Source organism: Diospyros lotus, chromosome 10 (genome assembly GCF_014633365.1).
Source record: "Diospyros lotus cultivar Yz01 chromosome 10, ASM1463336v1, whole genome shotgun sequence".
Lineage (NCBI taxonomy): Eukaryota > Viridiplantae > Streptophyta > Magnoliopsida > Ericales > Ebenaceae > Diospyros > Diospyros lotus.
This window is the reverse complement of record NC_068347.1, coordinates 6,733,492-6,805,580: the sequence shown is the minus strand read 5'-3', so window position 1 is coordinate 6,805,580 and position 72,089 is coordinate 6,733,492. Positions and strand designations below refer to the sequence as shown.

General features: G+C 35.4%; 2 protein-coding genes and 1 long non-coding RNA gene across 3 annotated transcripts; 1 reads left to right on the top strand and 2 right to left on the bottom strand.

Annotated features, from left to right (window-relative positions):
• Positions 1-13,023: 13,023 nt before the first annotated feature.
• On the top strand, positions 13,024-13,920 carry LOC127811748 (uncharacterized). Its single transcript, XR_008025780.1, has 2 exons — positions 13,024-13,419; positions 13,753-13,920. It is a non-coding gene; the product is annotated as an uncharacterized LOC127811748 (long non-coding RNA).
• Positions 13,921-29,097: 15,177 nt separating this feature from the next.
• LOC127811065 (probable leucine-rich repeat receptor-like protein kinase At1g35710) lies at positions 29,098-33,532 on the bottom strand. Its single transcript, XM_052350778.1, has 2 exons — positions 30,661-33,532; positions 29,098-29,456 (listed from the first exon to the last, which is right to left on the bottom strand). Exons 1-2 carry the CDS (start codon positions 33,515-33,517, stop codon positions 29,101-29,103), a joined length of 3,213 nt encoding a protein of 1,070 aa, XP_052206738.1. The 5' UTR covers positions 33,518-33,532; the 3' UTR covers positions 29,098-29,100.
• A 14,023-nt stretch (positions 33,533-47,555) lies between these two features.
• On the bottom strand, positions 47,556-49,492 carry LOC127811064 (receptor-like protein EIX2). The gene is made up of 2 exons (XM_052350777.1): positions 49,306-49,492; positions 47,556-48,061 (listed from the first exon to the last, which is right to left on the bottom strand). The coding sequence occupies exons 1-2, from the start codon at positions 49,490-49,492 to the stop codon at positions 47,556-47,558; spliced, it is 693 nt and encodes a 230-aa protein (XP_052206737.1).
• Positions 49,493-72,089: the final 22,597 nt, after the last annotated feature.

Sequence of the window (72,089 nt, the reverse complement as noted above, 5' to 3'; positions counted from 1 at the left end):
AAGTTGTGTTGAGTGTTTTCATCCAAAACAAACTCTAAACTCAAAACATATTTATTTATTTATTCATATTTTATTATTATAATAGAAAAAATATTACAAAATTCATTAACTTTAAAATGTATATATTTTTAATAATATATTAACATTAAATATTTAATAATCAAATTTATTGAATAAAATATTATTAAAAAATTATTTTCAAAATGACAAAGAGAATGCGTTTTCTAATTTTCTGTCTTGAGAAATAATTTTTCAAAATGATAAAGAGAATGCATTTTCAATATTCTAAAAATAGACTAACAAAACAGAAAACTGAAAATGAATTTAAAACTCAAAATTAAAAATTAAAAAACAAAGAGAACACAACCTTATTTTCTTGTTTTAAGTGACAAAAACATGCAAGAAACTTAATCTATGTGAACGTAAGAAGTGGTGACACTTCTACCAAAGGTTTGAATTCACCTTTCAAAGTGTTCATTAACTTTACCACATTCGTGGGGTTAGAAATGATAGTGAAAATTTGGTCGTATATGTCGAAGTCATATTTGTGGTATGCTTGGTTTTAATACATAAGAATCATACTTTTAAGGTTTTTTTTAATCACCAAGGATTTGTTAGAACTTTGGTACACTTACACTAATTAAAGGTTTAAATGAAAGTATATTTTCTTGTATCTAATTTAAAGTATTAGAGTATTCATACAGAAACTGTTTTGTGGTCTCTAATTATTCTTTTTCTTGTAGAATCTAAAAGTGACTTAACAATAATATTTTTATTAAAGTAATTTATTATTGTGATTAGGATAAAATAAATTTATTTTTCTATCTTTAAGTTAGGATGTTTGAGTAATTTGCTTGCAATGTACTCTATTTTTATTAAATATTATTTTCAAAATTTTAAAAATAACATTATTAAATTAGCAAAGAAACGACAATATTATTGAAGTTAATATATAATTTCTATCTTTAATAAAAAATAAAAAAACCAAAAAACAAATAAACGGACAGATAAAATCTAAGAAGAAAAACCAAAAAAGCCTTATACAAGAAAAGGGATCAAGCAAGATTTAATGAATAAATTAATATTCAAACCAAGATTTAATGTAAGCACCCCGCCTGGACATCCCGACCATCCGGTCTATCCGAACAGAAGCGCTTACATAAGGGAAGAGAAATCAACACAAGACAAAAATACCCTAGCATGCATACGTAAGAAATATAACAGTGGAAGTAAAAACAGTAAACATGCATGCCCACAAGTACCCCGCTGGAACAGCGGTAGCGGAGTATATAAATATATACAAACCCTGAGCCAATAAATAGGAGATACAAGGAACGACCCGACACAGTCAAAAATACAAGACAAAAGTTCTAACAAAATATCAGAGATGACGGGGGCAGCTAACTGTACACCCTACCGACACGGCTGACTGCTAGGTGGCACGATCCTCGCCCTCGACTTTTGCTTTACCTTTACCTAGAATGATGGAAAGCAAGATGAGTCACAAGACTCAGCAAGTTTATAAGAAAAAAAAGGCTGTAAATGAAACAAAAGAGGAGATCACCCCCAACATAGTCCCGCATATACACACAAGTCATGTGACGCGACAATACAATAGTGTAGCATAATAAAAGCACATACCGGTCCTTGGGGCCCACATAAGACACCTAGCACCCAAGTCCCATACCAACCTGCCGCTGCCCTGAAAGGTAACATAAATCTCCACAAACCTGTGCGCACTGTCTCGGGTTAGTACTCCCGTCACCCGTATCCATGTCGGTACTCCTGACACCCGAGCCATAGGCTCCCTTGGAACAGTACTCCCGTCCGAGAACTAAATACTACCAGTATCCATGTAATGCACATAAAATGCAATGGCGTAATGAGCATCAACGTGATACATGACGCCCATACATCTAGGCATTAGGCCATGCTCCGCCCATATAGTAAACCATACGCAATGCATATGCCCGTGCTGGATGCATCATAACCAAGCTAGGATGTCCGTGACCAAGCATAACCAAATCATGATAATCCCAACATATAGCCCATACCCATGTGCATACCAAATCATGCAACAAGAATAAAATGTTACCAGGCATGCTCTAATCACATAACGGCAAAGCTAGTCAGTAATGCTTGGCACTGGTCAGCAGTCAGTGACTAGGAGAGACCAACCGACGGCCTGAGATAGACCGTACAACAGTCACTCCATCACCGAACAACCAATCCTTTCCCCCACTACGCAACCGCTCTAGTCAATAAACAACCAAAAATTCAATAATAATACCCGAACAGCTAAGAACATAGCCCTGGGTGACTACAACATCATTCCCATAGGCTTGGGGGTGGCACAAACCCCCGTAGGCAATCAACAAATAAAATCCTCGAGACCAGGTTAATAAATTGAATTTTTAAAACACACCATTTTAAATCCCATAATTTATTAACAGTCGAAACAAACGAAGGGAGGTCAAATAAATTGACAACGAAGGAATCGACGAGGTGGGTACAAAGAACTTGCCTTTACGAAGATATCCTTAGCCTTGTTTTGACCCGACGCAGTAAAAATTATACATACTGTTATATCTCAATTATTTTCCAAAATTAATAAAATTGGGCTCTAAAAGAAATTCTGACCGTACGGAATATTAATTACTAGTCTTTTTACATACCTGGAGAATTAAATCCTCGTTTAAACTTGATTTAATCTGAATTGAAGCTCCAAAATCTCTCAAAGTCACGTCGCGCGCACTACTCCCTTTTTTCCAATTTCATTTGCTGCTTCAATTGGAAAAAGAGTGCCCAAAATCGGGCTTAAATTCGGCCAAAAACGAGCAAAGGAAGGGGCGCCACATGGCAGCGCTGGAGCTGCCGCTGGGGAGGCCACCGCCTCATTCAAAACGACGTCGTTTCGACGTCCAATGGTTGAAATAAATCAGCCAAAAATCCGCCTTTGCGCGCGCAGCCCCCGCGCCTCGAACCCTCGCCCGCTGCCTGGCCGCCTTGCGCTCGACCGCTCGCGCTCGCACCAACCTTCAACTTATATACAACTTAAGTTATATTTGAGGTGATTTTTTTTCCTTTTCCGCAATTCGCACCAGCACCCCCAGACTTCCATAAATCACACACACCCCCCTTAATTAATTACACTAACGCCCGAAACTTCTAAAAAATCCTACAATTTGATTTATTTTAATTTTTTTCTTATTCCAGAAATTTTTGAAAATAACATAATTAATTATCCTAATTTCTTATTTCCTTAAAATCACATAATTTATTTTTTATTTAATAATGACAAGTTATTTTAATATTTCTTTTCAATTAAATTACCCCGATAATGAATAATTAAATTAAATCTCTATTTACGGGGCGTTACAAATCCTCCCCCCTTAAAAGAATTTCGTCCCCGAAATTCGTACCTGGCTAGGCAAATAACTGAGGGTGAAGTCGCCTCATGTCCTCCTCTAGCTCCCAAGTAGCCTCTTCAGGGGTATGTTGCTGCCACTGGACCTTTAAATAGGGAATCGTACGGTTGCGGAGCACTTTTTCTTTTCGATCCACGATACCAGCAGGCAACTTGGTGTATGATGCATCATCTCGCACCACGAATGGGTGATAATCAATAACATGCCCAGGATCTGCCACATACTTGCAAAGCATAGAAACATGAAAAATATCATGTACGTGGGCTAACTGAAGAGGTAAAGCTAACGGGTAAGCCAACGAGTCGACTCGCTCTAGTACCTCGAACGGTCCCACATAACGAGGACTCAACTTGCCAGATACTCCAAAGCGTCGAACACCCCTCATCGGCATGACTCAAAGGAAAACATAATCACCCACATCAAACTCAAAATCCCGGCGTCATCTGTCAGCATAACTCTTCTGACGGTCCTGAGCTGCCTTCATCCTAGCTTGAATTAACTGGATCTTCTCTGACATCTGCTCTACCAACTCCAGTCCAAGCAATGCTCGCTCCCCAATCTCAGTCCAGCAAAGTGGTGATCTACACGGTCGCCCGTACAACACCTCGAAAGGTGCCATCCCGATACTGGCCTGGAAGCTATTATTGTAGGCAAACTCCACTAGCGACAAATGGTCATCCCAACTCCCATGAAAATCCAGTACACAGGCACGGAGCATATCCTCTAAAGTCCGTATGGTCCGCTCCGATTGCCCGTCAGTCTGAGGGTGGAAGGCTGTACTGAAAGTCAACTGGGTCCCCATAGCACTCTGCAACGCCTCCCAAAATCATGAGGTAAACTGAGGGTCCCTGTCTTACACAATACTGGCTGGTACTCCGTGCAGTCTCACCACCTCATCAATATATAACTTGGACAATCGATGAATAGGATAGGTTTTCTTGACAGGTAGGAAGTGCGCTGATTTAGTCAATCGGTCGATAATCACCCATATCAAATCGAATCCCCGGCTAGATCGTGGCAATCCTGAGACGAAATCCATTACGCTCCCATTTCCACTCCGGCATAGATAAAGGTCGTAACAATCCCACGGGCCTCTGGTGCTCAGCTTTGATTTGCTAGCACACTAAACACCTCGATACAAACTCTGCTACACTCCTCTTCATGCCGCTCCTCTAATACTGGCGCCGTAAGCCTTGATACATTTTCGTCGCTCCAAGATGGATAGTATAAGGAGAGCGATGAGCCTCCTCTAGGATCCTCTACTTGATATCACTGTCACTCGGCACACAAATCCGTCCACAGAACAATAGCAAGCCATCGTCCCTCTGGCGGTACCCTAATGGCCCAAATCTCTCCATATCAGTCATGATCTCGCCAAGCTCCATATCCTGTCGCTGTCGATCGCAAATTTGATCCTCTAGATCTGAATGGATACTCATGGCAGCACAGTAGAGTATAGGATTGTCTGATGCCACTGAGATAGTAAGATCACTCATATGCTCCAATAAGAACCACTCCTGCACCATCATAGCTGCAACTGATACTCCACGGCGGCTCAATGCATCTGCAACCACATTAGCTTTACCTGGGTGATAGAGGATCTCGCAATCGTAGTATTTAAGTAGCTCTAACCAACGGCGTTGTCTCATATTGAGTTCCCTTTGTGAAAAGAGGTACTTGAGGCTCTTGTGATCCATGTAAATCTGGACTCTCTTGCCATAAAGATAATGCCTCCAAATCTTCAATGCAAATACTACAGCCGCCAACTCCAGATCATGTGTAGGGTAATTCTCTTCGTGCCTCTTCAACTGTCTGGATGCATAAGCATTCACTCGTCCGTCCTGCATCAAAACACACCCTAACCCTGCATATGAGGCATCACTGTATACAGTAAATAACTTACCACTCCTGGGTATCGTCAGTACTGGCGCCGAAGTCAAACGCCGCTTCAACTCCTGGAAGAATCTCTCACAAGACTCATCCCAAATAAATCTGGCGCCCTTCCTTGTCAACTTCGTCATGGGTGATGCCAGCCGTGTAAAGCCCTCTATAAACCATCGATAATACCTGGTAAAGCCAAGAAAACTATGAATCTCCGTCACTGTCATCGGTCTCGGCCAATCCATCACAGCTCTGGTCTTCTCTAGATCTACTGAGATACCCTCACCTGAGACCATGTGTCCCAAGAATACCACTCGGGTCTGCCAAAACTCACATTTAGAAAACTTGGCATACAACTGCTCATCTCTGAGCTTCTGTAGAACCATGCTCAGATGCACCTCGTGTATCTCAGGGCTCGGTGAGTAGACTAGGATGTTATCAATAAAAACTATGACAAAGGAATCCAGACATTCCTTGAACACCCTATTCATCAAATCCATAAACACCACAGGTGCATTGGCTAGCTCAAATGGCATGACCACAAACTCATAATGCCCATAACGTGTACAAAATGCGGTCTTCACAATATCCTCATCTCTGACCCGCACCTGATGATAACCTGACCACAAGTCTATCTTGAAAAACAACGATGCACCACGCAACTGATCTAGTAAATCATCCAAACGGGGTAGGGGAACTTATTCTTAATTGTTACCTGATTAAGCTGTCGGTAATCTATACACAGTCGCATAGACCCGTCTTTCTTACGCACAAATAATACTGGCGCCCCCCATGGTGATGTGCTCGGTCGAATAAACCCCCTCTCCAAAAGATCTTGCAATTGCACCTTGAGTTCTTTCAGTTCATTAGCAGCCATACGGTAAGGAGTCTTGGAAATGGGCTGCGTACCTAGCATCAGATCGACTGCAAAATCAATCTCCCGGTGTGGTGGTAGTCCCGACAACTCATCTAGGAACACATCTTGAAAGTCTCGCACCACAGGATAGGCAGCAAACTCTTTCTTCTCCCCAGCTATCACAGTCACAAATGCAAAATAGGCCTCACACTCATGTCGTATAAGCCTCTCGGCGTGCATAACCGATATCATCGGCGTAATCACCACTGGCTTCACACTCCGGTATGTAATAGCTGGTCCCCCCGGACACTTAAATGAAATCACCTTTCGACGGAAATCAACTCAAGCATAGTGCCATGAGAGCCAATCCATACCCAACAGTAAATCAAAATCCTGAATTGCCAAAACAATAAGATCCCCTAAAAATACCTGGTCATGAATCCCTATCTCGCAATCCCTAACCATCTCACTCCCCATCAACACCGTCCCTCTTGGTGTCGAAACAAACAAATCATATGGCAAGGGGTTACACGGGATCAAGATCTTATGCAACAGATGGGGTGCTATAAAAGAGTGGGTAGAACCTATATCAAATAAGGCACGTACATCGTGACCATGGAGAGAAAGTATACCTTGTACTGTGTCACTGCCCTCAGCTGCCTCGGCTGCTGTCACCGCAAACGTCTTCCCCTGCATCTGTACCCTCTCTGTAGGTCCCGAGCGCTATGTTGCTGGTAGGGGTAATGGTGCTCCTGGACCCTGCACCCTTGGTGCAGTCTGCCTCTGCGCTGGTTTGGGCCCTACACCTCTCTTCCGTGGCCTTCCAATCTGTGCTAGCTGGGTGCACACATTCGCACGATAGCCTCTCTGTCCATAGCGAAAACAAATGATATCCTGCACTGTGGCCAGTGTAGCTGGTGGGGCCGGTGTAACCAATCTAGGCCCCTGCGGACAGTCCCTCTTCAAATGTCCTGGTTGACCACAGCGATAACACACATCCCGACGTACATCTCGGCACTGCCCCTGGTGTCTCTGCCGGCACTGTGGAAGCCCTGAACTCTTACTGCCCGTATCCTACTTCCTCTTCTTACTACTACTCCCTGCGCCCTTCATGATTGACTGATCTGATCGAGCCTCTAATCGGTCCCTCTCCACTGCGTGGGCCTGCTGAACAGCTGTAGGAAAGTCAGGTGCCTCGATACCAGCCATGGTGTGACGAATCTCTGGTCATAACCCCCTCTGAAACTTGCTGACTCTGTGAGACTCAAGGGTCACTAACTCTGGAGCATAACGAGATAACGCCACGAACTCAGTCTCGTACTGTGTGACTGTCTTACTCCCCTACTGTAAGTCAATAAACTCGAACACCTTCTGCTCTCTGACCCAAGCCGGTACATAGGTCTCATTGAACGCTGCGACAAACTGTGCCCATGTCGAGCCCTCATCACCAAATCGTTGTCTGGTGGTCTCCCACCATCGCTCCGCATCTGCTCGCAACAGAAAGGTTCCCAATCGAACCCTATGGGCCTCTGCACAGCCTATAGATCGCAAATGCTTCTCCACTGCTAGTAGCCAATCCTCGGCCTTTGTCGCGTCGACGCCTCCACTAAACTCTGGTGGACGTAGGGCCATAAAATCTTTAAGCAATGCAGCACCAGAACTATCCCCTACTCCCGGTGTACCTGAATGTGACGCTTGGGCCGTAGCGGTCCTACCATCATGATTGCGCTCCTGACGTAACTGAGATGCTACCAATACATCCATAGCTCGTAGGATACCTGCCAATGTCTCCTGGATGTCCGGGGGCCCTGGCTGTCTCTCATCTCCCATACCTATTGCCGGTACCTCAAGAGTAGGAACAAGATGCCCCCTACCTCGCGCCGGTGGTCTACCACGACCTCGTCCACGACGTGCGTCCATGAGTCCTACATAACCAACATTAATTAGAACGCAATTCGAAATAGCAGACACGTCCTAACACTCTAACTCTACCTAACAGCCTAGGTGTATAGTTACTTGTCCCCCAAATTGACTCAATGACGCTCTGATACCAACATTGTAAGCACCCCCGCCCGGACATCCCAACCACCCGGTTTATCCGAACGGAAGCGCTTACATAAAGGAAGAGAAATCAACACAAGACAAAAATACCCTAGCATGCATACGTAAGAAATACAACAGCGAAAGAAAAAACGGTAAACATGCATGCCCACAAGTACCCCGCTGGAACAACGGTCGTGGAGTATATAAATATATACAAACCCTGAGCCAATAAATAGGAGATACAAGGAACGACCTGACACAGTCAAAAATACAAGACAGAAGTTCTAACAAAATATCAGAGATGATGGGGGCAGCTAACTATACACCCTACCAACACGGCTGGCTGCTAGGTAGTGCGGTCCTCGCCCTCGGCTTTTGCTTTACCCTTACCTGGAATGATGGAAAGTAAGGTGAGTCACAAGACTCAGCAAGTTTATAAGAAAAGAAAGGCCGTAAATGAAACAGAAGAGGAGATCACCCCCAACATAGTCCCGCACATACACACAAGTCATGTGACACAACAATACAATAGTGTAGCATAATAAAAGCACATACCGGTCCTTGGAGCCCACATAAGACACCTAGCACCCAAGTCCCATACCAACCTGCCGCTGCCCTGAAAGGCAACATAAATCTCCACAAACCTGTGCGCACTGTCCCGGGTCGGTACTCCCGACACCCGAGCCATAGGCTCCCTCGGAACGGTACTCCCGTTCGAGAACTAAATACTACCAGTATCCATGCAATACACATAAAATGCAATGGCGTAATGAGCATCAACGTGATACATGGCGCCCATACATCCAGGCATCAGGCCATGCTCCGCCCATATAGTAAACCACACGCGATGCATATAACCATGCTGGATGTATCATAACCAAGTTAGGATGTCCGTGACCAAGCATAACCAAATCATGATAATCCCAACATAGAGCCCGTACCCATGTGCATACCAAATCATGCAACAAGAATAAAATGTAACCAGGCATGCTCCAATCACATAACGGCAAAACTAGTCAGCAGTGCTTGGCACCGATCAGCAGTCAGTGACTAGGAGAGACCAACCAACAGCCTGAGATAGACCATACACCAGTCACACCATCACCGAACAGCCAATCCTTGCCCCCATTGCGCAACCGCTCTAACCAATAAACAACCAAAAATCCAATAATAATACCCGAACAGCTAAGAACCTAGCCCCGGGTGAGTACGACATTGTTCCCATAGGCTTGGGCGTGGCACAAACCCCTGTAGGTAATCAAAAAATAAAATCCTCGAGACCAAGTTAATAAATTAAATTTTTAAAACACATCGTTTTAAATCCCATAATTTATTAACAGTCGAAACAAACGAAGGGAGGTCAAATAAATTGACAACCAAGGAATCGACGAGATGGGTACAAAGAACTTGTCTTTACGAAGATATCCTTAATCTTGTTTTGACCCGACGCTGTAAAAATTATATACACTGCAATATCACAATTATTTACCAAAATTAATAAAATTGGGCTCTAAAAGAAATTCTGACCGTACAGAATATTAATTACTAGCCTCTTTACATACCTGGAAAATTAAATCCTTGTTTAAACTCGATTTAATCTGAATTGAAGCCCCAAAATCTCTCAAAGTCACGTCGCGCGCACTGCTCCATTTTTTCCAATTTCAATTGCAAAAAGAGCGCCCGAAATTGGGCTTAAATTCGGCAAAAAACGAGCGAGGAGGGGGCGCCACGTGGCAGCACTGGAGCGGCCGCTGGGGAGTCCACCGCCTCATTCGAAACGACGTCGTTTCAACGTCCAATGGCTGAAATAAATTAGCCAAAAATCCGTCCTCGCGCACACAGCCCCCGCGCCTCGAACCCTCGCCCGCTGCCTAGCCGCCTCGCGCGCGACCGCTAGCGCCCGCACCAACCTTCAACCTATATACAACTTAAGTTATATTTGAGGTGATTTTTTGGCCTTTTCCGCAATTCGCACCAGCACCCCCAAACTTCCATAAATCACACACACACCCCCTTAATTAATTACACTAACGCCCGAAACTTCTAAAAAATCTCACAATTTGATTTATTTTATTTTTTTTCTTATTCCAGAAATTTTTGAAAATAACATAATTAATTATCCTAATTTTTAATTTCCTTAAAATCACATAATTTATTTTTTATTTAATAACGATAAGTTATTTTAATATTTCTTTTCAATTAAATTACCCCGATAATGAATAATTAAATTAAATCGCTATTTACGGGGCGTTACATTTAATGGTGGAGATTATGTCAATAAATTAATATTCCTTTGGAATTACCTCCTAATTCATAACTTAATTATTATTCTAACTATTAAGAATATGAATAAATTTATAAATTTTAACTTCCGGAATGTTTTTCATTCAACCCCACTAATTTTTTTTTTATCTTAATTTCATCTCAACTTTATTTCACATTTTATTTTTCAGTCCACATATAGAACATTTTTTTTAGTCCTACTCCACCATAATTCTTCTTTTGTTCTATTATTTTTAGTCTCACAATAAAATGTTAACATTGTCGAAATACAACAATAAAGTTTATAGTTGAAGAATTGCCTTTAAATCTTTGAGTGTGTGCAAGACAAAATTTGGTTAGAGGAAGGTATCTGTTATGCGAATCCTCTAATATTTAAAATAAAATTAAAAATGTAAGATAAAAGATATATATATAGAGAGAGAGAGAGAATTTTCCTTCAATCCTCCCCCTATGTTTGTTCTTGATTTTATTTTAATTTTTAGTCTTATCATAAAAAAATATTTTTTTTTAATTTTACTTGACTTTTTCTTTCCTTTGTTGTTTTTATGGGTAGATTCGAATACCATCATAAATAAACAAATTAGAAGCTAGTATGAGAGGAACATGCCTTATCATTAATAAATACAAAGATATTAATGTGAAATATTAAATGACTTTTATAAATTCAAATCTCTATGTTTTTATTCAAAAATTTCACACCTTTTAAATCGTCTTAATTATAGGTGATAGTACATTTGAGATATAAAAGTCATTTAATAGTACACATCACCTATAGCAATGATAATGTTGTTTTTTAAGTAATTTTTAAGTTAATTTTAAATTAAAAAAATAAGAATAATGTCATCTTCTAAGGTAGTGTTTGTTAAAATGAACAAAATAATGGAGTATCAAATAAGGTTGAAATGTTTTTCGAATCAAGATATGAAATGGTCAAGATAAGACTGAGAAGCATTCTAAGATTTTTATCAAACTGTTTGTTAAATTTTTTGGAATGCACTAAAGGGCACAAGCGTCATTTTATTCTTATCTGTAAGGACCAAAATATATTTAACTTGAGTGGGAGGGGGAAAAGATAAGCATATCTGAAAAAATCAAGATAAGAAATTATGTGTTTTTTTTCAAAAGTCATCAAATAAGTTTAACAAACACGTTGGAAAGGATAAACATCCGAAATGTTTTTCATATCTGATCTTTTTTACCCCATATATTGATTAACAAACACTACTTAAGACAATAACTCTTTTGGATAATAATTTTTAAATCAATTAGAAGAATTTTTTGTATAATAAAAATATTACATTATTCTACAGATGTGGTTATCACAATCTAATATTACATCATTATAATGATGTGATATCACCATTATATTGAAAGTTTTCTCAATATATATATATATACATAGAGATTTGATATTTTAAGTTTAAGAATGATTTGTGCAGTAGATGTTTCGAGAACATGAGAAAGAAATCAAATATATCCAACTATTAATAATAATTTTTCTTTTTCTTTTTTTCATGTTGGACCCTACACCACATGGGCTGGACAACCCAAAAGCTTGTTAGGTCTGGTCTCATTGCTTATTTTAGAAAAGCAAGGTGTCAAGCTTGCCTTATTACCACAGAAGCTATCATTCTGAAAATGTCAGGGATAGCTTGAGTATTCTAACTTTTTTTCACCTATACAAGGATGAAATTCTTGTAAGTAAATTAACAGATATTTACAATTATATATATATATATATTATTTATTTAATTTACTAATTTGAGTGCAAGACTATATTAGGAGACCTAACTTTGCTTTTCCTTACAGGTATAACCTATATTAGGAGAACTAACTCTCTCTTTTCTTTTTTCTTAGATGTACTCTTTTCTTATATGTACTCGCATTGGGATAAAACTATTGTGATGGATCTCAAATATTATCGTCACTTTAGTTGGTGGTCATTTGCATTTTTCAAAAAAAAAAAAAAAACTTTTGTGAATGAGATGTTGGATTCACAAGAGTAGAGAGTGCATTATTGACATTATAATTTATATATTTTTTTAAACATTAAAAATATTATCTGCAATTAAATAAAACAAAAACAAGACATCATTATTAGGCCCATAGTAAAGGTGTGGAATTACATTAGAAAAAAGGAAGACTTGTCTGCCACTAAAAAAGAAAAATTAATTTCACAAAGATGAGATAATGCAATGCAAAAGACGAATTTGGTATAAATTTATTTCATTTGAGATATTAAAAATGATTATACTTTTTAAGATAATATTACTTTCTCATTAAAGTAATATTATAATTTCATTTGTGATGGTGTTGCAAGCGGTATAAAAGCCAACCCAGGATCAGTGCCTAGTGGGTTGCAGGTTATGAAAGAGTTTTGAGAATGACTTGGGTCGGACCTAACAAGGGGCTAGGAATTAAAGAGAGGAGTTCATCACAACCCAGTGCATAATCTTGAAGTATAAATAACTTGGGGGGGGGGGGGGGGGGGCACACTTTATGCATTCCAACTTTTCCTTTTCCTTCTCGTGTTGTGGCATAATCAATTGATATGAGATCGTAAAATTGGTACAAAGTATCTGTTGGAATCTTCATCAACCCACCTTCTAAAATCGCCCTATTTGATGGCAATTTTTATTAAGATTACTATCTTGATCACATATGCTTCTCTTTCTTTTTGGTCCCCCCTACTATATGCTCTACTTGTGTGATTGTTTTCTTTTTATTTTTATTTTAAGCAAAAAATTGTTGAGAGAGCTCGCCACAAAGTTTTCTTGTACAAGTTGCCTGAAGTAGTTCTGTTTACTGGGATGGTTTCTGCAGGTTGCCTTCAGGACAAAGGTTTTCCACCCTAACATCAACAGCAATGGCAGCATTTGCCTTGACATTTTGAAGGAACAGTGGAGCCCTGGCCTTACTATTTCCAAAGTACCGGTTCTCTTACTATCAATATACTATAGGACTGGCAATACATTATGAGTTGCTATCTTGACAAGTTTTCAAATACGACGACTAGTAATTGGGATTTGGTTCTATGAAAAAATATAAGACTTCTATTGCGGTGGTTGTCCATTTTTGAACCGATCTTCATATTTTTGGATGCTAAGTAAAACCATGCAAAGTTTTGAAGATTATGAAAACTATGGGCAGACCATGTGGATCCATCCAGTAGGGCATTATTGAGGAAATAGTTTTTATGAATTTGAGTGAGCGTTGTTGGTGTGTTGGGATAACTGACTACTTACGTCTATTCACTTTCAGGTGTTGCAATTGATTTGCTCTTTGTTAACAGACCCAAATCCTGATGATCCTTTGGTGCCAAAGATTGCTCACATGTACAAGACAGACAGGAGCAAGTATGAGATGACTGCCAGGAGCTGGACCCAGAAGTATGCCATGGGCTAGCTAAGGATGCAAAATGCAAAAAGCGTGAAGACCAGAGGGCTCCTTTTTAAGGTGTCTCTTCGATCTTACCATGTACGAACAACATGTGATGGGTCGGTCTGTCTGTCTATCTGTTGTATGACTGGTGGTAAAAAAGGTAAAACGTTTCGTCGTAGCCCTCCTCCTCTAAAAAGACACCTTTAGTCGATCTCCTGGATTTGTTGGTTTGTGTTAATTAAGATAAGTATGGGGGTATTAGTGTATTTATCTTTAAGTAAATGTATGTATATATATGCTTATGTTGTACTCTTGAGAATAATACAAAACTGTTCATTTGTATACATCTAACATGGTATCAGAGCCCAAACCCTAACCTAACCCTACCCGTCGCCGCCATCACCGCCGGTCGCTTCGCCCGTCGTCGTCATCACCACGAGTCTCTTCGTCGGCCGCTGGTCCCTCATTGTCGTGGCTCTTCTTCTCCAGATCGCGGCTCCTTTTCTCCAGATTTGGTCCAGCCGCGCCCACATCTCGCCTTTTCCATCTCCTCGCTCGCGCCCTCGCCATCACCGCACCTGTGTCCTCGTCATCGCCACGCCCGCCCCTGAGCTTGCCCTTACTATCACCCGTGCCCGAGCTCGCCCTCACTGTCACCGCCTCTGTCCCGGTCATCTCTCCGTCGACTTCGTCGCACCTGTCTAGATCTGGCCATCCTCAGGTGAACTTCAGTGACAGCTTCAGCTTTTGTGCTCCAGATCTGCCTAGATCTAGTATTGCTCCAGATCTGTTCTTTCCTCTCCTTGGTCGTGTAACCCAATCTGCTCCAAATCTGCCATTGCTCCAGATCTGTCTTCCCTCTCTTTGGTTGTGTAATCAAATCTGCTCCAGATCTGCTGTTCTTTCTGCATCATGGATTCATCTCCAGCTCACTCTTCATCCACAAGCCGCTCCACCATGTCCACACCGGTGGCCATTCCCCATTTTTCAGGCACACCGGTTATTACAACGGAGAAATTGAGCTGACATAATTATCCCGCTTGGTCATGTGCAGTTGAAATTTGGTTTCTTGGTCATGGCCTTGAGGATCATTTATCGAAGACTATTTCAACTGTTTCTGAGGGGGATCAACCTCTTTGGTGGAGAGTGGATGCCCAGTTATTGAGTTTATTGTGGCAGACCATTGAGCCGACCTTAATGCTGATATTTCGACCTCTTTTAGAGTGTAGTGCCCTATGGACTCGGGCTCGTGAGTTGTATATTAGTGACATCACTCGTATTTATGATGTGATTGGCGCTTTGTTCAATTTACGACAGACTGATTTGGATATGACCACATATTTGGGTAAGTTTCAAGCTTCTATTACCAACTTTAACGAGTTGATGCCCTTTGATACCGATATCAAGAAACAATAGCAACAACGCGATCAAATGTTTACTATCCTCTATCTTCATGGAATTCGACCAGAGCTTGACTCAGTTAAGACACAGATTCTCGGTAGTGCCTCTCTTCCTCCTCTGACAGAAGTATTTTCCAGACTACTTAGAGCCTCCTCTGTTACTGTTGATCGTGGCATGTTTGTTGCTGGAGATCACTCCGCCCTAGTTACGACCCCGACTGGTCGTGGTGGTTGTCAGGGTGGTGGTCGTCCACGGCCCCAATGCTCCTATTGTAATCGCCTTAGTCACACTAGAGAGACTTGTTATCGCCTACATGGATGTCCACCTTATGTAGCCAGTACTGCTAACATGGTTGTGGGCGTTTCAGAGGGTCATGCATCTATCACACCCAGTGATTCCTCACTAGTGACTATCTCCGGGGAGGAATATGCTCAGTTTCTTCAGTTTCGGGCAGCACAACAGGCTACTTCACATGTCACATCCTTTGCTGACACTGGTAACCCTACTGCCTGTTTTACTAAGTCTTCATCTTCTCTTGGTCCATGGATCTTCGACTCCGGTGCCACCAATCACATGTCTGGTAATCGTTCTCTCCTATCTCATGTTCAAAATTCGCAGTCTCTACCTTCTGTTACATTGGCTGATGGCTCTCAAGCCTCAATCACGGGTATTGGTACCGTATTACCTCTTCCTACTCTACCATTATCATCTGTTTTATATTTACCACAATGTACCTTTAATTTGCTCTTTGTTAGTCAACTTACTCGCAGTCTTAATTGCTCTATAACTTTCTCGTCTGATTATGTTCTTGTGCAGGATCGGGGGACTAGACGGACGATTGGCACGGGGCTTGAGTCTCATGGTCTCTACTATATGTCTCTCTCTGCTTTTTCAGCAGCGTGCATGACAACATCTTCCCCACTACAAGTCCATTATCGGTTGGGGCACCCATCTCTTCCCAATCTCAAGAAGATGGTTCCCAGTCTCTCTAGTATTTCTTCCTTCGAGTACGAGTCTTATCAATTTGGGAAACATGTTCGTAGTTCTTTCCCAAGTAGAGTTACTAAATGTGCTAGTTCTCCTTTTTTAGTAGTCCATTCAGACGTATGGGGTCCTAGTCGTGTTAGTTCACAAGACAGTTTTCGTTATTTTGTAACATTTATTGATGATTTCTCTCGGACTACATGGTTATATTTAATGAAAATGTGTTCAGAGTTATTTTCAGTCTTCACTACATTTTGTGCTGAAATTAGAACACAGTTCAATTTGCCTATCCATGTTCTTCATAGTGATAATGCTCTTGAATATTTATCTCTCCCATTTAGATTTTATATGGCATCCAATGGGATTCTTCACCAGACTTTGTGTCCTAGAACCCCACAACAAAATGGGGTAGCTGAACGCAAGAATCATCATTTAATTGAGACAGCCCGCACACTTCTTCTTCATATACATGTTCCACTTCAATACTGGAGTGATGTTGTCTTAACTGCATGTTACTTAATTAACCGCATGCCATCTTTTGTCCTTAATGACCAGATTCCTCATTCCATTCTTTTTCCTCAAGTTGATTTATATTCTCTTCCCCCTCGTATCTTTAGGAGCACGTGCTTTGTTCACCATCTTGCCCCAGGTCGTGATAAGTTATCTGCTCGTTCCGTCAAATGTGTTTTTCTGGGTTATTCTCACTTTCAAAAGAGGTATCGTTGCTACTCTCCTCAATTAACTCGATATTTTGTTTCAGCGGATGTTACCTTCTTCGAGTCATCTCCTTATTTCCCTTCTTCATTTGCGATCTCCGATTCTGTGTCTGTTGGGTTACCTTTGCCTGTTCCTTTTCTTGACCTCACATCACCTCCATCTCCAACGTCTTCACCATCTCCACCATCCTTTGCCTCTCGCCTTGATTGCTCTAATCTTCAGGTCTATCAACGGTGTCCACATCTCGTGGCCCAACCAGCACCTACTGTTGTCGCTAGTCTGCAGGAGCCATCTCTTGACTCATCCCCGGTGCCAATTCGTTTTTCCTTCTCTGGTCCGTTGCCTTCGACTTTTGATCTTGACTTGCCTATTGCTCTTCGTAAAGGTACTCACCATCCTATCTCCCATTTTGTTAGCTATGATTATTTGTCCCTTGGATATTCTACTTTTGTTTCTTCTTTATCTTCTATTTCACCTCCTAAATATGTTCCCGAAGCTCTTTCCCATCCAAGGTGGCGGGCTGCTATGGTCGAAGAAATGTCTGCTTTACATTCCACTGGGACTTGGGACTTGGGACTTAGGACTTAGTACCTCTTCCCAAGGGTAAGTCTACTGTTGGTTTTCGCTGGGTTTACACTGTTAAAGTTGGCCCTGATGGCCGGATTGATCGTCTTAAGGCTCGCCTTGTTGCTAGAGGATACACTCAGATTTTTGGTCTTGATTATGGCGATACATTCTCTCCTGTTGCTAAGATCTCCTCTATTCGCCTTTTCTTATCCCTTGCTGCTATGTTTCACTTGCCTCTTTATCAATTGGACATCAAAAATGCCTTTCTCCATGGCGATTTACAGGAGGAGGTGTATATGGAGCAACCTCCTGGCTTTGTTGCTCAAGGGGAGTCTAGACTGGTGTGTCGCCTTCAAAAATCTTTATACGATTTAAAACAGTCTCCTTGAGCTTGGTTTAGTCGATTTAGTTCAACTATTCTTGAGTTTGGGTTAACTCGAAGTGAAGCTGATCATTCTATTTTTCATCGTTCTCAGTCTGGCCACCACATTCTTCTAGTGGTGTATGTTGATGATATAGTACTTACAGGGGATGATGATGTTGGTATCACTGAATTGAAGGCACATCTTCACCAACAGTTTCAGATGAAGGATCTGGGTCTTTTGAGATATTTTTTGGGTATTGAGGTAGCTTGGTCAAAGCAAGGTATCTATATTTCTCAAAGGAAGTATACATTGGATATGCTAGAAGAGACAGGATTGCTTGGATGTAAACCTACAGATACCTTTATGGATCCAAATATCAAGTTGTTATCGAGACAGGGGGGCCTCTTTCTGATCATGGGTGCTACCGTCAATTAGTTGGGAAACTTAATTACCTCACAGTCACTCGTCCTGATATTTCATTTGCTGTGAGTATAATAAGTCAGTTCTTGGATTCACCTTGTAACAGTCACTGGGATGCAGTAATCCGTATTCTTCGATATATTAAGGCTACCTCTGGTCGGGGTATATTGTATCAAAATCATGGGCACAGTCAGATTGTGGGATATATGGATGCTGATTGGGCAGGATCACCTAGTGATAGGAGATCCACATCTGGATACTGTGTTTTTGTGGGTGGAAACCTAGTCTCTTGAAAAAGTAAGAAGCAAACTGTTGTTGCCAGATCCAGTGCAGAGGTTGAATACAGGGTAATGGCCGTAACAACATGTGAGCTAGTGTGGTTGAAACAATTAATTGAGGAGTTAGGAGTTACGTAGGTTAAGCCTATGCAATTGGTTTGTGACAACCAGGCTGCAATGCATATTGCTTCTAACCCTATGTTTCATGAGAGAACCAAATATATTGAAATTGATTGTCATTTTGTTAGAGAAAATGTACTCTCTAGGGATGTAGTTACAACATATGTGGGTTCCAATGATCAACTAGCTGATTTACTCACCAAATCGCTTAGAGGGTCTCGTGTGAATTATATTTGTACCAAACTGGGCATGCTCAATATATATGCTTTAGCTTGAGGGGGAGTGTTAATTAAGATAAGTATGGGGGTATTAGTGTATTTATCTTTAAGTAAATATATATATATATATATGCTTATGTTATACTCTAGAGAATAATACAAAACTGTTCATTTGTATACATCTAACAGTTTGTATGTGAATTCGTTGTTACTTACTATTAAGTTTGTTTTTCCTAATTTGCCTACATTTGGATTTGTTGGTTCTGAAATACTAATAATGGTATCTTTATAACACTCCCATTTGTCCAAGGAAATATTTCAAAATCCAAGTTCCAAAAAGTCTTTGCCATCTATCTAGTGAACAGAAAAACTGACATAAATATATGGGAGGTTGTAGTTAAATGATAGTTCCAAGGCTTGATTGATGATGAATTTCAAATCACTAATGCAGGCTATTGGTTCAAATTTATATGTAGCGTGCGTCTCTAGATCTCAGGTTAGGTTAAAAATCACCTAAGATAGTGAAAATTTCTATTTTGGGATGAAAATTTGACTACATTTCTGGGGTTAGAAAAGAAGGTGAAAATTTCGTCGTAAATGATGGTGAAAATATATCTTCTTGTAGCTGAACAAGAAGATACAAGAATCATGCTTTTAAGGTTTTTTTAATCACCAATGATTTGTTAGAACTTTGGTACATTTACAGTAATTGAAGATTTAAACAAAAAAGATATATTTTTTATATTTGATTTAAAGTATGGAAATATTTGTGTAGAAATTGTCTTATATTTTTTTATTATTTTATTTTTTGTAGAAATTAAGTGACTTAATATTCAAACCACAATTTAATGGTTTGAATATTAATATTTTTATTATTTCCTCCATTTTCTTTTGAGTCTTAGTATAGATTTTTGACACCTCTTAAAACCAAGATCTAATGGTGGAGATTATGTCAGTAAATTAATATTCCTTCAGAATTACCTCCCAATTCATAACTTAATTATTATTCTAACCATTAAGAATATGAATAAATTTATAAATTTTAAAAACTAACTTCCAGAATGTTTTTCACTCAACCCCACTAATTTTTCATCTTAATTTCATTTCAACTTTATTTCACATTTTATTTTTCAGTCCACATATAGAACATTTTTTTTTAGTCCTACACCACAATTCTTCCTCATTTCTATTATTTTTAGTCTCACAATATAATGTTGTCATTGTCGAAATACAATAATAAAATTTAAAGTTGAAGAATCGCCTTTAAATCTTTGAGTATCTGCAAGACAAGAGTTGGTTAGAGGGCGCAAGGTGTCTGTTTCGCAAATTCTCTAATATTTAAAATAAAATTGAAAACATAAGATAAAAGATAATCCTATAGAATTTTTCATCAATCCTCCTCCCCCCACCACATGTTTGTTCTTGATTTTATTTTAATTTTCAGTCTTATCATAAATAAACAAATTAAAAGCTAGTATGAGAGGAACACATCCTATCATCAATAAATACAAAGATATTAATGTGTAATATTAAATGACTTTTATAGGTTTAAATCTTCCTGTTTCTATTAAAAAATTCCACATATTTTAAATCGTCCTAATTAATGCTGACACTACCTTTTACTAGTACACATCACCTCGATCGATAGCAATGACAATGTTGTTTTTTCAATAATTTTTAAGTTAATTTTGAATTATAAAAATAAGAATAATGTTATCATTTAAGGTGATAGTTAACAAACGAGTAAAATAAAAGAATATCAAGATAAGACTGTAATACTTTTTGGACTAAGATATGGAATGATCAATATAAAATTGAGAAATATTTCAAGATTTTTATCAAACTACTTGTTAAATTTTTCATAATGCATTAAAGGACACAAGCGTCATTTTTTCTCTTATCTATATACTACAAGAAAACAGTCAATTTGAGACGAATTTAGAGACGGGAAGAGCGATAAGCATATCTGAAAAAATTAAGATAAGAAGTCGCATGACTTCTTTTTCAAGGATTACCAGATAAGTTTAACAAATACGTTGAAATGACAAATATCCAGAATGCTTCCCATATCTGAAATTTTCTATCTCATATCTTGGTTAACAAACACTATCAAAAGTGATAATTTTTTTGGATAATAATTTTTAAATCAAATAAAAAAATATTTTGTATAATATTAATAAAACATCATTGTACATATGTGATTTCACAATCCAATATTACATCAATATAATGATGTGATATCACCATTATATTGAAAGTTTTCTCAACATACATACATACATACATACAGAGAGAGAGAGAGAGAGAGAGAGATTTGATATTTTAAGTTTAAGAATGATTTGTGTAGTAGATGTTTCAAGAAGAAGATAAGAAAGAAATCAAGGCACCATAAAAAAGAAATCATCATTCTGAAAATATTATTATCTAACTATTAATAATAATTTTTCTTTGGATCCTACAGCACATGGGCTGGACAGCCCAAAAGTTTGTTAGGGCTGGTCTCATTGCTTATTTTAGGTGAGCAAGGTGTCAAGCTTGCCTTATTACCACAGAAGCCATCATTCTGAAAATATCAGGGATGGCTTCAAGTATTCTAACTTTTTTTCCCCTATACAAAGGATGAAATTCTTGTAAGTAAATTAACAGACATCTACAATTATATACATATATATATATTTATTATTTATTTAATTTACTAATTTGAGTGTCTATATTAGGAGACTTAACTTTGCCTTGCCTTATTACCACATAAGCCATCATTCTAAAATGTTAGGCATAATTTTGAGTATTTTAATTTTTTTTTGTTTATATGAAGGATGAAATCCTTATAAGTAAATTAACAACACCTACAACTATATATATATATATATATTATTTATTTAATTTACTAATTTAAGTGCAGAGACTATATTAAGAGAACCAACTCTGCTTTTTCTTACATGTACTTGCATTACAATAAAATTATTGTGATTGATGAAAAATAGGCCATTGGACAGGTAGAAAAGGTGAAGTATTTTCTTCTAATAAAGACAAATTGCATAACTACAAAGACTTAGACATTCAATGCAAACTTTGGAGTCAAGCTCTTTTATTTCTCCAAATTTTCTTGTTATATTATTTTATAAAAAAGTATAATTGATCATTAATTCTGTTCCTTTGTGGTGGAGACCAAAAAAAAAAAAAGGAAAATAAAATTACTAAGTTATTCGTAAATACTAAATAATCTCATATTGGCACATGTTCTTATTAATAAGTAATAAGAATATGTTATGTGTCTCTTCATCTAGTTTAGATTTGAAGGATAAGTATCAAAATCTAACTATTGGATTCCGATCCTAGAGAACCTAACTCCTATAAACATAACCCAAGATATCCAAACTTGGGAGAATTAGAGATAATTTCAAATATCTCATCTCACTCCACCTTCGAAGAAGTCAAACTCAGTGTTATCTCTATCTAGTATGAGAAATTTATCTCTAGCTCAAGATAATCAATTATGAAAATGTTAAAGATACCTTTGAGTATCCTAGCTTTTTTTGCCTATATGAAGGAAGAAATCCTTGTAAGTAAACTAACAAATATGTACAACTCCATATACATTTATTGCTCATTTACTTTACTAATTTGAGCACATAAGCTATATTAGGAGAACCCTCTCTACAGGTACTTACATTGAATCAAAACTATTACGATCGATCTCAAATATCATTGTCACTTTAGTTGGTGGTCATTTACATTTGTCAAAAAAAGCTTTTGTCCATATTCATTAATTCCAAAGTAGGCCTAAATAAAACAAAAACAATACATCACCTATACTCGTTTGGTGATATTGTACTATCATTATTAGTCCCATAGATGAGATGTTAAAAAAAAGGCTAAAAAAATTAATTTCACAATGATGAGATATTAAATATGATTAATACTGTTTTATATAATATTACTGCTTTCTCCTTAAAGTGGAAAATGGGCCATTAGATTGATAGAAAAACTGAAGTATTTTCTTCTAGTAAAAATACGCTGCATAATTGCAAAGACATAGACATTCAATGCAAACCTTGGAGTCAAGCTCTTTTATTTCTCCTATTTTTCTTATCATATTATTTTATAAAAAAGAATAATTGATCATTAATTCTCTTCCTTTGTGGTGGAAAATGCCTAAAAAAAAGTAAAATTACTAAGTTGTTCCTAAAGACTAAATAATCTCATATTGTCACATGTTCTTATTAATCAGTAATATGAAGAACCTAACTCCTATTAGCATGATCAAAGATATTCAAACTTGGGAGAGTTGAAGATAATTTCAAATATCTTAGCTCACTTCAGATTTGAAGAAGTCAAGCTCAATATTATCTCTATCCAGTAAGATAATTTTGTCTCTATCTCAAGATAACCAATTCTAAAAATGTCAGAGATAGCTTCAAGTATCCCAACTTTTTTTGCTTATATGAAGGATGAAACCCTTGCAAGTAAACTAACTGACACCTACAACCCCATATGCATTTATTGCACATTTAATTTACTAATTTCAGCATAGACTATATTAGGAGAACCAACTATGTCTTTCTTTACATATGCTAGCATTAATGGGGCAAAATTATTATGATCGATCTCAAATACCATCATCACTTTAGTTGGTTATTTGCATTTTTTTTTTTTTAAAAAATGTGATTAAGATGTTGGGTTCAGAGAGAGAGAGAGCGAGCATTTTTGATATTATAATCTATATATTATTTCAAACATTAAAAATATTATTTGCAATAAATCTAAAGAATATCACACACAATTTTCGTATATGAAATCTCCCATTAATCACTTGCATAATAACCACCTTAGTGGTTTAGTTGATCAACTGCAAACAACTGCTGTTATTATAATATGGAGTAAATAAACTAAATTTGGAGGTTATTTATTTATTTTTATAAAAATGCTATTGACACTCAATTTTGACGTTTGTGGTGACATTCTACATATAATCAAAGTGTCTCCATAAGTATCAAACTTGAGTGTCCATGTAACACTATTATTATTTTTAGCATGTATTTATATAAACTCACCTAAATTATAACCTAACAATTTGGACATTTTAAATTATACAACTACTAAAGAAAAAAAAAATGCCACCAAGAAAAGATAAGGGGTTCCTAATTTTCTAAATCTCTCCTTCGTTAATTTATTACTTTATAAAATATATAAAAGGTTTTTTAAATAAGAGTGGTCATATACACTCCCAACTCCAAAAGCCCATCAATTTTTTTGGTAATGCTATTTACACATTAATGATACAGTATTAGTATTCCAATTCTAAGGTAAAAATACGAATATGCCCCTCAATAGATGAGATCAAAGCCCAAAACTCTCTAATACTTTTAAGTTGTTAAGCTTGACTTATTGTTAAAACTTGTGTGGCTTACCCTTTTTCTTTAGGAGTTTTAAGTTCTAGTGCTTAAAAATATTTAATACTTTTAGGTTGTTAAAGAAAAACTTATAAGTTGTCAAAAGTTATTTAAATGCTTAGGTAAGAAATTTAACTAAATTTAATATATGTTGACGCAAGTTGTAACATATATTAAGGACAGTTATACAACAAATTTGATAATTAATAAATATGTTAAATTTATGTTGGAAATATGAGATTTGTTTGGGGACAATCTTGTCTTTTACTTTGTCAAAATGGGATTGCTTTTTCATCCTAACTTAAAAACTATTGCAAATTAGTAAAAAAAAGACTAACTTTTCTAAAATTTATTGGAAGAGCTTTTAAGTAATTTAAAAACTCATCCATCTTCTTATCTTTCCATTGGGACGGTGATTGGTTTCAAAACTTAGTTGAGGCGTCTTATTTTTTTTATTTTTTTATCTTCTTTTAATAATGCAATGTTCTATGTACTATTATTATGTATTATGTATTATGTACCATACACTATTACTATACATTAGGTATTATGTACTATATATTATGAACTATGATGGTGGCAAAGATTAACTTTTGATCAACTATTTTCAAAGATATTTTGGATACATGATATTGATTTCAAACTCAACAGTATTTAGTGTGTGACTTTTAAATTATTATTACATACTAACAATCAGAGAGGAACACATCATATCATTAATAAATACGATGACATTGATGTATACTATTAAATGGCTTTTATAAGTCCAAATCTCCCTATTTTTATTAAAAAATTTCACACCTTTTAAATCGTCCTAATTAATGGTGATAGTACTTTTGATAAGTCAATTAATAGTACACATCACCTCAATCGATTGCAATGATAATGTTATTTTTTTCCAATAATTTTTAGTTTAAGTTTGAATTGCAAAAATAAGAATAATGTTATGCCATAACTCTTTTGGGTAATACTTTTTAAATCAAATAGAAGAATATTTTATATAATAATAATATTACAATCCAATATTATATCAATATATTGAAAGTTTTCTCAACATACATACAAATTTAATATTTTAAGTTTAAGAATAATTTGTATAGTATATGTTTCAAGAAGAAGATAAGAAAGAAATAAGGCGGTAAGAAAGAAATCAAACTCATCCAACTAATAATAGTAATTTTTCTTCATTTTTCATATTGGGTCCTACACCACATGGGCTAGACGGCCCAAAAGTTTGTTAGGTCTGTCTCATTGCATATTTTAGGTGAGCAATTTGTCTTTTCTTACATGTACTCGCGTTGGGACAAAATTATTTTGATTCTATTTTGATTGATCTCAGATACCATAGTCACTTTAATTAGTGGTCATTTGCATTTTTCAAAAAGCTTTTTGGTTGGTGGTCATTTGCATTTGTCAAAAAAAAAAAAAAAAGCTTTTGTGAATGAGATGTTGGGTTCACAAGAAAGAGAGAGCGCATTATTGATATTATAATTTATATATTTTTTCAAACATTAAAAATATTATCTGCAATTAAATAAAACAAAAACAACACATCATTAGTAGGTCCATAGTAAAGGTGTGGAATTACGTTAGAAGAAAGGAAGACTTGTCTGTCAAAAAAAAAAAAATTAATTTCACAAAGATGAGATATTGCAACGCAAAAGACGAATTTGATATAAATTTTATTTCAGATATTAAATATGATAATACTTTTTAAGATAATATTACCCTTTCTCATTAAAGGGGAAAACGGGCCATTAGGCTGGTAATAAAGACAAGCTACATAATTGCAAAGACTTGGACATTCAATGTAAACCTTCCATTTCCCCTAATTTTTCTTATCATCATATTATTTTATGAAAAAGTATAATTGATCATTAATTCTCTTCCTTTGTGATGGAGAATACCCCCCCCCCCCAAAAAAAAAATAGTAAAATTATTAAGTTATTTCTAAAGACTAAATGATCTCATTTTGTCATGTGTTTTTATTAGCAAGAAGATGACATATGTCTCTTTATTTAGTTTAAATTTGAAGAATAAGTACCAAAATCTAATTCTTGGATTCTAATTGTAAAAAATCTATCTCCTATTGGCAGGTTCCAAGATATATGAATTTGGGAGAACCCAAGCCAAGCTTAACGCTATCTCTATCTAGTTAGTACAATATATTTGTCTCTAAGATAATTGAGTCTAAAAATCTCAGAGATAGCTCTGAGTATCCCAATTTTTTTCACCTATAAGATGAAACTCCTATAAGTAAACTAACAGACATCTACAACTCCATATACATTTATTGCTCATTTAGAGATGCTTTAAATTATAACAATTTAGGCGCCTTAAATTATACATACAACAACCAAAGAAAAAAAAAAGTATTACGGTCATATATTTAAAGGGTTGAATCGAGGCAATGAATTATGGCGAATTTATAAATTTATCTAAATATTTTAATTTTAACAATTGTATTTTAATTGACTTTTTTGACTTTAATTTTATTCAATACTTGTCCCAAAAGGTGAATCGCTCACCCCAGGCGCCTCCACATCCGGCCCAACAGAATGTGAGGGGGTTAATCATGATGACTCAGTCGGGCACGGTGGCTAGACCAGTGCTCACTGCGCACAAGGAGCTCCCCTCATTTTGAGAGATTGCTCCCACACTGTCGCTGGCGAGACTCGATTCTTGGTCCTTGTCCCAAACTTCACCTTGGAGGCACTTTATGCCCCCAGCTGTAACCAGCTGAGCTGCCCATGCGGGCAATTTTATTCAATACTTGAAATCATTTTGTGAGGTGTGTGTCATTGTTGACACCACAAAACACCTGTCATTAAAAAAAAAATAAGAGTAAGACCCATAATCCACATGTATAATTTTATTTTTTATTTTTTCTATATATGTACATGTGAGTCCACTCATATATTTTTATTATGACAAGTGAAGTACCATATCAATAATACACATGCCTCCCCAATTGATTTGAGGTATTGGAAAAAATTGAGCCAATTAAGATATAATTGCCAGAAGTGAAACTTTTAGATAAATTCACAAATTCGTGAAAATGTTTGTGTTTTTTTTATTACTATTTACCCTTTTCTTAACTCAATTTGAATTTAATTTCATAAATTGAAATTCTATTTATTAATTATAGAAATTGTTTTGGAATGCATTTAGAATACGATTAAAATCAATTCCCCCCCCCCCCAACAAATTAATCTTTAAAAAAATCAATTTTTCCCCAATAGACTGTGGTGATTGTCCCTTAGTTTTGGAAAATTCCACTTATACATTTTAGTAGGTGACAATTAAATTTCATAGTAAATCTTCATACATAATATATATTATTTTTTTTACTATTTATCATTTTTAATTTTTATTTGGAAATTTTAAAATGTTAATATTTTTAAACTTAATATTCAATTTTTTTCTAAAAAATAAAAAATAACCCAATGTATATAAGTTTTCCAAGTCTTCCTAGTCTTTACAAACAAGCACTTAAAAGACTTGAGTGAGAGGTTTTTTCAAGTCTTCTTTGGAATTACTATACTTGCGTGGTTCCTTGCTCGTGTTTTCGATTTTGACAGATAAGATAAATCGCAAGTGGCGACTTTGCCTCACTGCACAGGGCAAGAAGTCGAACTCATAATCTACCAGTACGAATCTTAACTTATCATAGTTTAACCACTTAATCGGTGCCGAGAAATCTTTTCACATTTTCCAAATCTTTATGAACAAGCACTTAAAAGACTTGAGTGAGAGGTCTCTCTAAGTCTTCCTAATATTTATAAACAAACACTTAAAAAGACTTGATTGAGAGGTCTTTTCAAGTCTTCCAAGTCTTTATCAAAAGAAAATTCTTCATCTCTATTATTGTTTCTGTGGGTCATAAGTGTGAATTTTATTATACGTAAGTTTTTGTAGGTTTTTTTGAAGACCTTTTTCTTGCTTCTTATGATTTGAATCTATTATTATTATTATCATTACTATTATGTGTAAGTATACTATTATCATAATTATCTAAAAGTTCAAATTTTGATCCTCCTACATCTTCTATTTTGTGTCTGCCCTCTCTTAAGAGAATAATTTTAGATGTTTTGAATTTTTAATTTATTTTACCACACTAAATTCAAAGACGAGATATTGACTTAAATAAGACCGTAATGTATCGTTAAACTACAACTTGAATAGTAAAACTTAAAATTAGAATTATTATTTGAATCGTGCTTTTGTTTGAAATCTACTTAAATTTTTATTTATTTGAAAAAAATAAGGTAAGTGGTATGTTTCTTTTCTCAAAATAATAAACACAATTTTCTAGGGGTAGGGTGGCTGAGGACGCCAATAATGGGGCGTAATTTAAAAATAAATAAATAAATAAATAAAATTTTTATTTTTCAAAAACTAAAAATACAAAATAGTATTTTTATATTTATATTTTTGTGTTAACTGCTTGCTAAAAAGAAAAAAATATATATGTTTAATCAATGACTTGCAAGAATCAACGAAACTGGTGGAAAAAATCTTCGCGTGGGTTTGGGGGTATGGCCTAAAATCAAAGACCATACCACCTTCCACGACAACGGTCCCACCCACGTTGTACCCCAAAGATAAAGGGCAGGGCGTCTTTCCTTTCACTTCCAAATTCACCTTCAATTTTTATTCTCTAGAGACAAAAAAAAAAAAAAGACAAAATAAAAAGAAGTGTCTCTAAATTAAGTATTTCAAATGCTACAATTGATAGTACAACTGATATCAACTAAGGAGTTGTCTAAGAGTAACCATTTGGAATGTACTTTGCATAGATGTCCTTTTTCTTTGATAGCTCAGAAGTAATTTGCTGCATAGATGGTCTAGATTGTGGATTGGTATTCAAGCAAGCAAATGCTAGCCTTGCAATACTAACAACTTCTTCTATCATTGGATTCTCGGGTGGTGGGATGCGATTGTCTAATATATCTTTCAACAATATGTCATCCACAATTATTGGTGATGATGAGGAAGAGGAAGCAAAATAAAGGGACGAGATGAATTCGCCTGGGCGCTTTCCCATTAACACCTCTAAAGTTAATACTCCAAAACTATAAACATCCAACTTATCATTCACTTCCATTGTATAAGCAAGTTCTGTAAAGAGATATAGATAAAAACAAGTATTAAAAAAGATACTAAATACGAATTCTCTAAATTTCTATATTGAACATGGTAAACTTAAAGTTGAGTAAGACCATCTAGTTAAATAGATTAAGAATGTCAACTAGTCAAGTATCCAACTTGGTTGATCAACTAAACTTGATTTGAATAAGAAATTTTTTCTTCACATTCAATGCATACTCGCATATGGTTTTTCCAAAAATCTCATTATTTGTTCTTCTTTGTCATCTTAACCAAAATGCCAACTTGTCTCCCTAATATATATCTAGTTTAATATTTATCATTTTTCTTTTTAGATAAGTTGAGTACTTCAATTTTTTAAATCGTACCAACTTTATACCCATTGTTAACCGTTGGTAGTCAAATTAATGGTTAACTCATGATAAGTATGAAATTAGCACACTGTTTTAAAATTTGAGTATTTAAATAGACTACTTTTTTACTTGAAAAAATTAGATATTTATGCCTAAATTCACAAAATTATTTTATTTCACTTCTTTTTTCACAATTAGAAATGGGAACATGTCAAATTTAAATTACAAACATATAAACAAAACTTAAAGCTAAATGTAAGAGCATACAACAATTTTAGAAGCGAATTGCCAACCTTACACCTCTCAACGGAGTAGGTCTGAACTTGGATCCAAACTATTTAACCAATTCTAGTGTTGAGCACAAATTTGATTATTCGAATTAATAACGAATTTTATATATCATAAATAGTCCAGATATGAATAGTAGATTAAATATATACTATTAAATACATTTTATATTTGATATTATATATTAAATATTATATATTTACTATTATATTATTATAACACTAAATATTTATAACATCTAATATTTTACACAATATATTTATTATAATCCTCGTATTTTTCTTTTTTTCAAAAATCTCCTTATTTGTTTTTCTTTATCATCTTAGCCTAAATGATCGCACTTATGCTTATATAATCTAGATGATACAAATGAGGTTTGGTAAAGACATGAATAAGGGTCTAATAGAATTAATATCATAGAGAAAAGAATTACTATTGAACATTGTCTCGTATTTGTAATTGGATCTCAATATCCAACACATTAGGATTGTGTTGGATAAATAGGTGCATGTGGGTAAATTAATAAATCTTTGAAATATGTAATTAATTAGAAAAAAAAAAGATAATGGTTATACCTGGAGCAGCATATCCAAAGGTTCCTGCAAATGAGGTCCAATTGGAGGAATGCAGCTTTAAAACCCTAGCAGTACCAAAATCGGATATGTGAGCAACATATTCCGAGTCAAGTAAAACATTCTTGGTTGATATGTCCCGATGAATCAATGGAGGTGAACATTCATTGTGCATGTAACACAAACCACTTGCTACACCTTTAATGACATTCACCCTCTTACTCCACTCAAACTTCAAAGCTTCTTCTTCATTTCCCAACACCTTTTCTAAGCTTCCTCCTTCCAAAAACTCATAAACCAAAAATGAATGTCGTGGATTCGAACAAAAACCATGAAATTTTATGATGTTATGATGTCGAACCTCTGTGAGGGCACGGATCTCGTTCTCAAAGCTTTTTAAATAAGCAAGATTGCTATCTTCTGAAGAATGGACCTTCTTCACGACAACAATCAAATCACTTGGTAACTTAGCTTTATAAACAATGCCATATCCTCCCTGACCAATGCAATACTTGTCATTAAAGTGTTCAGTTGCTTCCATGATGTGTTTATGTATCAACTTTCCATCATAGCTCCATACTTCAAATAAATTTATACTATCTATTTCTTGGAGCTCATTCTCGCTAGTTGTTGTACTTTTGCTCAAAACTTGAAAGGCACCGAGAATCACAAGTAAAAGAAATAGAGTGCTCACAATAGGAATTACCACAAAAAACATGACTTTCTTTAGCTTTTTGGCTTTGGTGGCATTGCTTAGTCTAGGCGAGCAAGGTGTCAAGCCTGTCTTATTTCCGCACAAACCATCATTATTTCTGTATGTTTCGATTGGAGCTTCGTTAAAGGCTTTGGTGCATGGAAAAGGACCCTTTAAGTGATTGTAAGATATATCAACTGATGTTAGACTTGGTAGCCCATTGGTGAAAGATGATGGGATGGAACCAGAAAGCCTATTGTGAGAGAGATTTAGATATTGCAACATTTGCATTCCCCCAATCTCTTGTGGTATTTCACCCGTCAATATGTTGTTTCCAAGATCAAGGCTTTCAAGAAACTTCAACTTGCTTATTTCAACTGGAATACTACCTATAAGTAGATTCTCATCCAAATTCAAATTCAGTAACTTTGCACACTCTGACACCTCCCTTGGAATTGGCCCGTTGAGATTGTTCGCTGCCAAATCAAGGTATCGCAATTCAGACAACCTTCTTACCTCAATTGGAATGTAGCCTGAGAGCTTGTTACCGCTCAAATTAAGGTTGTACAATTTTCCCAAGTTTCCCAAATTCTTCGGGATACCTTGTACCAGATGATTTGAAGAGAGGTCAAGATATTGCAATTGGGTTGCCCCACCTAGCTCAAATGGTATTTTTCCACTGATTTTGTTATTGGAGATCTTTAGAGAAGTCAACTTCTTGCACTTTCCCCAATTTTCAGAAAGCTCACCTATGAAATGATTATAACTCAAATCCATGTAAACCAAGTTTGGGAGTACGCCAAAATCTTCTTGTACATTTCCTTGGAGTTGGTTGTTCTCAAGTCTAACCCGATACAAGTACTTGCAATTTCTCAAGCTTTTTGGGACATGACCTGTTAAGTTGTTGTGTGAAGCAAGTAGGCGTCTCAATGATCCATCAAGGCATAGACCTTGGGGTAGATAACCGGTGAGCTTGTTATGGTAAACGTCAAAGACTTGCAAATGTGTAAGCTTATCCAATTCGAGCGGAATAGAGCCATTGAGTTGATTTTGAAACAATCTCAAGTCATTAAGGGAATGTAGATTTCCTAACTCGGGAGGTATGGCACCAAATAGTTGATTTGAATACAAGGACAACAATTTGAGGTTCTTTAAGCTACCAATGGTGGAGGGGATACTTCCTGAAAGTTTGTTTTCTTTAAGGGATAGAGTGGTTAGACTGGTTAAATTCCCTATTGAAGTTGGGATTGAACCAGTGAGGTTGTTGGATGAGAGGTCAAGGTTATTGAGAGACTTTAACATCCCAATTTCTTGAGGAATTGATCCTGAAAGCTTGTTTTCATAAAGGTATAGAATGGTTAGACTGGTTAAATTCCCTATTGAAGTTGGGATTGAACCACTGAGATTGTTTTTATAGAGTGAAACATTATTGAGAGATCTTAAGCTCCCAATTTCTTGAGGAATTGATCCTAAAAGTTTGTTTTCAAAAAGGTATAGAATGGTTAAACTGCTTAAATTCCCTATTGAAGTTGGGATTGAACCAGTGAGGTTGTTGGATGAGAGGACAAGGTTATTGAGAGACTTTAACATCCCAATTTCTTGAGGAATTGATCCTGAAAGCTTGTTTTCATAAAGGTATAGAATGGTTAGACTGGTTAAATTCCCTATTGAAGTTGGGATTGAACCACTGAGATTGTTTTTATAGAGTGAAACATTATTGAGAGATCTTAAGCTCCCAATTTCTTGAGGAATTGATCCTAAAAGTTTGTTTTCAAAAAGGTATAGAATGGTTAAACTGCTTAAATTCCCTATTGAAGTTGGGATTGAACCAGTGAGGTTGTTGGATGAGAGGACAAGGTTATTGAGAGACTTTAACATCCCAATTTCTTGAGGAATTGATCCTGAAAGCTTGTTTTCATAAAGGTATAGAATGGTTAGACTGGTTAAATTCCCTATTGAAGTTGGGATTGAACCACTGAGATTGTTTTTATAGAGTGAAACATTATTGAGAGATCTTAACCTCCCAATTTCTTGAGGAATTGATCCTGAAAGCTTGTTTTTAGAAAGGTATAGAATGGTTAAACTGGTTAAATTCCCTATTGAAGTTGGGATTGAATCAGTGAGGTTGTTGGATGAGAGGTCAAGGTTATTGAGAGACTTTAACATTCCAATTTATTGAGGAATTGATCCAGAAAGCTTGTTTTCATAAAGGTATAGAATGGTTAGACTGGTTAAATTCCCTATTGAAGTTGGGATTGAACCACTGAGATTGTTTTTATAGAGTGACACATTATTGAGAGATCTTAACCTCCCAATTTCTTGAGGAATTGATCCTGAAAGTTTGTTTTCAAAAAGGTATAAAATGGTTAAACTGCTTAAATTCCCTATTGAAGTTGGGATTGAACCAGTAAGGTTGTTGGATGAGAGCTCAAGGTCATTGAGAGACTTTAACATCCTAATTTCTTTAGGAATTGATCTAGAAAGTTTGTTTGTATGAAGGTATAGAGTGGTTAGACTAGTTAAATTCTCTATTGAAGTTGGGATTGAACTAGTGAGGTTGTTCATTGAGAGGTCAAGGTAATTGAGAGACTTTAACATCCCAATTTCTTGAGGAATAGGACCATAGAATGAGTTGGAATATAAGATGAGTTCACTGAGGCAAGGGAGATACCTCATTTCTAGTGGAATTGTTCCTGAAAAGTGATTTGTAGACAAGTTTAAAGAGGCAAGTCTTGAAAGATTGCCAAGTTGTGGAGGAATAGAACCATAGAATGTGTAACATCCCAAAATTTGGGAATTAAATAAATGATTATTAATTTATTTGGGTATTTGGAGTATTAAAAAAAATATTTATTTATGTAATTTTGAGGAAGTAGGAAATTTAAATAAATTATTGGGAGTATTTATAAAAGGGTTAACTAAATTACTTTGGTAGAATTTTTGGAGAATTCGGGGTTTGAGTGTAATAAGAAGGAAAGTGAAGTTCGGGCCAATATGCAAATAATAGAAAATGTGGGAGCTGAAATGTAAATTTTGGAAATGGCGATAAGTCACCTTAAATTTAGTTAAATCTGTATATATGTATGAAGGTGAGTGCCAGCCGAGCGGTTATGCGTGCGCGTGTGCATGCGGGGGGACGCGGGATCGATTCTCGGCTGCGCGCGCTGGAGGAATTCTTTTGGATTTTTATCAGCCATAAAGCGCCAAAACGACGCCGTTTTGATTAGGCGGTGGGCAGCCCTTGGCTGCCACGTGGCGCGCGCTGGTGCATCCGCGCTGCCACTCTCCCACGCCCACTATTTGCACGCTTTTTAAGGCCAAATTGGCTATGTTTTTCTACCGATTTTGCTGCCTTTTATGCTTCAAATTGAAGCAAAATTTGGATTAAATTGGAGCAGAGCAGAGAGCTCGGGAGAAGAAGAAAATGGCACGTAAAGACTGGAAATCTTGAGGAAAATTGGGAGAAGTTGAGGATTTAGTCAAATTTCATTGCGGATTAATTACTCGGGTGAGTAAATAATTTTGTTCGGTTAGAAATTATTTAAAAGTTTGATTTAAATAATTTTGGTTGATTATACTGTGTTTCGTGTATTAATTTGTTGCGTAAGTATATATATATATATATATTGTGTTTACTGTGTGTATATTGTTTTGATTGTGAGAATTGCATTACAGTGAGGGTGCCAATTTACTGTGTGTATATTGTTTTGATTGTGAGAATTGCATTACAGTGAGGGTGCCAATTGCATATCTAAATATATATATATATATATATGTATATGTGTGTGTAAACACAATGTATGGCGTGAAGGCCACTGTGTGATGGGCAACGAAGTTAGATGAAGTTAGAATAAAAGAAAAGAAAAGGAATTTATGCCACTGTTTGTATATTAGGATGCGTTAAGTTAATTTTATTATATATTAATTAATTAAGTATATATATATTGAGGATGTTATTGATGAAATATAATTTAAATCAAATATAAGACTTGTCGGAGTTTTATTTACGGTGCGCCTACGCGGGATTTTAGGCGGTTAAATTATTTAAATTACACGGTTAGATTTAATTAGTGTGAGCCACGAGTTTTATTAATAGTTATTAAACGTTTTACTTCGCAGCGGGAGTGCAAGGAAGAGAAGAAACGACCGTGTAAAGGCAAGCTCCTAACTCTCTCTTCGTGTTCTTCAATTCCCGTGAAAGACCCCGTGATTTCCTATATTTTATCACCTCCCTTACTTTAATTCGGCACCTTACCTTATTGGTTGAACTATTATTCATTTGTTTTAATTTAAATTAAATCTGAGGCTTCTATAATTTTATTCGTTGTGAGCCTAAGGGGGTTTGTACCGCCCCCATTCCTTTCAGAATGATGCCGGACCCAGCTTGGGAACTAGGTTCCTAGACGGGCGAGTTTATTTATGATTTTATCGGGCTTATTTACAGTTTTTCTCGGATTTATTTATGGTTCGGTTAGAGCTATCGAGCAGTAGGGCAGGGGTCGGTTGTTGGTGACGCTGGGGTAGACTATTGTACGGCCCTGATGTGGACCGTCGGGTGGACACCCCTAGTCACTGGCCGTTGACCGGTGCCGGGCACTGCTGACTAGCTCTGCCGGTATGTGATTTACTGCATGATTAGATATCTTGTATTACTGTTCATGATTTGATATGCACATGGGTACGGGATGCATGTTGGGATATTCATTTATTGAGTATGCTTGGACACGGACATTCTAGTTTGGTTAGGTTGCATCCACCGCGAGCATATGCATGGCGTGTGGTTTACTATATGGGCGGAGCATGACCTGATGCCTGGATGTATGGGCGCCTTGTATCACGTTGATGCTCACTACGCCATTGCATTTCTATGTGCATTGCATGGATACTAGTAGTATTTAGTTCTCGGACGGGAGTACCGTTCCGAGGGAGCCTATGGCTCGGTTGTCGGGAGTACCGACGGATACAGGTGACGGGAGTACCGGCCTGGGACAGCGCGCGCAGGTTTGTTGCAGATATTTGTTGCCTTTCAGGGCAGCGGCAGGTTGGTATGAGACTTGGGTGCCAAGTGTCTTATGTGGGCCCCAAGGACCGGTATGTGCTTTTATTTTGTTATGCTATTGAGCTGTTGTGTTGTAGCGTCTCATGGCTTGTGTGTACCTGGGGGTTTATTCTGGGGTGAGATTTCTGGTTTTGTGTAGCCTTCAGCCTTTTCTTCCTTATGCTTGCTGAGTCTCTCGACTCACCTTGCTTTCCATCATTCCAGGTAGTGGCGGCGTGGGTCATAGCAGGGGAGTCAGCTTTAACGGTAGAGTCAGTGTGGTGTACAGGCAGTCTCGTCAATCCCTGTCAACTCTGATGGTTGTGTAGGGTCTACTCTATTATTTTGTACTGTGCCAGGTGCTTTCCTCTAGTCTCGTGTATGCCGGCACAGGAGTTCGAGTTTATTTATTTATCTTGTGACCGCTGTGTTAGCGAGGTACCCGTAGTGCATGCATGTCTTGAGCTTTGCTTCCGCTGTTCTTATTTTCACGTATGCATGCCGGGGTGGTCTTTGTCTCGTGTTTTATTACTTTTCTCCTCCCGTAGGCGCTCCCGTTCGGGTAGTCCGGGTGGTTGGGGATATCCGGGCGAGGGTGCTTACAGAATGAGTTGCTATTGAGATCAATGTGGAGAAGGAAAGGAAATGATGAGAAGCTAAAATTGGAAAGCGTACCTCTCAAACCAAAACCTGTAAGATTTACATGGGTGACATGACTGGCCTTGTTGCAGCTAATTCCAGGCCAAATGCAATGGTTGGTTCCGAGCCACGAGGACAAGAAAGATTGGCTTTGGTTTTCTAAGGTAGCTTTCCAGCCCAACAAAGCTATTGCTTCTCCATTTCCTTTATTTATGGAGGAAGAATAAGAAGGAAGAGGCATCAGAAGGATAGCAAGATGGATGAAAGGCCACCACATTAGTGAGGACTAATAAGCAATTATTGCTTTCAATGTCTCTCTAATTAAGAAAGGGTAGTGGTTTGATGGAATAAAAGATGAATTCCATTGAGGGTATTTATAGACACAAGATTCAACACGTCTAATTTTTTTTTTTGGGGGGGGGGGGGGATACCCATTTGATTTAATAATTTTTAATTAAAACAAGAACAATACATCACAGAAGCAAGTTCTGCTAGACACAATTAAATGAATAGTAAAGGTGTGGAATTTTCTTATAACAAAGACAGGCATCCCAAATTCTGCTCTATTAGGGAACTGCTAAAATGCTTAAATATATATATTTAATTATCTATATAATGTATGTATATATACATATATTAACGATTCTTGCAACCAATCCGCGCAAGGCAACTAACTGTATGTTGTAAAAATGATATTTGATGATAAGAATTAAACTGTATGTATTCTATTTGATGATTAAATATATTTATAAATATAAAAGCTTATGTTCATTGAAATCTGTTTCAATCATTGAAAACAATCATTACTAAGTTTTTTTTTTTTTCTTATCTAATATTGTTATGTATGATATAAATAATAGTTTTCCCAGAAACTAATAAAGAAAATATGAGACAACAATTGAAAAATTATTAAATTAATGGCGTTCAATAGTTTGGATAGAAAGAGAAACTTAAGAAAATAAATTTTCCCTAAAGGAGAAACTTAAGAAAAAATAATTGCAGGTTTATACATATGATATACAAAATAATTATAAATATTCGTATTGAGGTAATTGCAGGGATGTATAAGTGGAATTTTATTTACTTATTTTAGTTTACATGCCTCAAAGATAATGGCAGGTTTATATATATATATATATAATATAAAAAATAATTATAAATATTTGTATTAAAAGGTATAAAAGAATCTACAAAAAGAGAATAAAACACATGGGTACTTACAGATATAAAATGAGTGCATTTTTCATAGCTAAACTAAGCCAAGTTTAAAAAATAATTTGGGTAGAAGCAAGAAAATTTAAGGTCTCCAAAAAAAACTACAAAAACTTACGTATAATAAAATTCAAACTTATGACCCACATAAACAATAATTGAGATGGAGAATTTTCTTGTGATATTGACTTGGAAGACGTAGAAATACCTCTCACTCAAGCCTTAAATGTTTGTTTATAAGCATATATATACATCGTGTTTTTTTTAGGAAAAATTGAATATTAAGCTAAATAATATTAACATTTTAAAATTTCAAATAAAAATTAAAAAGATAAATAGTAAAAAAATAATATATATTATAAAAAATAATATACATTATAACATTTTTAAAAAATTATTTGAAAAAATAAATTACTACATTTCAAATTGAGCGGCTACGATCAATTTAATGAAATTTAATTCATTCGCTAGAATGTATGAGTAAGTGGAATTTTCAAACACTCATGTATGAAAAAATTAATTTTTTTTAAGATTAATTTGGAAAAAAAATGGATTTTAATCATATTCTAAAGGAATTCCAAACCAAATTCTAATAAACTAGTTTGATTAATAAATAGAATTTCAATTCATCAAATTATATTCAAATTGAGTGTAAGAAAATAAATTGCTAATAAGTATTTAAGATCTAATTTTGTTACTACAATGAATTTTATATAATGATTTCTTTTATATTTTGAGTAGAGTTAGTTTCAATTATAAGAGTGATAACTAATACTTTCATAATAAAATTTTATTCAAACCCTATCTTAACAAAATAAAAAAAAACCATTGTTGTACACATAATAAAGACACACCTCACAATTAAGTGTTTAAATATCAATCTAAATTAAAAAATCAAATCGAATTATATCAAAATAAATAGTTTGAACTAAGAATGATATATATTCACACGTACACATATGAGTGGGACCCACATGTAAAATAAAATTTTACATGTGGGTCTCACTCATATGTGTACATGTGAGTAGATGCCACGTCATTAATAATACACGTCTTTCAAATTGATTTTAGGTGTTGGATAAAATTGCACCAAATTAAACCAATTGGGATACAATTACCAAAATTGTAACGCTTGGATAAATTTGCAAATTTGATAAAACATTTAGATTGCATTCTCTTTACTTTTCAATTTTCAGTTTTGAGTTTTGAATTCATTTTTAGTTTTTTGTTTTGGTAGTCTATTTTTAGAAAATTGAAAACAAGTTCTCTTTGTCATTTTGAAAAATTATTTCTCAAAACAAAAAATTAGAAAACGCGTTCTCTTTGAAATTTTGAAAATAATTTATACAAAAAAAATTAATTATTCAATAAATTAGAAATATTTAATGTTAATATATTATTAAAAATATATATACATTTTAAAGTTAATGAATTTTGTAATATTTTTTTCCATTACAATTGTAAAATATGAATAAATACATAAATAAATGAGTTTTGAGTTTAGAGTTTGTTTTGGATGAAAACACTCAAAATAATTTTTTGTTGTTTTGAGTTTTCTTTACAATTTTTTGTTTTGTTTTCAAAAATGCTTTTTTAAAAATAGTAAAGAGAACGCGTTTTCATTATTTTAGAAAATTGAAAACTAAAAATGAGTTGAAAACAACAAAGAGAACGCAGCCTTAGGTTTTTTTCTTCTTTCCTATTTGCCCATAAGAAAACAAATTACTAATAAGTATTTAAGATCTAATTTTGTTACCATAATGAGTTTTGTATAATAATTGTTTTTATATTTTTAGTAGAGTTCGTTCTAATTTAACGTAAAATAAATGCCATATCCTGTTATTTTAACGACAATTTTACAATTAAGTATTCAAGTAGTATTTTTATTATTTTAACTATTAATACTCGTGTTAAAAGTCCAAATAATGCTTAGGAAAGTATATGAATTGACGGTTCCATATCATATTCGTTGTCTACTCCTATATTTTGAGTTATTTAATAACTATGGGTTGATATCACAAATGCCAACTTTTATGTCAAATGATGGTTCGAATTATGAGCACGCTTTACACTCTAAATGTTTATTTTGGTGAGTAATAGGGGATTGGCAACACAACTGTTAACACTCTCGTTAAAAGCTTAAATAATATTTAGACATATGATATGCTGGATGGATTCAAAAAGTAAAGATAATGAAGATCTCCCTAAACATTATTTAGTGATTTAACCAAATAAAACAAAAACAATACATCAATGGAGATGGAGACTTTTCTTGTGATGAAGACATAATTTGGAAGACTTGAAAAGTCCTCACTGACAAGTCTTTTAAGTGTTTGTTTATATGTGTATATATATATATATTGTGTTATTTTTTTTGTAAAAATTGAATATTAAGTTTATTAATATTAACATTTTAAAATTTTTAAATAAAATAAAAAATGATATTTAATAAAAATAATATATATTATGTATGAAGATTAATACATATTTAAAAATTTATTTAATATTACCAGCATACTCGTGCCTTGAAAAAATTGATTTCAAGTCTTGCCTCAATAATACATAATATTTTTGTAAATGTCATCTTTGGTTCAATATCTTTTTCAACCTTGCTAAATGTCAAAAACTACTATTTTTGTAAATGCCAAAAATAGTAGTGAGGTAATAAATGGTAGGTTACATGAAAGCATTCTTAACTTAAAATATCAAATCTTTGTTGAGAAAATTTTTAGTATAATAATGATATCGCATTATCATACTAATTTGATATTATCACACATGAGTACGGTGATATGATATTATTATTTTACAAAATATTCTTCTATTTGATTTAAGAAATATTACCCGAAAGAGTTATCAACTTAAATAATACATAATATTATTCTTATTTTTGCAATTCAAGCTCAACTTAAAAATTATTGAAAGAAACAATATTACCATTGCTATCGGTTGAGGTGACTATTAAATGATTTATAGACCAGACGTACTATCACTATTAATTAGGACGATTTAAGAATCATGGAATTTTTAAATAAAAACAAGGAGACTTGAAAATTAATGATGTTGAAGAAAGAGCATGGATACAAAAATATAGGATAGTATTGATAACAAACACACATTAATATCTTTGTATTTATTAATGATAGAATGTGTTCCAGTAACTGTCTTGACCAATTTGAGAATAATATTTGGTTGTCCTTATAATAGGGAAGCCTTTCATTGGAGATTGGGATCTTACTAGAACAATTGTTATTCAAGATGTTCAGGTAGTAGAGATATTTTAAATTGCCTAGGGATAAGGGGATGCTACCATTTAGATAGTTGAAAGAGATGTTTCTCCTATTTTGTTTTGGTTTTCCCACTATGAGAAATTTAAGATTTAGCGATGGAAATTCTCGTCGTTATATAGCGACGGACCACAGAAAAATTGTAATACCCTAAGATATTACGAATAAAATTAATACTATACTTAGCTATACTTTTATTTAGTTTAAATAAATGATGCTTATATGATATATTTAATTAGTTTAATATGATATGTAATTAAGTTATTAAAGTGTGCTAAATATAAGTATTTGTAAGTATGTCAATATGTAAAATATAAATATGTAAATGAAAGTAATATGATTTATGGTTATGACAAAAATTATATATGTATAAGTATGTAAATATAAGTATATATAAGTATATATGTATGTATGTATTTCGTGTGTATATATGGTATATATATGTATATATACAAAAAAAAAATCCGAAAAATCCGGATTTTGCAGAGCAGCACGCGGCCAGAGCATGGTCGTGCCTGCAATCGATTCTTAGGGCAAGGGGGGTTTTTAATGCTTGCAAGGACGTCGGGTTTGGCTCTAGGGCACGTGGGTGCCTCGATGAGACGTCCCCGGCGAAGTTTTGGCTATAAATAGCCAAGGTCGAACGGAGCTTCTCATTCGAAAATTTGGAGGTTTAAATCAGTCGATTGGGAGAGTCTTTGAGAGATTTGAGAGCGGGGTCTTGGTCTTCAAGTCGTGGGCAACGTTTCTGTCAAGTTTGGCGACCAACAGAGCAGAGGAAGAGGCGAATTGAAGCTTCGCCGAAAATTGAGCTACTCGCCGGAACCGAGGCTTCGACCGACGATTGGAGGTATTTGTTGTTATTTTTTCTTAATTTTAAGGTTGAAATTGGGTTCGAGGGGTCGGGATTTAGGGGAGTAGGGGCTTCTTTCGAAGCTTCGGGAAGCAGCGGCGTCACTAGCGGCGATAGGGCCGCCGGAGAAGACGACTGTGAGGGAGGGGTCGGGAGCGTGAGCGCCCGTGCCTGCGGTTGAGGCGAAGGGGTGTGGTTCACACGCGCCCGCTAGAAAGAAATAAAAAAAAAGAAAAGAAAAGAAATAAAAGAAAATAAAAATAAAAGAGATAAATTTTGCAAAAAAATTTATTAAATCTGGAATGTTGTTTATGATTTATTTTGTGAAGAAATTTCTGGAAATGCTAAATTTATCAATTATTTAAGTAGATTTTTCTATTATGGAAATAAAGAAAAAATAAGATTGTAATTCAGAAAATTCCAAGGAAATTTCAGAATGTTAAAAGTATTATTTAAGAAATATTAGTAAAGAGAAATTGAATAAAATGAAATATTAGATAATTATTATGTAATAATTATATATTTAGCTGTTAGGAAATAAGGAAAAAAAATAGAAATTTAAGTTGAAAAATTCCATGAAAATTCCAGAATGATAGAAATATTATATAAGGGATATTGGTGAAGATAAATTAGATTTTTTGAAATACTAGATAATTTTTATGCAATTCTTGAAGAAATAAGATTTAAAGAGAAATTATGGAAATTATGAAAAAAATAGTAAAATGATATTCTAAAAATAAGTTTAATGTCTAGGAGTCTTTGAGGGCAAGAAGTAGCCGCTCGACACGAATTTCGAGACTGACACGTTTTTGAGGTGACTTAACTGTAAGTATACCACTTGAACTTAGTACAATTATAAATATTAATTTTGAGAATGCTTTTATCATATTGGCATGCTACATCAATGACATGATCATGAAATGCATAAATACATATTGATACTGTTGATTACACACATATGAGGCCGTAGAGAGTACGAACTGGCACCGCTGCCTTATCAAAGGTGCACCCATACACCCCGGCTTCGAAAGAGATGGCCACTAAAATGATAGGTAGCATGAGGGGTGCAGTTGACACCTACGATGAAAGACATTGCATACACTCATGACATTGCATTTGGTCCCCTTACTTAGATGGTTCATCATCTAACATGGGTTCGTCCCTAGAACATTCAACGTTCCAGCCGGGACTTGCAGAGATGATTCCGAGATTGGTGATGAGTAGGGACATGAGACGTCGAGATGCGAGTAAATGTACCGTGTTATGTTATAATATGGATAGTTTAAGAATTGTGTACATTGTATTTATCATCAAATGCTTGTATGTTATCTTTGTAATAAATGCCATGTACAGTTATTATTATATGCATTGCCATGAGCAGGTTCAATTCAGCTTCCGCTTGTGTTTATTTCTAAAGTAATATCTCATCTAACGCTAGATACAGTCTTAGGGAATTTCAAAAAAAAAAAAAAATAGACCAAATTTCCTGAGGCATAACATGCCCGAGAAGGTAGGCTATTACAAAAATAATTCTGTAAACTTAGCAACGAATTAGCGACGGATTAACGATACAAATTAGCGACGGAAGGGTATTTTGTTGCTAAAGTCTTAAAAAAAATTTAAAACAAAAAAGTTTTTTAGAATTTAGTGACGAAAATTTCATTCCATTGCTAAAATTAGTGATGGAATAATATTTCCGTCGCTAAATTGTAAAAATAAAAAGAAGTTAATTTTTTTTGGTAATTAGCAATGAAAAATATATTCTGTTTTTGGTAATTAGTGACGAAAAATACTTTCGTTGTTGAAAATAATGACAAAAAATATTTCTGTTGCTGATAATAGCAACGAAACATATTTTTCATCGCTTAGTACAAGAAATTTTTTAATGTTTTTCATTTTTAACATTTAGCAATGGAAATATTAGTCTGTCGCTAATTTTTAATGAAATTTTCATCGCTAAATTTTTAAAATAAAAATTTTAAAAATTGTAGTTTGTGATAGAAAAATTTTTTAGTCGCTATTATTAGCGACGGAAAAAATATTCTATCGCTAATTACATGAATTTTTTTTATTTTTTTCTTTTTTAGCGATAGTGAAGGAATTACGAGTTCGTCGCTAAAGTTGGCGATCGAATAATATTTTTGTCGTTAAATTTTAATTTTTCTTTTTTTCTTTTTTTAAATATATTTAGATTATTATAAAAATATTTTAATTTATTTTAGCGACAAATGGATAGTCTGTCGCTAATTTGAATTTCTAATTAAATATATATAAATGTAAACTAAGTGTGAATGTTTTTTTGAATGTATAATAATTTACTATTGAAACTGTATTCGTTATTTTCTTCTATAATAATAATTTACCCTGAGTTAGGACTTAGAATAGAAAGATCAATTTTGTAATAATTTGTTAAATTAAGAATAATAATACATCAAATATAATCAGAATGTATATTTCTTATATAATATACATCAAACATGACCTTATTTAATAATACATTTATTCATTCAATAATATATCTTCATTGTGTAATGTATCTATTTGGTACTTAATTAATACGAAAAAATGTAAAATATCAAATTATATAAAACATAAAATTTAAAATAAAATATATATAAATGTAAACTAAATACGAAAAAATATTTAAATTAAAATTTATATTAAATGTATAATAATTGACTATTGGTATTGTACTCGTTACTTTCTTCTTTTGTTGCAATGATTGAATGTATAATAATTTACTACTAGAATTAAAAATAACAAAGTAATGAGATGTTAATGAAGTATATATGGAAGCATGATCACCTCTTTTTTGATAATAGAAATTAATGTTACTTGGAATCATTTCAGATGTACAACAGTTATAGAAGTTGATTGTTGAAAAATATAGTTTTTCACTCAAATATTTTATGATCTTATAAATGTAAATATTTATAAATGTATTATTAGAATAGCTATATAAATGTAAATATTTTATAGTTTTCACAATAGAATGATCACTTCTTTGTTCTTTTATTTAATAATATATTTAGTATACGCGATCGCTACTTAAAGCTCCATCAGGCCTTTGAGAAAATGTTTTTGATATGGAAGTAGTCCATTGCCTCCTCTTTTGTCTTCATCAACGTCTCATATTTAACTTAATTTCATATCTTTCTGATATTTATCTACATTATGTTTGATTAATCAAACATTCCAATGTCTGTAACTTCGTCATCATCACTGTTTAGTTGGTTACCATGTAGGACGATTGATGTTGCAGAAAATATCTACAAAATAGTGGGTTAGTACTCAATTGAAATCAAACCAAAAAAATCGAATGCAAGAACAAATCAAGGTAGAAAAATAAACTCCTTGTTTTGGCAACAATGGCAGTCATGAAGACTGCTCCAAGGCTCAGATCTGGGCTCGTTCAATCACCACTTAGGCAACAACCAATGAATAGGGACACCAAACCACAAAGGAGCCCAAAACCCCTCAAGAACCGAAGCCCTCAAACCCTTAAATCTCTCGGCCAATCGACACCCCTCACCCAAGCCACACAAGCTTCCATACACAGTAGTATCCACCAAGGAACAGAGAGTAATCATGAAGATATGGGTTTAACAATGGTCGAAAAACTTACCCCAAAGAGAAGACAACAACTCGGACTAAATAGGCATTGCAAACGCCATTGATGAACAGCCACAACGCACAAGGAAAGTGCAACACTCAACAAGGAAAAAAGTATCTGACCGAGAAAGAAAGAAATCCCAAGAGGATCAGCCATCAATGAAAGGAGCAATCGGCCACAGCAAGGACGCCCAAGGAAGAGAATTGGCGGTCACAGACTAGGGCTCAAAAGGGGAAATGATCCCTTTTATATTAAGGGCCTAGGGTACAAAGTGAGAGGAAATGGGCTAATGGGCTTCATGGGCTTCCTCCCTTCCTTGAGCAAGTGGGGCAAGGCCCATTTCTCCTCCAAAAGGAGGGTTAAGGGCTTATAACCTGACTTCTATTTGGGCTGCCAATAAGGGTGTTTTAACAATCGCTTCAACCCTAGGTCGAAGCCTATGAAGCTAACTCAAACCATTGTCATCACCTTGGGCCTCATTAGGAAACACAAAATCCAACAATTGAATTAGAAACGGATTTGTGATGGAAATTTGTGACACTAAATTTAAAAAAAAAAAATCATTTAGCGATAAGAAAAATTTCATCGCTAAATTGGCAATGGATTCATCACTACAAAATTTTAGCGACGAGTACTTCAGCGACGGATATGTACCATCGCTAAACTGATTTAGCAACAGATTTTTGGGCTTTAGTGACAAAAATGTTTCATTACTAAAACCCAAAATTCTTGTAGTGTCCTCTTGCTAATCTAATGGAAATTGATGGCTTTCAAATATATATATATATATATATAATATGTTTGAGCAAAAAATAAAAAACCTTCAAAAATATTTTTAAATTATGAAGTCCTTGTTTGAAATAACCCAAATTACATCTAATATAAGTGCAATTAACTCACCTCTTAAACATCCTTGTTGATAAACCTGTGAACCAATCACACAGCCACACGACTAAGACCAAGAGAAGTACCTAGATCGAATACGAAACAAAAAATAAAAAACATCCACAACGCACACAAGAACAAGAGATATACGTGTTCAGATCCAAATTGAATCCTACTCAAGGCAGAGGTTTCTCCCTTAGTCAATGCACTAGAATAATCAAGGGATTTACAACAATATATGCACAAGATCCTCACTGCAACTCACAAATTAAAAACTATAACAACGAAAAATGCAACAGAGTTCAATGTTCAAAATAACCAAGCAACCCAACACTCATACCTCACCAACCTCTCACAAAAACAATCCCAAGTGATACACATTTACCATGAGAACAGAGATCAGAAATGCCTTGCGATTCTTCATCCATTATGATCGTCAATTACCGATAAAGCTTTGCATGTGCATGATTCTTCTTCTCCGTTCTTGCTCGGTCTCTCTCTCTCTGTTGTTTAGGGTTTTACACACATTGAACAGTGACCCTTGGAATGCCAGATACAATCTTTATATACAAAGGACAAAGGACACGGTTGGAAATAGAATACAAGAGCAAGAGACTTGAGTTTGGACTTCAAATAAACAAGCCCAACCATACTTGAATGGCCCAATACATTTTGAGTCACATATCAACAATCCTCTTCAAACGATTAGCGGTTACGAAGATTAATATAGTGGTTTCATCTGTTATTTTATCGAGAAAATAAAAATATGCAAGTCTCCACCATTTCTTAATCATCAAACTGCCGCAGACTCCCCAAAATCCCATGAAGAATCCTAGTGCTACAGTCAAGTATAACCATAGCTTTTCCAACAGACCTTTAACGTCTTCATCGTCTTTGCCCCCACCAGAAGGTGCCTCCCCATTGCCACTACCACTGCTACTACATTTGGTTGCTAGTGGAGTCCCACAAAGTGCAAGATTTCCCTCATAAATGGATGGATCACCGAAGGTCTGAAATTGGTTGTTTGTGGGTATTTTACCAGATAAATTGTTAAACGATAGGTTCAAGTGATTTAGAAAGGTCAAAGAAACCATGTTTTCTAGGATTTCACCCACAAGTTTGTTGTGAGAAAGATCAAGGGTTTCTAAATCTTTCAAGTTCCCAAATATCTCCAGGATCTTTCCTGTTAATTGATTTCTGAACAAGATCAAGGTGCCTGCTAACTTGGAAAGGGTGGTCAATTCTTGTGGAATGCCACCAGATAAGTTATTGCTGGAGAAATTGAGACTATTCACAAGGTAAAGGGTGGTTTCTCTATGTACTCCATTATTCTACCCTTGGTAGCCACCTGCAAGCTCCTTTCAACTTAAACTCAGTTTTCAAGCCACTCAAATTCCCTAAACAAGTTGGGATTATCCCTGTGAGATTGTTGTGTGAAAGATCCAATATGTGAAGCTTAGAGAGGCAACATAATTGCCTAGGAATGTGTCCTGTAAAGGAATTGTTTCTCATGCAAAAAATCAATGAAGACAGCATGGCTTCTCTTACCCAATATGGAAGATTTCCAGAGAGTCGATTGTTACCCATATCAAGAGTATCCATACTTGTGTAGTTTTGCAAACTAGAAGGGACTTGACCATAAAGCTTGTTCCCACCCAAAAACAAAAATTGAATGAAAACGTAGAGAGCCAATTGAGTTTGGGATCTTACCAGAAAAATTATTGTTCGAAATGTCTAGGTAGTAAATATATTTAAGATCTCTCCAAATGTCAGGAATTACTCTAGACAAATGATTATTTGAGATGACTAGGTCAGTCATGTTTTGCAGATTGCATAGGGACAATAGGATACTACCATATAGATAGTTGAAAGAGATGTCAAAGTCTGCCAATAATGGCATTTCTTTGCCAATGTCTGGAGGAATTGGTCCAGAGAACAACTTGCCTCCTAGATAAAGTGTAGTGACATTGGAAGACTAGAGTAGTAGAGTGCCCTCAAAGCAGTTTGACCTTAGATCAACAGTAAATAGGTAGTTGAAATGCAGTGAGTTAGGCACTTGTCCACTTAAGTTATTATGAGAGACATCTAATTCATCGAGAGGCAAATCCAATTTGAAGAGCCAATTAGGTAGGGATCCTGAAATTCTAGCATAGCGCATCACCACAATTCTCAAGTCATTTTGATTTTCAAGCCATGTGGAAAATTTGGGACCCAATTAACAAGCTTTGATGTTGATGTATCTAAATTAGAAACGTGGAAGCCAACGAGGATCAATTTTGAAAATCACTAAAATATTTGGTGAAGTTTTTGTCATTTGCAACTCTTTTAAGCTTGAGAGATTTGCAAAATGGGTCTCAGTTATAACACCTTGCCATGAATTCTCTGAGAGATCTAGCACTATCATTGATGAGAGCTGCCCAAGATTACCTGGGATGCTACCACTCATTTCATTATCCAAGAGGTACAAGTACTCCAAGGAAGACAAGTTTCCAATGGAATTGGGAATTGAACCTCTAAACATGTACTCCCACAGTTGAAGGTCCCTCAACTTCTTTAAGTATCCCAATGAATTTGGGAGCCTTCCTATCAATGTGTTGAATCCCAAGTCCAACATCTCTAACCTACTTTTATTGCATCCTGATAACACGTTAAAGAGTTCAGTTAGCTCACCACTGATATTGTTCATAAAAAGCTTCAATATTTGCAAATTGTAAAGCTTTCCTAAACATGGCGGCAACTCACCTCCCAGGTAAGTATTTTGTGAGAGATTAAGATTTTGGAGAAATAAGTTATTCAAATGTGTCTAGAAGCCTACCTTGGAGATTGTTGGAGTTTAGGTCAAGTTGCGATAGGGAGTTGAGATTGAATAACTAGTGGAGGATTGTGGAGTTGAAGCCATTCCTTGAAAGTTTAAGCACTGAGAGGGTTGTGAAGTTAATAGATGGAAGAGATGGCGGGAGGTTGTGAAGTTGACATTGAGGCAAGTGTAGTTCTACAAGAGAAGGAAGCAAATTAACAATATGAAGCCAATGAGAGAAGGCCTTGCTCAGGTCATTACCTCCCAAATTTACGTACCTCAGATAGGAAAGACATGATACCCAATTCAAATCCTTGGCCTCTAAACATGAATCAAGTTATTGCTGAGATCTAGATAAAGCAAGATAGAAAGGTTTCCCAAACTTAGTGGGATTGCCCCACCAAAAAACGCATATATAAGAGAGATTGAGATACCTCAACTTTATGAGAGATCCAAGGAAATTTGAGACTCGTTTGCCTTCAAAGTTATTCTTACTGAGGTCTAAGTACCTCAAATACTTTAAGTCGAGTAAAGACTGATCAATCGCCCCTCCCAATTCGTAATCCATTCCATCAGTATCAATATTACTTGTGTTGAAAAAAAAAAATAAGATAAGAAACAAAAGATCCAAATACACTCAAACATAAGAGAATTTTACGTGGAAAACCCTAAAAGGGAAAAACCACGGCCGTTAGGATGACAACGAAAAAATATCACTATGTAGTAAAGTTTACAATTACAAAGCCCAATATTCTCCCTCTAAACCCAAGTCCCAATTACACCAAATTCTTATCTCTTATTGGTTTCTTACAAGTAATTTTCTCACCTTGAATAACAAGCCAAACATCCTATTTATAGACTAGTTTTTTTTGTTCGTTAAGACTAAGGTTTCCTTGCCTAGCAACAATTAACAACTGACTATGAAATAGGATTATAAACTAAACAAAAAACCAATATTAGGAATAAGAAATAATTTTAAAGACTAATTAAGATTTCTCATTGAAAATCCTAGAAACCACCACCTTAGCGATAATTTCTAAAAAGGTACAACAACTTAAGCATATACAGCCTAAGATTTTCACAGCACAATGTCGAAAAGTACCTTGCTAAAAAACTATGGTGCAACCCCCATGCTTGGTTTCCTTGGGAGCTTTTTAGCCATCAACATTTTTTCCACCACACACCTTGCATCACCGCCAAGCCAATGCTTATGTGCAAACTTTGTGGACCTGCTAGAAGTATCACATCCTTTTTCATAGCAACTTTAGTGGTCTAGCGGCATGCCATGTATCCATCTCTTTAAAGAACATCTTCATCTCCCGTAAAGTTGAGAAACTAACTTCCAGCGTCACAATCTTTGGAACCATTTGCCAGACTTGCTCTACCAGGTTTCTAGAGCCTTCAAGAGTTGGTTTGCCTTTCAACATCTTGTGTAACCTGCATTGGATCAAGATATCCTTAACTTGTATTTGCCACAAGACAAAATTGATCTTCCCATCGAACTTTTCAAAATCAAACTTCATCATGCTTAGCATGTCTTTTGTATACTAGGCAATCGATAACCAAAGCTCTAATACCCTTGTTGAAGAACAAATAAGATGAGAAAAAACACAAGATGATCCAATCACACTTAAACACAAGAGATTTTTATGTGAAAAACCCATAAAAAGGAAAAAACACAACCGTCAAGATGATAGAGAAAAAATATCACTATGTAGTAAAGTTTACAGCTACAAATTCCAATTTTCTCTCTCTAAACCCAAGTCTTAATTACACCCAATTCCTAGCTCTCACTGGTCTCTCACAAGTGATTTGCTCACCCTAAATAACAAGCCAAACATCTTATTTATAGACTAGTTTCCTTGTTCGTCAAGACTAAGGTTTCCTTACCTAGCAATAATTAACAACTAACTATGAAATAAGATTATAAACTAAACAAAAAACCAATATTAGGAATAAGAAATAATTTTCAAGACTAATTAGGATTTCTTGCTGAAAATCCTAACAACTTGAAAATGGATTTTGGAGTTTTAGCTTCACAACGTTCCCTGTTCTGTTATTGCAAATCACCCCCCTCCAACCCAAGAAGAGAGCAAGCTTAAGAGGTCCAAGAGACCACCTTTGAATTTGAGAAGTGCTTTCTTCTCAGCTTCTATGCAACCGCCACTACAACAAATTTTGGATTAAGAGGCATTTAAAAATGCCTTAATAGATAGTTTATTGGGGCATTTTAACTATTAGGGCACTAATAATAATGCCTCATGTAACTATGCCCCAAAAACGTATTGAGGCACTTACAAATGCCTCAAAAACAACTATAAATTTAAGTTTGTTGCGACACTTAAAAATGTCTCAAAAATCACTATAAATTTATTTTTCATATCCCCCACAAGCCCATCTCTTAACTCTAACTTATTTCTCCCTCAGCTCGAACCCTGAACCTTTCCTTCTTCTTGCACACGCGTAACCACCTGATCTACACATTATCTTATTAATATATGTGCCTATGTTTATTTTATAGTATATCTAAGTTTCATTAGCATTATTCTATTGGGGCACTTAAGATTTGTCTATTAGGGCACTTCATTAGAGTGTCTTGGTAGAATTATTTTAATGGAGCATTTCAAGAATTATGCCCTATTAGATTTATCTATTAAAACACTTATATTTGTCTATTAGGGCATTTCATTGTTGTGCCTCATTAGAGTTGTTTTATTAGTGCACTTCTTTAAATTGTGCCTTAAAATGATATTTTATAGGGCACTTAATTGTTGTGCCTCATTAAAGTTATTGTATTAGGGCACTTTTTTAGATTGTGCCTTAAAATTGTATTTTAGAGGACACTTTCTAAAAAATGCCCTAAAAAAGATACCTCAACAAATCATTTTTGTTGTGGCGCGCCACCACCTTGGAACTCTCATAGTAGAAGCCAAGTTTTGAGGCTTGAGGAAGCACAAGTGCACACAAGAGAATGAACAACGGTAATTGATAGCATCTCTTTCATTCCCATAGGCACCCAAGGCAAGAGCAGCCCGCAAAGTGGAGTATTTGTTAGTTGTGATGCATAACATACGAGATTATACATATATAGATGAGGCATCTGTGCTTGTAGTTTCTGCGAAATTGATGAGCCCAAAACATTAATTCCGTACATATTGACTTCATTGAGGAATGATGTCAAGTGTGAAACCTACAAGATTTTAGTCTTTGCCAGCCATTCTCCATCCATTGATCATGCTCGACCCAAGTCTCCGTGGAGCACCCTTACTAGTGTCGTCTAGCGGCCGTGCATGTAAAAGTTGGAAGGAAACAGTGATGCTGAATTGTCAAAGCCAAAAATGTCATCTAAATTTGAGCACTTCTATAACTAATGATATCACTAGATTGCTGAAAAATATATGAATTGTAGTCAAACCATTGTCAAAATTGGATGTCTACAGATGCTATTGGGCTCAAAATTGAATATTATTATTCATGCCTGTGTCCCTGTTTTTCCATATATGTGCCTTGACATAATGGTTTGCACCTATCACTAACTATACAGGTTTGATTGATTGGAAATCATAAATTGGAAGTCTTTAATTTTAGGTATTTAAAAATAAAATGTAATTTAATGTTGCTTGGACTTTGGAAAAGGGTATTTGTCCATCTAATCAGTTAATGTTTTGAACCACTTGAAGTGAGACTTTACTGTCACCTATAATGTTTTGAACCACTGCTAGGCGCTACAAGAACTTTTGGATTGTCGTCAGGATTTGGAAACATTCCAGTGATGGGTTTGATTGGCTGATACTGAAAAAAGTTTCGGTATTATCTGATTACTGACGAGTATTGAATCTAGAAAGTCATATACCATATAGTATTACGTTTGGTGTTGATATTGTGTGCCCGAAATGTCTCTCGAAGTGATTGGTTAAAAGTTGACCCTTGGCCCCTTAGCATGTGACACAAAATTGGAAAGGCTAATAGGGGTGGGCGACGGATGTGAAAACTGATTTTGAATTGTTAAAGCCAAATGTCTTACGTTGCCATTATTCAACATTGAATGCTTGCTAATGTCAGCTGGCTGGCCATTACATATTGGAGTCCGGGAACAGATAGCGATGTGCGCATAGACCAAGCCTAAAAGGTAGGCCCACCAACAAAGGGGAAGTCTCGCATGGGAAGGGGTTCGGGAGACCCTCTTGAAAGGTTCCAACAAGAAGAGGTAAGACATCTCTTTAGGGGACGACTAAGATTTTCAAGAGAGTTTTAGGGGCTCTTGGAAATCCATCTACAGGGCATTTTTTATGATAGAAATGTGTAAATATATCTCTTTAATCTTCTTTAATGATAGTATAATATAGGTTATGATGAACAGGATTAGTGTCAATTATGAGAAATCAAGAATTGCTATTATTATCTTCTTGACTTAGTTATAAATACTTGAGTGCTCATTTTTTTAGAGAAGGCACTTCATTCTTGTTAAGAGTTCTATAATTTCGTTTGAAAGTTTAATTTTTACATCAAATTGTTTGTACAGAAAATATTCAGTGCCCTCTAATCATTTCTTTTTTTATAGTGGCGCTAGTTTTTTTCTTAATACAATTCTTATTTACAAAAAAACAAAAAACTTAAGAGATAATTATCTTAACAATAAATACATTATTATTTTTAGGCACAACAGGTAATTTTATACTCATCTAAGCTCCAAATTGAAAGATATCAATCACTATCTATGGGTCCCCTGCAGCATTTGTTGTTCGCATTTGATGGTCGACCACCTCGACCATAAGACCAAAAATGTAGGAAAATGATACATTCTTAAATGCAATTCTAGTTTCTAATTGGTTTCAACCTCTTAAATATTTTCTTCAAACAATTCACAATAACAGGCATTGACACAGTTATTTCTCCATTCATTTTCTTAAGAAAATGGAAGTTGATGGGAAATTATCCTAGAAAGAGAAATTACCTAAGCATTAACCAATCTCATCATGTTGTGTCCTTATTAAGAAATAATAGGGAGAGTTGACACGTGTGTTATAACATCCCAGTAATTTAGGAATAATTAATAACTATTAATTTAATCAGAAACAACTGATAATTATTAATTTAAATTGAGAATAATTATTAATTATTAATTATTGTATTTAAAGAAAAATATTAATTTAATTATTTTAGAAGGAATGGGAATTTATGGTATCTTGTGCGTGTGAAGGATAAGCTGGGAATTGTGATAGTTAACTACAATAAAAATTAATGTTGCGTGAATATGTGACGAGGGTAGTGGCATCCAAGCGGTTGAGCATGCACGGGGTAGGGTGAAGTCAAGGGATCGAATCTTGATGGGTGCAACGCTGAAAATGTCATTTTTGAGTAAGACAATCATCAAAATGATGGCTTAAAACTAATAGTTGCGGCTCATATAACAAGGAGTCATGCGGTTCACGTGGAAGGGCTGGGATCGATTCCCAAAGGGAGAAGGCGCGCACGGCTGGTTTCTGGAAGGAAGCTGAAATTTTCTAGCAAGGAGCCCCCTAAAATGACGTCATTTTGGGGCTAGAAGCAGTGTAGCTGGGCTGCCACGCGGTAGTCTCTGGTGGTCCCTTATCTAAGCCTTTTTAAGGTTGTCGTGTAGTGTAAAATCGTGGGGTAAAACAGTAGCAAAATAGGGAAAATTTGGTGAAGAAGAAGCAGCGCGCGGAGGTTAAAATGGAGGAGGGAAAATTCAGTTTAATTAAAGTCTAAATATATAGGTAAGTTGAGTAAATTATACGAATAAATTTGTACGGTTGAAATTTTATTTAGGGTGTAATTTTATTAATTTTGATTGAATTAAACTATTTTGCATCGTGCAGTAATTTAACGACGTGTGGGTATAAAAACCCTAAAATCTGCGAATTAAAGACAAGCTTTTTACTTCCTTGCGAGTGTCATTTGATTTATGAATTTCATTTCCTTTCTTAACTCGATTTGGTTTTAGAAATTAATTATATACATTGTGGATTTTTATTGTGTGAATTAAACTAAATTAAATTATTAAAGTGGAGTCTTCCAGGGTTTTTCTTGGTAAGTGCTTACAGGATATTATATCGCCCCTACTTCCTTGGGAATAATGTCAAACCTAGTTAGGGCTAGGTTCCTAGTGAGTCCCTTCGGGGTGTGTTGTTGTAACCAGAGTCTCGAGATATACTTATGTGAGTTATAGGGTATGGGATACAAAGCTACTGACTGTCGACTGTTAGGTCATGGCAGTCGATGGTTGGATGTATGGGAGTCAGTTATCAGCTGTTACGATAGACTATAGATGGGTCAGGTAAGCTGGTACCGTCGAACACCCACCCTAGATGTGTGCGTATCATGAGGTGGTTATGGTTTCCTGTGGGTATGGGTGGTAATAACAAGCGGTGTGAGCTATCATCTAGTGAGGTAACGTGTTTGATGTGGCACCACCTAAAATTACCAAAATACCCATATGCGCTAATAGTCTTGCCAGGGGCGCGAATAGCTTGAGAGACTGACACGTGGCAAGTCAACAATCCGGAGCAGAGCCCAAAAAATCTAGGTCGGGCCGCAAGACCCGTTCTAACTTGACCAGGATCCTCGGGAGTCATGCCCCCGCTCATTACGGGTTTATCTCGGGTACCCCATAACGGGTCCGCATATAAAAAGACAAGAGTCCTCACAAAGTGTGACCAAGCTCTACAGCTCTCACAGTTATTACTACTTGCATTTATCCTACTGATTTGAGTGTCGGAGTCCATCCTAGGGGACCCTAGCCCCGCCACTCCATTGTCTTGCAGGTTCTATCACCGAGGTCCGACATCGTCAAGTCTAAGGTTCAATTCTCAAGGCCCATTCGCAGAGGTGGCATGTGGTGGTCAATCCCAAAAACCATCATCAGTGTTGACTATTTAGTGACACTAGAGAGAACCATCATTAGGTTGAGGGCGACCATCGACTGGTTATTCCTAGTCAAGGATTGTCTATCGGTACTTGGTCACTGTCGACCAGCTCTGCCATTATGTGGCATATTGCATGATATTACAATGCATGAGATTGGACTTACATTCACTAGGGGTCATGCTTTGTATGTACTAGGAAGTGTGCACATTGGCATAACCCAATTGGCCTGCTGAGTGTCGACTTGGGTATTATAGGTGAACATGTGCATTTAAAGCATTTTGCTTGTGTGAGTTCTTATGTGGGGGTAGCATGGCCTGATGTTTGGCTTATGGGGGCCTTGTCATCACGTTAATGTTGTAGAAGCCATTGCATTTATTATTTATTGCATTGAATGGTTACCGTTTGATATGAACTATGGTATGGAGTTGACCCTTGATAGCTATGAGTATGAGCTAGGCTCCAGATAGCTATGACTTGGGAACTCCGGTATGTGGTTGTAGATCATGGTATGGAGTTAACCCTCGATGGCTATGAGTGGGAGTTGGGCTCCAGATAGCTATGACTCGAGAACTCTAGTATGTGATTGTGATTGGAGCCTCGAGCTCGTGTGGGTCGTGTTGTGGGAGCCTAGGGCTCATATATCTTACGCCAGCCAGTTCATAGCTATGGCAGGTTTATATGCTGGGCTTGGGTGTCAGGATGTGCATTTCTTATATGGGCCCTAGGGATCATTATGTGCATTGGTATCTATTTATATTGAGCACTGGACATCCTGTTGCATGATATGGCATGGCATGGCATTTTCATATACAACATTGTACTTTGTGGGGTGTATTCTGGGTGAGAGATGTATTCTTAGCATTACCATTGTTATGTAGCGAGGCGTATGCCGAGTATGGTTTATTTCTAGTTTTATCTTTGTCTTGCCCATATTTGGTGGGATGTATTCTAATGTGGGAGGTCTATCCCCAGTCTTACCTATATTTTGTTATTATGCTTGCTGAGCCTCATGGCTCATCTCATTTTCACCATCATTCTAGGTGTGGGAGTTGACGCAGTGGCTAGATTGTCTAGCGTGTCAGTCTTAGGAGGTTGTGTGTCGCAATCCCAACCGAAAAGATCCTTTAGGTATGAGTTGTGATCAGGGGTTCGGATATTGTAGTTGGTTTGATTTGTTTGGTTGTTGTGTTGTTATGTATGACTAAGCCCCTGAGTGGTGTGCCTCAAGTTCATTTTGCTTCCGTTGTCGTATTATTTTGGGGCAGAACCCCAGCCCATGTATTTGGGTTGTTAGTTGGTTGTAATTAAGATCCAAGAAATTTTGGGTCGTCGCATGTGTTTTCACCGATCTCAATTTTAAAAGATAACTATCAGTATTTAGAAGAGAATTTGAGTCCCGCATTTATCTTTATTTAGTCCGAACTACTCTTTACTAGTCTAAGATTATCGAGAACGTCAATAATTGGGGTTATCATAATTCAAGGACTATTTATCTCAATTTAAAATAAAAAAAAAAAAACAGAATTGGGGTTATCACTATAAATTCTCTGTCACTTCAAATGTTAAGATGATTCTCTTGCAAAATAGTCTATAGATTATAATCTATGTAGTGTTAAGGATAACCCTATACAAATTATTGCAAGTGTCACATATTATGTAATAATTTTGTATTCAGATAGTGAAATTGGTAAAATAAAAATAATATTTGAACATAGAATTTTGTACAAAAATATTGTTTTGGAAGAGTTGAGATTTTTTTTTTTTTAACAAATTGTACCACGGTGCTCCACGGGACAGAAATTAACTTGACAAAGTTCAATTGTTATCCAACAAAGTAGATACATAGACTATCTTTGAAATGTGCCTTCATATTCATGTATGAAAATTCAGTTCATACACTCTATTGTCTATTGTTCTTATATAAAATTTCATATTAAAGTCTTGTTAATAATACTGTGCAACAAAGTAACTCTATAAAGTTCTTCAATTGTTGTCTGATAAAGTGGATACATCAACTATCTATTGAAATGTGCCTACATATTTGTTTATGAAAATTTAGTTTAGACACTTTGTTGTCACCATGAATTAGGAAGTTTCTTTTTTCACTTGTTACATCTTTATTCAATTATTATTTACAGTTATTGTTTAGACACTTCATGCATTAGTTTATGAAGTGGAAGTGATAACTGCTATAACTGTCATAAATAACTGTTGATTAGTTTTATATATAAAGTTGTAACCCCATAATGCCGACATTGGGCATGAATTATCAGAAAAATTGTTGAAGTTTCTCTCTTCTCCCTCAATTTTGTCTATTTTTTCTTCCATTACTCCCAGTTTTTCCCTACTTTTTATCAGTTTGTGCCTCATTTTTGTCTTATTCTCCCTAATATTCTATCTATTTCTCTCATAATTCTTCCTATTTCTCCTTCAATTTCAATTCTACCTTCAAAAAAAACATCGATTAAGACTAAGATTCTGACATCTACTATTTATTCTTTCTAAGTAAATTTTTTTTATTAAAATCTCCTTAATAACATCATGACTCGCCCACTCAATAGAATTGAAGAACCATATAACCAAAACACAAAAAATCACTAAAAATAATAAATGTGGCATCCTAAAATTCAAACTTTTGATAACTTTACCTATTTATTTCTTACCCATGTTTTTTTTTTTTTATGTGTGTGAGGATACAAATTGCCTTTGTAAATATTAATGGTTCATCAACCTTCACAATGTATGGTAACCATTCTCCATCGATCGATCATGCTCAACCACCCAAGTCTTGGCGGAGCACCCTTACTAGTGTCATGTAGCGGCCTTGCACTTAGGGCACGTTTGATTGCCTATATTTTTAATGGAAAATAACCATTTTTCACCTAAATTTCAACTTTTGTGGTGTTTGATTAGCCAATTTTTCTAGGCAAATTGGTTTCTAGCCATGTGATGCAAATTTCCAGCTTTTGCTTAAAATGATTTTCTCATGAGAAGGGTAGTTCTAATTTTCTAGGGAATTAACCCACTACGCATTGCTTCTGTCTACCCAAATTCCATTGCGCATTGCTTCTGTCCACCCAAATTCGAAGAAAATTAGGGATAATAAACCCTTTTTGAATGATAAATTTGTGGGAAATGTGAATTTTTTTTATGAAAAATACTATTCTCAACTAGTTTACTACTGTATCATAATTTCAAAATTATTTTCATGCAGTAATATTTTTCCATGATGGATATGATGTACTGTTTTTAATACTTAACGTTACATCTATATTTTTAGTACTCTTTGTTCATCATCCATCATATTGTTTATGTGGATTATGCTTTGTAAATTTGTCTCATGGACTATATTGCTTAAATCTGTATTCTCTTCACTAACAATGTCTTTTTGATTATGTCAAAAAGGGGGAGAAGAATAAGATGTTATGAGATGAGAGATTGTATGTAAGAGAGTGTGTTGTAATTTTATTTTTGTATGGGAGAGACAAATGTATGAAATTTTTTTCAAAGAACTTGTATATGAGAAAATTGTATATCTGAGAGATCAGAAATTAGTCTAGGCATTCAAGGCAAGAAGGTGCAATCAAGGCAATCAGGTTTGATCCTTAAACTCTCCTAAAAATTATTATATCTATTAAGCTATGTTCAAAACACTTATATACTATTAGCATTTTTTAAAAGAGGAGGTTATAGTATAAAATTAAGGAAGAGTTTAAAAATATTTTATCAAATTAATCTCCTCATAAATCATGTTTTTGTCATCATAAAAAATGGGGAGAATGTTAAACCAACTTGCTTATATTCATTAAAATTTGATGATTAACAAAAAAAAAATTAATATACAAATTATAATATTTTTGGTAATTAAAAAAAAAGTATTTTTATTAAATATATTAATTATAGTACCAAATTATTTTTTATTAATTTATAAAATATTTTTCATAGTATATGTATTACCAAAAATATTATTTTCTATTAAAAATATTTTTTAAATAATTTTTTGATTAATTTATTAAATATTTTTTCATAACATATGTATTATCAAAAATATTATTTTCTATTAAAAATATTTTTTGATTAATTTATTAAATATATTTTCATAACATATGTATTATCAAAAATATTATGTTCTATAAAAAATATTCTTTAAATATATTTTAGATTAATTTATAAAATATTTTTATAACATATCTATCACAAAAAGAATTTAACAAACCAATCGTGTGCCTTTTGATTCAAACCCAACACCTCAAGATTGTCTTTGCATGTGCGTGCTAGCTAATCTACAAGCTTCCTTAGTCATATGTGTGCATATATTAATTTTAAGTTATACTTCTAAACTTTTCAGCCTATAACAATTAAATTTTTTGCCATTGGAAAAGTGCCCAAAATACCTATAAATACCCCTCTAATCTTATTTTTGAGATATCTAGTTCTTCCATTGCAAATCTAAACCTCCCGAAAGATCTCAAAAGCTCTCAAGCTATCTTCCAAGTAATTCGAGACTCACGAAATATTATTGCACATTAACTGAAGAGCCACAAAGAAAGAGGAGAAAAATATTTTCGAGTCTACTTCGAAATTCTCCAAGGACACTAATTTATTTATTTATTTATTTAAATATTATTGTCTTGTATATTTTTGCGCTTAATTGATTATTTGTGTCTTAGTGTGGACAAATTATTTATAAACATTTAAATAATTGTATAGGTTTCCTAGAACCATTAAAATCTAAGTGTATCTAGTTTTCAAGATAAGTTAGGGAGAAAAGTTTGGTGTAGTAGTTGCTTATAAACCATTGTAATCTAAGAGTGTGTTTGATAGCATGGAAAATATATAAAAAATGTCACATCCAAAAAATTGAATTCCATCTTTAGTGTTTGACACACTATATTTTCCATAGAATTGAATTCCATAGTACAATCATTAAAACATGTTTTTGTCTTTTTTCCATGAAAAATTCTATCTAGGGGGGAGATGGTTTTTATTCTCCATGTAAGTTGGAAAATGATTTCCTTTCCACCTAAATGCTATTGATTACATTTCTTAAAATATAATTCTAGATAATATTGTTTAGAAAATAAAAATCGTCTCACCCCCTTGGAAAATAAATTTCATGGAAAGAAACTTTAAATGGTTGTACTATACACATTTTTTCATAGAAAAGTTAAGAGTATTTGATTACTTTTATAGAAAATATTGTAATAATTACATATTTTCTATGGAAAATGTGTGTAATCAAATACACTCTAAGTGTATCTAATTTTCAAGATGTGATAGTATGAAAATCTTGGTGAAATTAGTTTGGTGGAACCTCAAGGGTGTTTAGACCTTAAGAGAGTGGGATAAGTATGTACGTATGAAGACATCAAACCACTATAAATTGTCTTGTATCTCATTTTATTTATTTTTCTTATATCTTGTTGATTACATTTATTATTAATCTCAAACATATTTATTATATTTATCAAATATATATTTTTAATAAAATTATTAATATAAAATATTTATTAAAATTAAAAAAAAATTAATTACTCAATTTATCTCCTCTCGAATGGTCATACTCTAAGGAATCAACAAATAATTAGAGAGGAATCAACAAATAATTAGAGAGGTAACTTTAAATATCTTGACTTAGAATTCAAGGCCATTATCCTAAACTTAAAAAAAATTAGAATTGAGGTTATCGCTATAAATTCTCTTTAACTTTCAAATGTTAAGATGATTCTCTCGCAGAATAATCCACATGGCCAACGAAGATGGAAGATAAGGAAAACCAGTGGTTTTGGATTGCCGGATTGCCTTTGAGGTGGGATTCTTATGGTTTTTGGGGAACTTGCGGCATTTTGAGAGGATGCCATTGTACACGGATATATACACACATATATACATACGCATGGAATGCGTGCACATTTATATGCATACTTATACATACATATATATATGTTTATATATATATATACAACTAATTTTTTTTAAAAAATATTACAATGCAAACAAATACTAGAAAATAAGATAAAAAATAATATTTTTATATAAAACAATTTACATCCAAACAGAGGAATTCTTTATTTAGATGACAAAATTGTCTAACTCATGTATTAGGAAACTCATGTATTAGGATGCAAGAGAATGTATTCATAGAGTTATTGTCAAGACAAGATAATTTGCTCACAAAAAATGTTGTAATTTGTGATATTTGGAATCTAAGAAGATTTTTCAAATATAAGTCTTGTTCAACAGATTGTGTATTGGCAATGGTGCGTGCCACTATTTTGAGTTCGCTATTTCACTTGATTCAGCTTAAACTTTGTTAAAAGTTATTATTGAATAGGGATATAATCGAATTAATATATTTAATTAATAGTTCCTTTATATTTTTTATTAAGCAAGTAAATAAAATTTAAAAAATTATTGAACTTGGTTATTGATCCAACTGAGCTCAAATTCATTTATAATATGATTAAAATTTATTTCTTTGTTTATTTAATAAAGGTATACATGCAGATCTCTAGAATGTTTTAGGGTTTGTTTTTTGTTACGGGTATTTCTCGCTCTACTTTGTGTAGGCTGGACTTAATGCAGTGATCCGATCCAAATGCTCAAGGCCCAGTAAACATCGAACTGAGCTCGTTAAAGCGAGCTCGCATAATACTGGAGCCCAGGCTCAAACGTTGGGACCAAGCGAACTCCCGGTAATGCCTCTAACTCATCAGCGTATTCGGGCAGGCTCCCAGCTATATTTTGAGCAAGCTCCCAGCGGTCTCTGTGATTAGTGGTTAATTTTGAAAAAATTATGTTATAATTACACCTTTCTTTTGATTTTAAAAATGGCTTAGATTAGATATTAATATATATTTTATGGTTATATGCAAGTTTAAATTGAAAAATGAATGAAATGAATTTCTAAAGTAAAATTTAAAAATAATAATAATAATATTGTTGTTGCCAAAATACAACAATTAAAATTTATGATGTGGGGTCCACTCGAGCTTGGTGTCAGGTGAAGTTAGGTTGCCGTAAGAGATGTTGCTTCAAGGGAGATTGCCGTTAGGATGCTCGCCGTAAGGATTTGCCGCCAGTTCTCGCCACTAGCTTTCGCCACTAGCTCTCGCCACTAACTGTCCCCGCTAGATCTCGCCACTAGCTCTTGCCACAAGGTCTCGCCACTAGCTTTTGCCACTAGCTCTCGCCACAAGGTTTTACCACTACGTCTTGCCACTAGCTCTTGCCACAAGGTCTCGCCACTAGCTTTTGCCCCTAGCTCTCGCCACAAGGTTTTACCACTAGGTCTTGCCACTAGCTCTTGCCACAAGGTCTCGCCACTAACTCTTGCCACAAGGTCTTGCCACTAGCTCTCGCCACAAGGTCTTGCCACTAGGTCTTGCCACAAGGTCTCGCCACAAGGTCTTGCCACTAGCTCTTGCCACAAGGTCTTGCCACTAGCTCTCGCCACAAGGTCTTGCCACTAGCTTTTTCCACTAGCTCTCGCCACAAGATCTTGCCACTACCTCTTGCCACAAGATCTTGCCATAAGGTCTTGCCACTAGGTCTTGCCATTAGCTCTTGCCACTAGCTCTCGCCACTAGCTCTCGCCACAAGGTTTTGCCACTAGGTCTTGCCATTAGCTCTTGCCACTAACTCTTGCCACAAGGTCTTGCCACTAGGTTCGCCCCAAGACTTTACCTTCGTTGCTAGGTTCACCGTAAGACTTTTCCCTTGCCGCTAGGTTCGCCGCAAGACTTTTCCCTCGTCGCTAGGTTCGCCGCAAGGATTCGGCCCTGTTAATGCTGAGAAAATGGATTAGAAAGCTCGCGGGAATCTTCCCCACGAAGGCCCTCCGATGCCAAAGTCAGTCCCGAAATTCGATGAATATTCACAAAAAATAAATAGTAAAAGTGTATTCAAAGTGTCTAGATTTTACCAAAGTTCGGGGGCCCCATTAATGTCCTATAGCTGGGTATTTATAAGGCACGATTCTCAAGGGTGTCTGGTGTCGACATGTGGCGGTTGCTGAATGGGTCAAAAATAAAAGAAGAGGGTTGCCATGGAGCCAAATCAAGAAGGCTGGCGGCTGCCTACTGCGAGGCAGCCTTGCGACCGGCTTCGAGCAAATGTTGCCTTGAGGTAGCCCAAACCTCGCGGCAAGGCTGCCGTGAGGCAGCTTGCCCTCGTGGCTAACGCTTGCCGCGAGGCAGCTGGACCTCACGGCAAACTGCTGCCTTGCGGCTAAGGTTGCCGCGAGGCAGCTTTAACCTTGCGGCAAGGCTGCCGCGAGGTTGCTCGGCCTTGCAGCTAGTGCTTGCCGCGAGGCAGCCCAACGGCTGGCCCTCGCGGCTAGCCTTTGCGGCTATAATCTAGCCACCTTGCGGCTAGCGGCTTGCGACTTTACGGCGAGCCAAAAAATTCTTTTATTTCTCAAATTTTTCCACCCATTTTTCTATGGCACAACAAATATATATATATATAAATATAATACATATACATGCGTGCATGTAATATATATATATATAATATAATCTAATATATATATATGTGTGTGCCATGTGTAATACATATATATATAATATATAATTTATTAATAACATTAAATTATTTTTTTTTTAAGCATGAAGAAGGTGGGCTTGGAGACTCAAAAAGAATTAAAACTCATGAAGAATTAAAGTCCATGAAGAATTAAAACCCATGAAGAATTAAAGTCCATGAAGAATTAAAATCCATGAAGAATTAAAACCCATAAAGAATTAAGGCCCAATTTGAGCAACCCATGGAAGATATCATTTGGAGAAGGCCCAAGAATTATTTTTAATCCTAATGAAGATAAAAAATCCAATTATAGAAATCTATTTTTATTTTTTTTAATATGAGTGCTTTAATGGGTGTGTTTTTTTAGCTAAAATCCATTTAACTATTAGGTGTATTATAGCTAAAATCTATTTAACTTTATGAGTGCTTTATTAGGTATGTATTTTACCTAAAATCCATTTAATATTAGGTGTGTATTATAGCTAAAATTCATTTAACTTTAAGTGTGTGAGTGCCCATTAGATATAATTATGTCTAGTTAAATAATTGAAATTGTGTGATTTGCATTGCATCTTGTGGCCTATAAATAGCTCACTTGATTGTATTTGTAAGGGTGATTATTATTCTTGAATCAAAGTTTAGTTGTTTCCTTAGAATTCTCTCTTTGAGAATTGCTTTTGTTCTCTCTCATTTTCTTTATTGTTTTCTCTTGTGATCTTACTTCCTTTCTTTGTTCTTTTAAATTCTTATGTCATTTATTGTTACTTTATTATTCACCGCCTAAATGGCCGGTTAATTTATGCCATTAAATTTCTGCAATTTTAATTCTTATCATTTAATTATCCATTGCCTAAATGGCCGGTTAGTTTATGCCTTTAAATTACGCCAATGATTCCCAAAGAAAGTTGCGCTTTAAATGAGTAACATTAATTTAAACTTCAGTATGAGTGTGTTTTGATTATTGAGAAATCACTAGGTTTGAATTGAAGTGTAAGCCTAACTTAGTGCTTTCATGTCACGTATGAGAGTTACTAGAACTGGAAACGCTATCATACCCAAAACCGGATGATTAATTTAGTTGTTTTGTGTATTAATTGCAATTGAATTTATGGTAGTTGCTTAAATTAGAATCTCGCATATCATGTATGGGGATTGCTTAAACTAGAACTATCATTATCTCTAATTGCATTTAATAACAAACCCTCATATTTGAAATTAAATTAATGTTGCTAATCTTTTATGCTAAAATTTGGGAATCAATGGGTTGGTACTGAAATTGCCTTAATTCAAGTACTATCCAATTTCATATTCTGACGTTCAGTATTTATTTCAATTTTTGCCTTGCTTTATTTTCTAGTATTTGTTATCTAAAAAACCATAAAAAATCTTGTTATCAATCCATCTAAATGCGTGTGCGTGTGCGTGTGTGTGACTAACTGCCTTAACAAAGAAAGTTGAAAACATGGAACCCAAAAAGGTGCAATCTGTTAAACAAGTGGAAGTAAAGTGTGTTGTGTGTGATGTAACAGATTATTCAACTAAAGAATGTCCTACCCTACCTGTTTTCAAGGAGGTATTGTATGGACAGACTAATAATAATCATCCACACAACTTTGAGTGGAGACAAAATCAAAATCAGAGTGGAGCCTATTATGGGAATAATCAGAACTACAATTCATACCATCCCAATAATAGAAATCACCCTAATTTTTCTTGGAGAAATAATTATGGAAATCATTCTCAAGCTCCATTTCCTGCATAACAACACACCTTCCAACAAAATCAAGATTCTTCATCCAATACTTACCAACCTCCTCATAGGAGATCTTTGGAAGATACCTTGCACTAGTTCATCCAAAGTCAAACAGGCATCAACAATCAGGTTGCTTAGCTTGTCAAAAATCAAGACCAAACAAATAGAGCTATAAAAAATATTAGGAGGCGGTTAACCAAGTTAACACAAACATTGAGTGTGAGAGAACCCGGAAGGTTTCCATCCCAAACTAATCCTAACCCAATTAGGCAAACCAACCAGGTAGAAGCTTCAAATAGTGAAACCAACACTCATGAACAAGTGCAAGCAGTGACTGCCTTAAGAAGTGGAAGAATAATTGAAAAACCAACTAATCGTAGAATAAACCAACCTGTTGCTGAAGAGGAAGAACCAAAAGATCATGAATCCACTGTGGAGAAAAATGAAAAAAATGAGAAAAATGAAAAAAAAAACGAGAAAAATGAAATAATAAAAGAAGATGAGAAAGAAATTCAATACAGGCCCAAACCACATTTTCCACAAAGATTGACTCATTTGAAAAAAGAGCAACAAAATACAGATATATATGAAGTGTTTAAGCAAGTGAGAATCAACATCCCGCTGTTGGATGCAATCAAACAAACACCTTCATATGCAAAATTTTTGAAAGATCTGTGCACTTTCAAAAGAAAAACAAATGTGCATGAAAAGGCATTCCTGACCGAATAAGCCAGCGCCATTCTCCAATTGAAAACTCCTCCCAAATACAAAGACCTAGGCTATCCAACCATTTCATGCATCATAGGAAGTCAAAAGGTTGATCAGGCACTCTTTGATTTGTGAGCTAGTGTCAATTTGTTGCCATACAATGTGTATCAACAGTTGGGATTAGGTGAACTCAAACCCACTAGAGTGACCCTTCAGCTGGCTGATCGATCAGTCAAAGTTCCACGAGGAATTGTGGAAGATGTTCTAGCACAAATCGATAAGTTCTACTTTCCAGTGGACTTCATCGTTTTGGACACGCAGCCGCATCAGGGGCCTCAACCTCCTATGCCAGTAATCTTAGGTCGACTATTCCTTACCATATCAAATGCCATCATCAACTGTAGGAATGGAATCTTGAAATTGTCATTTGGAAATATGACTTTAGAAACAAACATTTTTAGGGTTTCCAAACAACCTGATGTGGAGAATGAGACTGAAGAAGCTGATCTGATACAGACATTGAGTAAGGAGTACATTAACTGTGAATTTGCTCAGGAAACTGTGGAGTTGGAGGAATTTATGGAGCAGCAAGATTGCTCTCGAGAGAAAATTGAATTTGTCTTAAGCTGCTCACCCGCACCTGAAAGGAAATCATTACCAAACAACCTTAAGTATGCATTCCTAGGTGAAGGAGAATCTTTACCGGTGGTGATCTCATCAAGTCTAAATCCTCAACAGGAGGAACAATTGCTGAATCTGTTAAAGGCACACAAGAAAGTTATAGGTTGGACTATAGAAGACCTACATGGCATTAGTCCCTTAATTTGCACCCACAGAATTTTCTTGGAGGAAGATGCAAAGCCGGTGAGACAGATGCAGAGAAGGTTAAACCTAAACATGAAGGAAGTGGTCAGGGGGGAAGTATTAAAGCTCTTAGATGCTAGCATCATCTACCCTATATCTGATTCCAAATGGGTTAGTCCAACTCGAGTTGTAACTAAGAAATCAGAGTCACTGTGATAGCAAACGAGAACAATGAGCTCATTCCTACACGCATCCAGACTGGATGGCGGATGTGCATAGATTACAGGAAGCTCAACTCTGTGACTAGGAAGGATCATTTTTCGCTCCCATTTTTGGATCAGGTGTTAGAGAGAATAGCGGGACATGCCTTCTACTGCTTCTTAGATGGGTATTCTGGGTACAATCAGATTGAAATTTCCTTAGAGGATCAAGAGAAAACCATGTTCACATGTCCATTTGGGACATTTGGTTACAGACGAATGTCATTTGGTCTGTGCAATACCCCTGTAACATTTCAAAGATGCATGATGAATATTTTCAGTGAATTGGTTGAGAATGTGGTAGAAGTCTTTATGGATGACTTCTTAGTGTATGGAGACAGTTTTGAGAGTTGTCTGAAAAATTTGGAGAAAATTCTGGTCCGGTGCAAAGAAACGAATTTAGTGCTAAATTGGGAGAAGTGTCATTTCATGGTTACTCAAGGAAGTGTCTTGGGATATATTGTTTCTTCCAGGAGTATTGAGGTTGATCAGTCCAAGGTTGAGTCAATTCAAAAATTACCCGCCCCAAGGAATGTGAGAGAGGTTAGGTCTTTTCTTGGCCATGTTGGTTTTTATAGGCGATTTATCGCTTCATTCAGTGCCATAGCCAGACCTTTATGCCGCCTCCTTGCCTTTGACATACCTTTTGAGTGGAATGGTGAGTGTCAAGTTGCTTTTGAGAAGTTGAAGAAATCACTCATTTTAGCACCTATCATTCAGTCCCCTGATTGGTCCCTCCTGTTTGAACTTATGTGCAATGCTAGTGATTACGCGGTAGGAGCTGTATTAGAACAAATGAAGGATAAGAAACCTCATGTGATATACTATGCTAGCAAAACTCTTAATGAGGCATAAAAGAATTACACCACTACAGAGAAAGAGTTACTAGCAGTAGTCTTTGCCCTAGACAAGTTTCGATTTTACCTCGTAGGGTCACTAGTGATCATTTTCATTGATCACGCTACTCTGAAGTATTTGTTCACAAAGCAAGATGCAAAACTTCGTCTCCTCCGATGGATCTTACTCCTGCAAGAGTTTAACATTGAAATCAGAGACAAGAAGGGAGTAGAGAATGTGATGGCTGATCATTTGTCAAGGATTCCAGGTCAAGATCTCACACAATTTGATGAATCAATCCATGACAATTTCCCTGATGAGCAACTGTTTGAAATGAATGTTATTCATGCATCATCTATTATCCCTTGGTATGCCAACATTGCGAACTACCTGGCAACTGGTCTAATCCCAGACCATTGGAGTAAGCTATATAGGCATAAATTCTTCAGAAAAGTCAGAAGCTTCTTTTGGGATGAGCCCTACCTCTTCAAGTATTGTCTTGACTAAATCATCCGTAGATGCATACCCGATCATGAGCAACAGAGTGTCATTAATTTTTGTCATACTCTTGCATGTGGAGGCCATTTTTCTGTCAAAAAAATAGTTGCAAAAATTTTTCAGAGTGGATTTTATTGGCCAACACTGTTCAAAGATGTGTACAAGTTCTGTTCAAGTTGCGATCGATGTCAAAGGTTAGGAAGCCTGTCAAGGAGAAACATGATGCCATTACATCCGATCCAAGTGTTAGAAGTTTTTGACTGTTGGGGTATGGATTTTATGGGCCCATTTGTCAATTCATTTGGTCATGAATACATCTTACTTGCTGTTGACTATGTGTCCAAATGGGTAGAAGCAATCCCGGTCAGAACAAATGACCATAGGACTGTAGTGAAATTTTTGAAAGAAAACATATTCAGTCGATTTAGGATGCCACAAGCAATCATCAGTGATGGGGGTTCCCATTTTTGTAATAAAGTTGTGACAGGATTAATGAAGAAATATGGTGTACTGCACAAGATTGCAACACTATACCATCCCCAAACTAATGGTCAAGCCGAGTTAGCCAATAGGGAGATTAAGCATATATTGGAAAAGACTGTTGCTACTAATCGTAAGGATTGGTCCTTAAGACTAGTAGACGCTCTTTGGGCATACAGGACAGCTTACAAAACAATTTTAGGAATGTCTCCCTATAGGCTAGTATACGGTAAATCTTGTCATCTGCCGGTGGAAATTGAGCATAAAGCATATTGGGCAATTCAAAAGATTAACAAGAATCTAACTGAAGTAGGGCTATCTAGGAAGCTCTAGTTGAACGAGCTTGAGGAAATTCGGAATGAGGCATTTGAGAATGTACAATTGGCCAAGGTTCGTATGAAAGAATTACATGATCGACACATCATTCGAAAAAGCTTTCAGGTAGGGCAACAGGTACTCTTGTATGATTCTCGATTGCATCTATTCCCAGGAAAATTGAAGTCTCGATGGGTCAGCCCCTTTGTAATCAAGTCCATCTCAGGATATGGGACTTTTGAGATAGAAAATCCGAAGTCCGGACAGCTTCTAACAGTCAATGATCATAGGTTGAAACCATACCAGCGTAGTATTGAGAAGAATGAAGGAATTGTGGATTTGGATGATCCGCCATCATCTGATGAATAAGGGAAGTTCATGTCGTCTAAGAATCTGACGTTAAAAGACCACCTTTCCATTTAGGTTAAATGGATGTCTCTAGATATGAAAAATTAAAATAAAATAAAATAAAATAAAAAAATAAAATAAAATAATAATAATAATAATAATAATAATAATAATAATAATAATAATAATAATAAATAAAAGAAGTATATATATATAAGTTGTTCCTTTTCTGCATTACTTAATTAACTTTGATTCAAATAGTATTTCTCTGTGTGCAGTCTAAATAAAAATTTTTACATACGAGTTCATGCATTGAAGACCACCAGGTATGCCTATATTCTATCATTTTATTGCCAATTGAGGACAATGCGCAATTTAAGTTGGAGGTAAGGTGTACTTGATTTATTGGTGTTTGAAATTGATCTATTGTGTAAATAATTTTGTTGGACTCGATAATATTGTCTTATGTGGTATGTACGATTTTATTGGGCTCCTACAAAAAAACAAAAAAAAATATTATTAAAAAAAATAATAAGAATAAAAAAAAAATAAAAAAAAATTGAATTGAGAGAGACAGAATTAACATTGGTAGTAGCCATTTTTCTCGGGCAGTGCAATCACACTGCCCTATAAAGGAAGAGGTACATTGCCAAATGTTGAAAAATGAGGCACCAAGCGTTGAAAAAGAGACGCCAAGCCTGACCCTGTAATTATGGCATGCCTCGAGCCGAGTGTAGAATAGTGATGGTCATTGCTCTATAAGAGACTCCATATCTGTATGAGGCAAGCTACCTTTCTTGAGCTCAGTCTTCTTTCCTTTGTGTTATTCTCCGATCAGGTAATCTCATCCCTTTTATAAAGTTTATAGTTCTTTACTTTCTTATTATAGTTGTCTTTAAAAAAAAAAATGGATCTTTATCTCTCAAAAATTCACAAGTATTATCCATCTCTCCCGCAGAATGATTTGAAAAAAATTTATGCTGCGAGGTGTGAAAGA

Coding starts and splice junctions, on each gene's coding strand:
- LOC127811065 (XM_052350778.1), bottom strand. CDS start 33,517: ATGTTAAAGTCTCTCAATAACCTTGACCTCTCATCCAACAACCTCACT. Junction 29,457..30,660: donor CTTTGGATATGCTGCTCCAG/GTATAACCATTA, acceptor ATCTCTTTACAG/AACTTGCTTATACAATGGAA.
- LOC127811064 (XM_052350777.1), bottom strand. CDS start 49,492: ATGTTGGACTTGGGATTCAACACATTGATAGGAAGGCTCCCAAATTCA. Junction 48,062..49,305: donor AATGAGTGGTAGCATCCCAG/GTAATCTTGGGC, acceptor ATCAATTAACAG/GAAAGATCCTGGAGATATTT.